The sequence below is a fragment of the Lactuca saligna genome, chromosome 3 (assembly GCF_052625555.1).
Source record: "Lactuca saligna cultivar CGN05327 chromosome 3, ASM5262555v1, whole genome shotgun sequence".
Lineage (NCBI taxonomy): Eukaryota > Viridiplantae > Streptophyta > Magnoliopsida > Asterales > Asteraceae > Lactuca > Lactuca saligna.
In genome coordinates, this window is record NC_136419.1 from 94,266,053 (window position 1) to 94,338,141 (window position 72,089).

Consider the following 72,089-nt stretch of genomic DNA (forward strand, 5'->3'; position numbering starts at 1 on the left):
GCTTATGCCTACCAAAGATATATGAATATGAATCGATGGGAAAACAGAATATAAAAAGGCCTAATACAGAGATGAATGAAACACAAAAACAATCTTATCACTTTCCAAAAGCATATGCTTTGTTCTTTTACTTTTAGTTTTTTGCTGAAAATACCAATACTACATATGTATTTTCTTATGAATTTGACCATAAAATCAAGTTTTATTAATCTAAACCTAAAGCGTGAACATATTTAGTGGATCTGTTACAGAATTATTATGCTTCCAAAAGGTGAATAGAAATCTCAATATCCCGTTTTTAATGTCAAAGTTATTGTGCTTCAAAGTATCGATTTCTTATTTGTTTCTTAAAAAAAAGTCCGAGAATTTCACAAAAGAACATGTTATGAATCTTAAATGTATTATATAAATACGAAAAAAACTACAAGATTGGTTTCTGTGGTATTCAACAAATTTTGGATTGGGTTCAAAAACTTTCCCATTTGCATAGATGATCTAAAATTAAGGTTTTTCTTTGTTTTTGGTCCCAAAAAGCTTGAAAAGATGATTATGCCATTTAAATTTCTTTTTTCCTTTTTCTGTAATTATTTTAATGCTATTTTGATTTAAAAAAAGAAAAAAAAAGGAATAGGAGGCACCACCCACCCCCAACGTACTCTCTCTCTCTACTCTCTCTCTCTCTCTCTCTCTCTATATATATATATATATATATATATATATATATATATATATATATATATATATATATCTTTCTCTCACTCACATATACACACACTTTGTCTTTTTCCCTGTTGAAACGCATTGAAGCTTAAACAAACATCTCACATAAACATACATATACCTCAACTCTTAAAAAACACACACCTGCAACTAAAAAAATACACACACAACTACAACTCAAAACACATACACACATATACACCCACTTTTAACTCAATCACACACATACACAAGAGCGTATGCTATGAAATCAAAACAGAAACACACAAACACACACAGGCACATACACACTCATTTTTAAACACACATCGGCAACCTACCCCCACTGTCGACCTCAATTGACTCTGAAGACGATGGCGGCGCCTCCTCCATCATCAGCTTCATTAAATCCATTATGAAGTCATTTACACCTTGTCTTCTGTTGCACCTTGCCTTCATCATATTTCAACATCCACCCAATTCTCTAACTTATCTTGATGAATATGTTTGGCCTGCTCATATATTTACAAACAACAATCACAAATTTTGGGAATTGATCAATATAAAAGTTAAGGTTTTGTGTTACTGTATCTACTGATAATGAATTCAAGAAAGTTGATGAGTCCAAGAGCATTCTTTAAGAAGGGTATACATTTCACCCACAGGCTTCGTGAAGATCTAAAGTAGAGTCCACTAATCATCTTTATTGACTAATATTCCTAACTCCTCACAATCCTTAATTTGCTCATCAGTCAATACATCTCCGACTCCATTCTTGAAATTCAATGAGTACGATGTCGTTATTGTTAGTTATTAGGGTTTAGGCCGAAGCCCTTTCGTGTTTAGCAATTAGGATTTACGTAATCTCTATATGTTCTTATGTAATTGTCTTTTCAGAATCAATAAATCAATTATCTAACATGGTATTAGAGCTCTAGGTTAAAACCCTTCTTCTAACCACAACCCATAGCCACCGCCTTCCACCTCCGGTGACCTTCACTAATAGTCGTCGGAGGTGCCTTCATTATGTTCCATATTTTTCCTTTTCATCTCTTTTCTGCCTAAATAATAAATCAGTCACCGACAAAAAGCTAGAGCTCTTTCATCTATTTCTTCCACTACCTATTCTACTTCTACCACCTCCTCATATAACCATAAACTCCGACTCTTCTTCCTACTCTTCGACTGGCCACTTCTTTGGATCTTTTTTCTGTTTCAGCCCCTTCTGATGCTATTGTTTCCTCCTTCTGATGCTGTTGTTTCCTCCCTCCGATGGAACCTTCTCTGCCGGGCTGGCTCTAATTTGTAGTTGTTTCTTTCTCCATCAACATTGCAGTTGCCGATCTCACCGAAATTTGCTCAATCTGCTGTAACTCGAGCTCTCTTTCTTTCTTGTTGCCTTTCCTTAGACTCCTCTATCGTTGGTTGCATGATCATTACCGCCACCGTAATTCTTCCCTTTTTCTACAACGGAATCTATAGCTGCCACTTCTTTTCCGACGTGTAGTCAAGGTTAGCCACCATTCTTAGAGCTCCACCATCACCGATGCCGCTATCTTCATCTAGTTTTTATGTTTTCTTCTTTTGTTTATTTTTCCAGTTTAATCATCTCCACCTGAACAAACTACGGGGAGGGGGGTAGGGATGTTAGTGATTAGGGTTTCGGCCTAACCCCTTTAGGTTTTAGCCATTAGGCTTTAGGTATTCTCTATATATTCTTATGTAATTGTCTTTTGAGAAATAATCAATCAATTATGTAATAGTTATTTCCAAGGGTGATTACGGTAGAAGAGTGAAAAGCTTAGTGGGAGATGCAGACGGAGACAGAAATATTGGCGTCTTTAACTTTAATGGCGACCGAGCGGACTATTAGTCTGTAGGTGGTTGTGATGTTGCGGCAGTCAGTACTGGAAAAGGTCGGGATAGAAGCAGTGGCGGGGGAGGCGATGGAGGGGCAATAAGGAGCAATGAAGAGGAAGTTGAGTTGGTCGGAGCGGAGGAGGTAGGTAGATCATAGTTCTGAACGATGGGCATACCAATGCACCATGAGAAACGTCGGGAGTTGTTGGTGGCTTCGGAGCACTAGAACTCAATGTGGTGGAATCATTTGACTGAGAATTTGTCAGACATGGGATTTGCTCGGATGAAGTCGTTGAAGCCATTAGGGATTCTTGACGGGAATAGTGATGATGAAACTGACATGTTTTTTATGGAGAGAGAGAGAGAGAGAGAGAGAGAGAGAGAGAGAGAGAGAGAGAGAAATGTACGGTTACGGGAGAGGATTGGTGGGTAGAATTCTTTTTCTATTATTATTTTTAAATAGAAAAGGTATTAATATAGATTTAAAAAAAGGGAAAAAGAAATGAAGACGGTAAAATGGTCTTTTCAAGTTGTTCAGGGACCCAAAACTCGGAAAACCTTGATTTTGTATCGTCTATACAAGTGGGAAAGTTTTTGGATCCCATGCAATGTTTTTTGAATGCGATAGGGACCAATCTTGCAGTGTTGTGTGTGTGTGTGTGTGTATATATATATATATATATATATATATATATATATATATATATATATATATATATATATATATATATATATATATATATATATATATATATATATATATATATATATATAAGAGTAGATTGAACACAAAGTTTGACACAAACGTTTTATTGACATTAAATACAGCATAGAAATCAAGTCATGTGATTGTGTACATAGATAGTATTATTGTTCAAGCTTACGAGTCCATACAAACACAAGCTTTTTGGATACATTTGGGATCAAGCTCTTGTTGGTCGCAGAGATTTTTACGCTGCGCTTCATTCTGACAATATTGCTTCGGGATATGATATACACAAACCAATGGTTTTGTTGGACTCATAAGAATCTCATCTGCAACAAAAAAAACAATCAATCACCATTTGTATTTATTTAATATTTATTCTCTCAAAATCACACACATTAACTCATCATTTTCATCTCAAGAACAATAATATGGAGATGGAACAAACAAGGACCATACGTTCTATCTAACTAATATCTCATTTATTCTGTTACCTATAATTCTAAAATCATCATTAATCATCTACTTTCCATAATAATAATTAAAAACACAACTTAAAAAATGTTCATATATCAACATATATGTGTAACAAAAATGGTAAAACAGGAATAAAGGAAAATGCCTGTAGCAAAGAGAGCAAAGAGAGTAAAGAGAGTAAAGAGCAGCATCAACATAAATAACCGTAAGTTTTTTTTCCATTATCATATCGAACAATATATGTATATGTAAAGAAACCAGAAATAGTTCCCCTTATATAGGTAAACACCACCTATACATAATTAATTATTGGCAATTTATTCACGTTTTCATATTAGGTGTTTGAAAAATCTAGTCATCCACAAAAAGAAATTTTATTCCAATCTAACATCACATGATCTATATTCAAAGTTTTAAACTTCAAATAATTATATAATTTCAGAAATTTAACAAAATCATATAAAACTAATTTCATAATTATATATCTACAAACACATATTACAATTTAAGAGCATAATTTTTACAAACAATCATATGTGTTTATATAAAGATATAAAGCATTACAATATATTAAGTAATAAAAATTAGGTCTTTTAAAATTACCAAACAAAAGTTAGGTTAAAACCTAACTCATTTGACAAATAACTGATCAATTACAATTACATAATCACATATAATACGTTTCACGAAAATCCCATAAAATCAACAACAATTGATTTTTAACATCTTTAAATCGTAATCTCATTAACTCTTGATTTGGTCTCTTGACTCTATTTCCCCCGCATATTCCTTCATTCAAAAATCGTTCTTGATAAACAAGAATTTAAATTAGAAACTATTCTATTATCCTAATAAAATAAATCAGCAACTTTAATTTTAACAAAAACATTTGAAAGGATGACCCAATTACTTTTGTTTGATTTGAACATTCTTTTGCTTTCCAAAAAAAATTAATTGAATGTGCATTACTATTTATTGCACAAATTAATTACCTTTATGGCCATCATATGGGGCAGTATCATGCAATTGCTTAATTTTCTCTGTTGTAATTGGTGCAATATCCTTCCATGGTTTTGGTTTTGTTATCTTTTTATTAAAAAAAAGGGACATAATATAAGGTAGAGACCAAAAACAACTATAAATACTGAAGAAAATAATTTCACAATAGGTTTATAATAAGAAGTGACATTTGACATAAAAAATAAGTAATAATAGGTTATAAACATTTTTTTTAAGTACTCAAAGGTACTCCCTTAAAAAGTAGATTACTATCTCACGAAAGTACAATGTCATTTTAGAAAAAGTGCAACTTTATCTTTTTCTGCCTTGATCGATATTTAAGACAAATTTGTTTGTTATGGCTGTTAGTTTTGATGATAATTAACATTTTCAAAGCTTTATTGCTATTAAATTTAATTCATTAATTCGTTATGAATTCAAATTTTGGTTAATCTGTGACATTTTTCTTACTATATGCCCATGTGTGTGGAAATATCAATGTACTCAATGAAAGTAGGATGCTAAAATTGTATAACACATAAATAAACAAACCATAATACCTTGCTATAATGGTATAAACACATGTTAATATAAAGTTGTAAACCCAAAGATCAGATTCGTTATATTTGTGTGTTTTTAGGTAAATAATATGTCAAGTCTTTTTTATGATTTCACTATCTTGTTACCAAGTATTTTATTTGTATACTAAGATATAGGTTGATATTTCATCAAGTATTTGGTTATATATACTTTCTCAAATTTTGGAAATATGTGAAATCTAAGTTCTAAAAATGTTCATCTCAAACTGTTTTCACCATGAAAAATCTAGAAATTGCCCAGGATCTAGGAACAAGTTTGGAATGTTTTTTTTAAGAGGGATTTTGAAAAATCTGTAAGTATTCTAAGAAAGTTAAAAGCCTTTTGTGAATAATCCATCTCCGATTTCACCCTCTTCCTCACTTGACTCACTGAGTCAAATCATTCTGACAATCAGCTACATCTTTTGCCTCCGCCTCTCAATAGACTCATATACCTTCATCGATCGAACTCCGCCTATTCGTTTGTGTAGTTTAAAGTTCCACCACTGGCCTCCTTCACTACCCTCCGTCCGCTGCTGCGGTCGGCCTCTTGGCAGGTTGCAAAGTTTTTTCTGTCATTCTCCACCTTTTCTTTGCGCTTGAAAATCATGTCTTCATGATTAGGCACATCATCTTTATTTGATATCATACTAAATAATATAAATGTTTATATATGTAATATGTTGCTTTTTTTAAATTGATTTGTTTATGTTGATTAATGATTGAGTTTAGGGATAAGTGTTGGAACCGACCAGAATCGGAACCGGTTTTGCAATATTATAAGAACCGGGAGCCGGACCACCGGTTGCAGGTTTTGGTTACTTTTCCAAACAAGAACCGGTTATAAATAATGTGAAACTAATGATGATTCAATTCATATTACTCACATGTAGTAAAGTTTTCTTCTTAGAAAACATAATATTCAATAATCAAGTTTGCAAACATTGTTTAATATTCCTACATATAATTCAACCAATCAAGTTTCAACCAAAAGAACAATTCAATATCACTTCTACGATGCTACCAAAGTAAACTAGCTAACTATCGTCTACTTCTCCATCATCCTTTTTCCCATTGCTTTGTTATTGTGTACAACTTCCACAATATCTATATATAGGGATGAGCATAGGGATCGGGGAACCGGTCCCGGAACCGGAACCAGTACAGGAACCCGATGGAACCGGTCGGTCCAGGACCGATACTATAATTTCGTCAATTTTTGGAACCGGGAACCGGACCGGATAACTCTCTCAAATTTTGAAACTTGCATAACTCACTCAGTTAATTTTTTTTTACTTGAATTTTTTTCCTACATGTAGATTATGATTTGTAGTTAAGTTTAGACTATAAAAACGATTGATTTGGTTAAAAATTGAATGAGTTACAAGCTCCGCAAGGAAGGGTGTCAAATCAGATTTTTTATTTTTTATTTTTTTATTTCAGCCATTAAATGTAATCTGACTTTGTTGTTCAAATATGCATAAATACTCAATTTAACTTGTTTTGGCCTGAATCATTTTCCTACATGTAGATTATGATTTTTAGTTAAGTTTAGACTATAAAAACGCTTGATTTGGTTAAAAATGAAAAACATAAGACGGTAAATCTAATAAGTTGTAATCTAATAAGCCGTCGAGGTTTTGACAATGAAATGTTTTCGCAAAATAATAGCAAATGAATGTGTATATGAAAACAAAAAAACTTCAATAAAAAATTAGATTAAATGATTTAACACTGTTACTTCAATATCTATATTTACAAAAAAACAAACTATTTGCAGCTAACGGCAACCGACCTTTGAAGATAGTATCGACATAAATACTAACATGCTGATTGGTGAGGTATACGAATGTTTCATTTGGGAGGTTGAGAGCTATATGTGGCGGGACATCGGTTTTGATAAGGACACATGGAATAACGTTTCTGAAGCCGAAATGGTTGGCATGTTCCAATATCTTTCAGTAAATTATTTTTGAAGTTATATATTTAATATTGTTTAATTTTGATTTATTTTTAATTTCTCTATTTTTTTTGTAGAGGTGGTTTGATTTTGGAGCGATTACAAATGATCGCATCGCTCCAACTTATTGGGTGAAACTGAACAATTGGATATGTGCGTGGTATAGAGGCCACAAAAATATTGCAAAAAACCATTTGACTTGTTTTGTAGGGGATGTGGAGGCAGCAAAAGCTCAAGCCCCTACGGGTATGGATATGCAGCATTGAAATGCTGCTATTGACCATTTCTTAACAGAAAAGCATAAAAAACGATCCGCCGGAAACAAAGAATGCCGAAAAAGCAAGTAGTTAAGAATCGTGTAGGGACGTCCATCTACGATAGTGTTTGTTTTAAGAAAGTTAAAATAATGGTTATTCAGTTATAATATATTTTTTAATGTTTATTCAAGTATAACATATTTTGTAATATTAAACATAATTTGAATAGACTTGAAACATTTCATGGTGCGCATGTGAATAAAAAAGGTGAATTTGTTGATTCTTTAGTTGAAGACCAATATGTAAGTTATTATTATTTAAAAATGAAGTAAATTGTTGGTTTTTTTTTGTGTTAGTTTTAACGCATATTAACAATCTTTGTAAAATACAGAATGTCTTAGTTACTGAGGTTGCTCTACAGACTCATCACATAGCCAACTCTAGTTGATTGGATCGCAATATTTGAGAAGGTGTTGGGTACACAAAGGGGGCATGTGAGAGACATTAGGCCTAAACCTTCTTCAACTGCAGGTACAAATGCTCAATCCCAATGACAGTCATAGTCACAAGCACCACAACCAACACATGTACTTGTTAAATTCTTAAAGAATTTGGTAGCTTTGTTATATTGTTAAGAAGTTGATGTATTTGTAGTAATTTTTGGTAGCTCGGTAATTTGTTAAATTGTTAACGACTTAATTGATTTGGTCGTTTAATAGTTTGTTAAATTGTTAACGACTTAATTCATTTGATGCTTTGATGGTTTGATAGTTTGTTGAATTGTTAATGACTTAATGTGTTTGTGACTTAATTGTAGGATGTTGATGTGAATGCTTTTCTTCAAAACCCGACATTTGTGACGACCATTGGAGACATTATTTGATCGTTTAAAAACCACGTCAACAACGATGGGGAAGACGAAGACACATAGTATTTCTTGTTTTTATGTATGGATGATGTTATTTTGAATTTATTAGATATTTATGGATAATATATTAGATGTTTATTTGGGATTTATTAGATAGTTTATGTAATATGGTATGTTTGATGTTTTATGTAATGTGGTATGTATTTATTTATGTATTTTTTTTATCAAATATGCATTTTATAATATATATATATATATATATATATATATATATATATATATATATATATATATATATATATATATATATATATATATATATATAAACTAATATCATAAAAAATATGTTTTTTATCCTTAAAAAACATTAGCAGCGACGCCTTTATGAACGATGAAGACCAATTGCGACGATCAATAACTCCGGGAACCTTAGCTGGAAAAACGCCGACCGGTAGCCAGAATTTTATTAGAGACGACAAACAAATATTAGAGACGACATGTATTAGAGACGACGCTATTCGCGACGACAAACGAGTATTAGCTACGAGTAATAACGACGGCCTTTTAGCGGCGACAAGTCATCGCTGATACCTTTAGCGACGACAATGGGAGTCAATTGTTACGACTTTTGTCATTGCTAAAGGTTACATTTTTTGTTGTGATATAAAAAGCTCACAGTTGGGATCGGCCAACAAGCACTCGTCTATACCGAAACTGAAGTACCTAGTCTCAGTTTAAAACTCAAAACCGGTCTGATCCGATTTACTTATTCACGGTAGAAGGAAAAATATATATTTTACCCTAAAGAATAATAGTAAATTTTCAGTATTTTGTGAAAGAAGTAGTATAAATAGCATTCTTTATCTTAAAGTTTATTTTATGCATGGTAGATGGACCAAATACTCAAATAGCATCCAAAAGGTTTTCTGAATTCTCTTGCTCTCTTACTTCTCACATGGTTCACACGAGAAATGCGCACAATAAGATTGTGTAAACAAACACTTTCCACACTCAACCAACGGCTACACACGCACATAAACATGTATCCACGGATATTCTCATCATTTTGACTCTATTAGGGGAAAAATATTTTAAAATTTAAAAGATTTATATGCGTCAAGTACTCAATTTCGACCTATTGACTTGTGTATTAATTTGGTGACTTTGTTTTCAGCTTTTTGCCTCTAAGACGTATGAAAAGAAAACATATCATATCTAACGGCTCAAAACTCATCCACATATATTTCTAATGAATCCAACTTCTTAAATAATTTTATTTGAATAAATAAACAATTATCATATCATATTCAAGGCATTAATTATATGAACATATTGCGCTAAAAAACTAATATTCCGGGACGAATCTATATCGACTTTTAATCAAAACCCTTTGACCAACTTGGCCAAATTCCATAAAAGATTAAAAAAATTGGTTTTTAAGTTTTTTAAAAATCACTTTTAATCAAAACCCTTTAAAGTTTATTTGGTATTATATAAACCAATTTTCTCGTATCCAAATAAACTTTAAACTTTTTTAGGGAAAAGTAAATTAATGGTAACAATTAAACAAAAAATTGTAAGAATTATAAGGAACCATTGATTATAAATTTAGAGTAAATTACACGAATGGTCTATGGTTTAGAATAATTTGCACGTTTAATCTCTAACTTATTTTTTTTAACTTGGAAAATCTTTATTATTTTTTTTGTTACGTGTTTGGTTATCTGTCTTACCTAAAAAGATTATTTTCCCTTAATTTTTTAATTTATTTAAATAAATACACACCTAACCCTACCTCTCTCATCTTACCTTCTCTACTCCATCATTTTTCTCTTTATAAATGATAATATGTTTTAGGTAAGACAGAGATCAAGTGCGTAACAAAAATAAATAGCAGGGACCAAACACGTAACAAAATAAAACAACAAAGATCTTCCGAGTTAAAAATATAAGTTAGAAACCAAACGTAAATATTACCAAAACTATAGGGACCATTCTTATATTTTACTCATAAATTTATGATCGTAACAACACAAATGGTGTTTTTTTTCTTTAAAAAAAAAAAGATAAAACTTCAAAAATGGTTCCTATGGTTTTCAAAAATATCAAGTTTAGTCTCTAAGTTCAAAAAATCTCACAGATGGTCCCTGTGATTTCAAAACTTTTAACAAATAGTTATTTTCGTTAATTCCGTTAGCTTTTAGCCGTTAAGTGAATGATATTTCTATCATTTCACTGCCACATGGACCATTTATGAAGATTTGTCTTATTAAAAAAAACTAATTATTTAATATTAAAGGGTCCCCCCCTCTCTCTCTCTCTCTCTCAAAAACATCGAACCACTTTCTCCATTAGAATCGAAGCTGTTATTGCTCCTTCTGCCATTATCACCACCAGGTGACACCGGGCAAGGTAAGTGACTTCATGCCTCTACCCGATTAAAACACACAGATCCACCGTCATCCTTTCCCTTCAGCAACCCCTTTATTTCGATTGAAAACCTGTTAAGTGAAGGGTATTTAGACGGTGGTTTTGCGAACAAAAACCTGTTAACCCCTTTACTTCATGCCTCCACTCCGATCAAAACACACAGATCTACCGTCATCACGTTTCTCCCTGCAACTTCAAGGGATTCACATACTTTATCTTCAAACAAAAACCCAGAAATAGAAGTGAGAAATGATTCGAGAATTATTTATGGTAACAAAAATAATGATTTAAGAAGGGATACATATTGAAACCATCCAAAGACGCGAGAATTATTTCACCAGGGATGAAGTTGAAGAACTTCTTGCCGGGTTTGGAGTTCACGAGGGAGCCTGTGATGAATCCAGATACCTTCACAACACTAGAGAGAATCCTGGTTGCTACGCCTTCTGACATCTTTGTCAATCTCTTAACCGTGAAACAAAATGAAATTGAATAGATACGAAATTAGAAGTGTTCAATGGATAAAAGTAATGTTGTAGAAGAAAACAAGATGATACCTCTTCACTCTCTTCAAAGCTTTTGGACTAACTTCAGCTTTTGAACCGGGTTTCGTCCTCTTCTTCAAAAACTCATTTCCCCATTTTAATCGATCCACCGTCACATCCCCACACCCCAAAATTTCCTTGATTAACTGATTTGATCCCTCAACAATCATCCTCGCAACAGACCCACTATAATCCTCAACATTTGGCGCCAACGTCATCCAATACGTTGCGACTTTAGCCTCCACAGAACCACCATTCTCCACTGCCACCGTTGCTAACACACTGCTCTTGACCTCTTTCACCGAAAATGCACTATACTCTTCTAAAACCCGATCGAACTCCTCTAACTCCTTCTCCAGACCTTTACTCGAAATCGTTAGCCCGTAATTTAACAAACTCTCATATTCGAAATCCGAATCGTTTCCGGATTTTGTATCGGAAGGTACGCGAAGAGTGAAGAAATAGTGTGATCCGTCTGATTTCGTGTTCTGTGGCTGTTGAGGGCTCGATTTGAGCTCGGATTGCGGGAAGCAGGCTTAAGAGCGGTGGTTTTGGTGTTATTGCTGAAACAAGCACACACAGAGAGAGAGAGAGAGAGAGAGAGAGAGAGAGAGAGAGAGAGAGAGAAAAGGGGGTGGGATGAAATGGACAGAAATACCGTTTAATATCAAATAATTAAATAATTAGTTTTTTTTTTATAAATAAGACAAATCTTCATAAATGGTCCATGTGACAGTGAAATGATAGAAATACCCTTCACTTAACGGCTAAAATCTAACGGAGCTAACAAAAAAGACTATTTGTTAAAAGTTTTGAAACCATAGAGACCATTTATGAGGTTTTTTGAGTTTAGGGACTAAACTTTATACTTTTGAAAACCACACAGATCATTTTTAAAGTTTTGTAAAAAAAAAAAAAAAAAAAAAAAAAGCTAGATGCATAATTTAATCTGACGCTACTATGATGCCACGTGTCCTAAAACAACCAAACCTCAAAAGAAAAAATAAAAAAGAAATCAAATTTATCTCCAAAACCAAAATTCCCCCACCACATAAAACATCACCTTCCTCCCCCAAAACCATCTCAACTAAAAGAAAGAAAAAATCATAATTTTCCTTCGACTTAATCCGTTTGCAGAGTGAGTTCGAGTTTATCTCCTGGAAATTCTCCAAATTTCCAGGACATAAAATAAAAAATAAAAATAAATGATCAGACTAAGTGTCTACTGCTCTTTACTCTCACCTCCAAGTCAAAAAGTCAAAGACCACCAGAGAATCTCTCCGGCGTCGTTTTGGCAGCAGAAATGGAACCGAAGTTCGAGTCTGAGTTCAAGTTCGAGTTCGAGTTCATCAACTCAGAGGAGTGTTACGACTATTGCTATGGCTTTAAAAAAAGACGAAATGGATGGAAGATTTAGCAACTTACCGGGTCAAAGCTGGGAACCCGGGTTGGAAATGGAAGTCCCTTTTGAACAAAGGCCGGTATGTATTTAAATTTTTTTTTTTTATGTTTTATGCTCTCATTTTCACATGAAAAAAGCAAAAATAAATTAATAATAACATACTTTTATTTATTTATTTATTATTAGGTGAATGAATACTCATCTTTGAAAGAAGGACCATTATATTCATGGGGAGAATTGAGTCCACGATCTTTTTTCATACGAGTTGGAGGTCTTTGGTTGGTTACTTTTACTGTTCTTGGACTCCCTGTTTCAGCAGCAAGCTTTAATCCTTCAAATGTAAGATATAATTTTTTTTTTCTTCTTCTTGTTTATAAATATATTTACAAACTAAAAAAAAATATGGGTTTTTATTTTTATTAATTCTTAAGTATGAAAAAACCAATGATTTTTTTGTGCATCAAGTTCACTAAACTCTTTTTCTTGTATTGATTGTACCGATTAACCGATATGACTTGGCCGATCATAATGCTGTGTATTGGATAACAATTTACAAAAGTTTTGGGACTCTAAATGTATAAATTTTTTCTGTAAGGACCAAATGTGGAAATTTTTTAGTAGATTACAATAGCATTAACAACATTTTGTTTTGGTTTCCATGCAGGATCCTTTACGATTTTTACTAGCGGCAGGAACTGGAACGCTTTTTCTTGTATCATTAGTTGTCCTCAGGATTTATCTGGTATGTATAATAAATATATATCTCATTTTTTAAATAAATCTAAAACTACTCCAAATTATATAAGTTTCATGGTAAATTTATATATAAATTTAAAATTTATATATATTTAGGGATGGAGTTACGTTGGTGACAGACTGTTATCAGCTGTGATCCCATACGAAGAGAGTGGTTGGTATGATGGACAAATGTGGGTAAAGCCTCCCGAGGTAAGGGCAAAATAGTCATTTTACATACTTTGATCTTGGACTAAATTTATAATTTGCTTCTTTTCTTTGCAGATTCTGGCGCGTGATAGGTTATTGGGGTCATACAAGGTAACCAAAAGTTTTAAGAAAAAAAAATATATAAATTTTTTAATTGTAATTCATTAATTAAATATTTGTTTTTTTTTATATAAATGTAGGTGAAACCAGTGATAAAATTGTTGAAACAAACCCTAGTGGGAACAGGGGTGTTACTTGTGACAGCTGTTTCATTGATTATTTTTGCTACACCAGTTGAAGATTTCTTCCAAAAAACATTTGCAAATGAAAATTATGTTGCAGCTACAAAGATCAATGCGAATATGAGGTAGGTTAAAACAAGGATTATATACATATAAGAAATATCAATATACATAGCATTTTGTCAACATTATAATTTTCTAGATTTTTTAAAGTAAAATGTCCTAATAAGAAAAAAAAAAGATTTGTATTTTGCAATGCTATGAATATGATTTAGTAGATTTTGTAAAGTACGATAACTTACTAAGAAAACAAAATGGAAGTAAGTAAGATGCTATTATAATTATACCCAAACAAATGAAAGTACTATAGGTAAAAAAATTAAAATACATTACCCAAAATATATATATAAAGTAATAAAGTGATATTTTTTTTTAATATTACAGCAAAGAGGAGCTTTTAAGATTGCCGTTGGAAGTGAAGGCAGATGATAAATTGGCAGCTGCTGCTGCTGAGGCGGCTGATGGAAGGCCGGTGTACTGCAGGGACAGGTACTACCGTGCACTAGCGGGCGGACAATACTGCAAGTGGGAGGATCTACTCAACTGATTTAAACAAGAATATAGTAAAAAATATATATATTCGTGTTATATATATAGTATATAGTATATGGTATATACACCTTGTTTGATTTTTATGTTGAATTATGTGAAAAAATATATATACGACAAGTAGATTGCCATTTTGAGATGTTAGTTGGAGAGACTTGATGGACTTTAAAGTTTAAACTGCAAAGGCATATAAGTTGTCAAGAAATGAATAAATATAAATTTTATGAATTATAAATTTTGATTTTGGATAATCAAATGGGTTATTTTTGAACTATGAAGTAGTTGTTTCTCAAGTTTTCATTTATATATCAACATTTTTTTCTGAAAAAGATGGCTTTTTTTTTTTTTCATGTTTTTTTTTTTTCTAAAAAACCCTCTCGTTGTTTTCTCTGGGTTAAACCTTATCTTTATTTTTTTTCCTGAAAAAGACATTGTATTTTCTTATTTTTCCAAAAAAAACACTCAACTTTGATTTTTTTTCAGAAAAAAACACTCAACCTTCTAACTATTTTCAAATAAACTCTCTAATGTTTTAGTTTTTTTTTTTTTTTTTTTTTTTTTGAAAAAACCATCACATGTTACAAGTTTTTTTGGAAAAAAAATGACAAATGAAAAAAATGCAAGGCGTTTTTTAGGAAAAAAACAAAGTTGAGTTTTAATCCGAAAAAACACAAAATATAAGATATTTTATGTGATTATGCTAAAAGAGTCAAATCGGAAAAAATAGAAAAATGCCAAGATCTTTTTCCCTTTTCAAAAAACACAATATATATATATATATATATATATATATATATATATATATATATATATATATATATATATATATATATATATATATATATATGATATTTTGTATTTTAAAAAATTACCCATGTTATCCATATACAAAGCAATTCTCATTGTTATAATTAGTTACATTTTCCAAATTACAATGTAAACTACTTTAAATTAAAAAATAAACTAAATATACGTTGTATATCATTAAATGCACAAAGTGGAATCACCATCTTCTTTACATTACAAGATTTTTGTTAGACATAATTTGTAAATGCAAACTACTTTAAATTAAAAAAAGAAAAAAAAAACATACAACTTGATTACACAAGTCTTTTCCACCAATTATATATTTCAGACATTTTTCCTTGAAATATATCTCTAATTGTTTGTTTATGTCTCTTGGATTCTTCTATATCTAAAGTTCTGTATGCAAGAGCTAGCAAATAGATGGCTGGATGAACCCTCCTACATGTCAAAAGAATTGTTTATCAAGTTTTTAAGGAAAAAAAATTATACACCCATATTCAATTTTTTATAAAAATCAAAAGAAACTATTAGAAAAGATTATTTTTTGAGCTTTTTTCTTAAATTGTCATGTTTGACAAACCAAAAAGTAGCTAATAAGCTAGCTTTTTAAACAGCTATTTACAATAGCTTTTCAGAAGCTTTTTTAAATTGTCCCGGATATACCCTTAATTAGTTATAAAAAAAACATATCCTTCTAAATGTCTTTTTTTGTCATTTTATATTTTCCAGTTAGTTTATCGGCTAGTTTTTACCAAACATCATTTTTTGTCAGCTAACTTTTCAGTTAACAACTAGTTTTTCAGCTAAAAACTAGTTTTTCAGCTAACAGTCAGTTTTTCAGTTATCAGCTAGTTTGTCAAACATAGCCAAAATGATCTAGGATTAAGAATACCTTTCAAAAGGTTGACTTAAGTCAACACCATCCCAATACCTCTGAGATGAAACATTTTTTCCGTTTTTACCCCTACCATATGTCTCAACATACCAACCACCAATATCATGCAACCCTGAACGAGGCTCAAATAACCAATATTTACTTGGAGGTAATCGAGCTCTTGTGCATCTACACTCACAAACAGAAGCTTTTTCTCCCAATTGAAACCAATGCATATGTTTCACCATTAATGTCCTATGCTTCATAACCACATGACTCTTTACACCACAATTATTATGAAAATAACAACACCCTTCTTCATCACTACTCCCTAATCCAATAATCGTTCCCAAAAACATCTTATCTTCCTCATCATCTTCATGTAGATTGAGATAAACATGTATATGATCTTGATATTCTTCATTTGATGTGTCAATGGTGGAAGTAGAACTCTTTGGTGGGATTCGATTTGCAATTGCAACAATCTTTCCTGATACATGCAACTCAAGATCTTTGTATGCATCACATTGTGACCTAATTTGAGTTCCCAATTCATGAGTTTTGAATCCTACTTCCAAATTCTCAATTTTGGAGGCATTTGGTGATAATTCAGGGACCCTTTTGGCTATGCATACTTTCCCAAAAAGGTCACGTCCTGAAACTAAATGAAGGATTTCAGAAGTTCCATGGAAAGATCTTTCATCAGCTTCAAAACAATCAGGGAGGAAATCCATTGAATGGATTAGAGGACCATGGTAGGCTGTGTGTATGGCTGAATAAAAGTCGTTTTCCAGTATATCAAAGTAGGTTGTTCCATTTGCTATTCTTTTCTCTGATACGATGTTGTTTATGGCGTATCTATACCATTTTAACCATTCTACAACTTCCATTTGTTGTCCTGTTGCTTCATGGGATTCGTATGTGTACATTGATGAACCTTGTCTTGAGGGTTTTTGGAGAATTGGTTTTTGAGATTGTAGATAGTTGTCGTAGTGAGCTCTCTTTTGAATGTCTGATAGTATCTGCGTGTAATTAGTTGAAAGAATCAAGCTCCTTTTTCAGATTTCAAGGTTATTTAGTTTTTTTATGTTTGCTAGAATCAATGAGAAATCAAATTCATAATCAAAACATACATAGAATAAGCACATAACAATTTCAAACTGATTACAAACTACAAACAGGTAAGAAACATTACAGTCGAAATATTTGCATACCTCATAAGCTGCGAGAATTTGAACGAATCGGTGGGAATTAGAAAATCCATCGGGCGATTGAGAAAGATCGGGATGAGTTTCCTTTGCCAATTTCCGAAAAGAGGCTTTAATTTCCGCAAAAGAGCAAGACTCCGCAACCCCTAGGAGGTCGTAAGCGTTCCTGCCGGACAATTCAGGTGGCTCCGCCGACTCAGCGCTGGTGCTGAGTGCCCGATTATGAGTGAAATAATATAGGAAGCCGGTGATGCGATACGTGTGCAGGGGAGATGAAAGAAATGAATGATAGCGGTTGTGGTGGTGGTGGTGACGACGACATAGGTTAAGGAAAGTGGAGTAAGTGCCGTTTACCGCCATTCTAACGACTGTTTCTACCGGCTTGGGGCAGCGACTGGAAGAAGGAGAGGTTGCTCTTTTTCCCGGTAGTTTCAGTTTGGCCCCTGTATTTTGAAAACGTAATGCCCTTAAGTTTATCAATTGTTAACAGTTTTATTCTAAATATAAATTTTTGTTCATTAATGTCTGAATTTTGTAAAGTCCATTTATTTGTTTATTTCTTTTCACATTTAGTATGTCAGCCACCATCTGCCACACACTTAGCTAGCACCTTACAACTAAATTAGAAGGATTTTGATGCATTTACTGCTGATACAAAATACTAAAAGCTTTTAAATAGAATATTATATATATATATATATATATATATATATATATATATATATATATATATATATATATATATATTGCACTATGTTTGGATGAAAATTTTGTACCGGATGTATACGGATTAATATTTTGGATCGGATATGTCTAAATATATTATTAAGTCTGGTTAATATTTTGAACTATTTTTCTGCAAAATAAAGTTTCGTAACAGTTTTTATACATGTTATATTGCTTTTTTATAATTTTAATGTTCAAAGGAAAATACAATTAGTGGCGACATATGTATTAGTGGTGACATTTTTTTTGTGGCCACAGTTGGCATTAGCGGCAACAGTGAGCATTAGCGGTGACAAACGGAACAATTACAACGAAACAACAACGGCGACCTTTTAGCGGTGACACGTCGTTGCAAAAACCTTTAGCGGCGACGTTCCCGCTTTTCGTGATTGTCGCATGCGCATTTCTTGTAGTGAAAATATGGACCGATATAATATAATTTAAAATTATGAATCTTATATCTCAAAATTCTATAAATTATTTAATTAGGATAAAATATTTTTCATATGTAATAAATAATTTTTGTGTTTTAAACGTTTTCACCACACATTTGGATCAACCTCAGCATGCATGAAGAGACATTCCATGTATGAAATGGTCCATGCAGAAGTTCAACATCGGGCATCAGCACACACATCAATTAATTAGCCTCAAGCATCTATAGTAATTACACCTATCGTCTCTTTCTCACTACCATTACCACAAAAATGGCTTCTGGTTCACCCTCAAAGTACATGTCAACCTCCAAAGAGTATCCTCTTCATCTCCATGGTTGGCTGCGAATACACAAAGATGGCCGATGTGAAAGATTCATCGGAAACGATATCATCCCGACTGGAACTGATCCCATAACCGGCGTCCAATCAAAAGACGTCATTATTTCACACCAATCCAATCTTTTCGTAAGGCTTTACATTCCCAAAACCATCGTCGACATCCCTAACCGGAAATTCCCAACTCTGATGTATTACCACGGTGGTGGCTTCTTGACTGAATCCGCCGCTTCTTCCACCTACCACCCCACACTTAACTTGATCACGGCAGAATCCAACGTGATTGCGGTGTCTGTAAACTACAGGTTGGCTCCGGAATATCATATACCAGTTGCATACGAGGATTCATGGGAAGCAATCAAGTGGGTGGCTACCCATGTTAAAGGAAATGGTCCGGAGTCATGGTTAAACGCCCATGCTGATCTTCAGAATGTGTTCTTTGCTGGAGATAGCGCAGGAGCCAACATCGCACATAACATGGCTATCCGGGTCGGGTTGAACCAAGTAAAGGTTGTTAACCTAAAGGGTGTTATTATGATCCACCCTTATTTTGGTGGAAGAGAATTTATTGGAGAAGAGTCTAAACATGAACAACACAAAGCATTCATGAATCAGATGTGGCTTTTGGCTAATCGATTAGGGATTGGGTTAGATGACCCGTTGTATAATCCGGTCATGGACCCGTGTGTTTCAGCTTTCGGGTGCTCCAAGATTCTTTTGTGTGTTGGCGGGAGGGATAAACTAAGGGGTAGGGCCCTACTCTATAAGGAGTTGATGGAGACGTGTGGGTGGAAAGGCTTTATTGAGTTGATGGAGAGCAAAGGGGAGGGCCATGTCTTCTTTTTGTCTAATACTTCATGTGAAAATGCTCGTATCTTACGTAAAAAGATTTGTAACTTTATCAATTCGATCAGCAGCAAAATCTGAAAGTTATATGTCTATTAATCTATTAACTATTATAAAATATTGACAATGATAATTACTACTATTGCTTAATTTTTTAAGCCATGCAAAAGGTTAAACATATATCTATAATGCATGATATATCTCTTATACGTATCAAGACACAACCCTTACCTCTTTATATGTTTCCTATCTTTCTTTATCTTGACATTTATTTTTCATTTGAATGCGGATTTAATCCACCCAATTTGTAGTAAAAAACACACCAAACATCGCATTGTTGAATGAAATTAGTATTGCCTTGATGATAAATAATTGATAAGTGATAGGTCAATTGAAGCATGCTCATTGCAACTTTTATTTCAAATTAATGATGATTTTTTGTGTTATCTGTATAAGCCATTGAGATCGTAAAATCTAAGGGGGTGTTTGGCTTAATTTTTGAGAAGTCAAAAGATCTTTTAGAAAAAGATAGAAGCCAAAAGATGTTTGGCAAAACAATTTTAAAACCTACTTTTGGATTTTTGATAGAAAGAAAATTAACTTTTTGAAAAAATCAGGAAAACTTGAATTTTTGCAACTTTTCCAAAAAGGACTTTTGGTCCTTATAAAGCTAAGTCAAACACCCCTTAAATATGAATAAAAACTTAGAATCTCTTTCGTGTTTTAGGAGGAAGAAGCCATTGAAGATTCATATAAGAAAATAGTGAAGAAACTAGAACAAAAAATAAAGATAGGGAGCAATTGTGTGTTATCTTTATAAACCATTGTCTTTTTTTATACTTTATATATTTACTGATTAGTTATGTTGCTTCAACTTAAATGATCTTTAAAGTTAGAGATTGAAGCTGGATTATCAAGTTAAGAGCCACCATGATGTAAGTATTTCTTGTAACAAATTTTCTCTTACATCATGTGATTTTTTACTTTCTTTTAAGTCTTGTGTCTTACTATGGAACCTATTACATCCACAAGAAGAGTTTCTTAAAATGCATCGGTTTTTTAACGACTGGATTTTGGAAGCAATGAGAAGCACAATTAAAGTTTATTGTCTTAACTTTCATTTCTTATAAAGATTATTTATAAGAATTTTTGGATACTAGATTCAAGTAGGATGCTAAATAAACAAATCAAATTTTGAATCTATTTTGTTGTTATTTCACTAACTAGCATATGATATTAGTTACCTTTGTTTTGGTTTGATTGTTTTAGCAACGTTTACCTATGGAGGCTTGGATATTTTTAATTCATCTACTTTATGTTGTTTAAGATGTGACAATCTCTATCACGAATATGATTAATGATCTAGATCTTTCATATGACCATAGTTGCTAAATTTCTTTTCAATACTTCTCAAATTCTTGTTGCCTCCGGTAGATTTTCCAAAAGCAAAGACCATGTAAAGCACTTGTAGATAGCTACATGAACTATCAAAGGTGATATAGCATGTAACTTTCTCATGTACATATTATTATTGGCTTTTTTATTGTTTAGTTTAGGAAACTAAACCATCTTGGCCCATTGGGCTCGTTTTTTTAGCCTAACCTTCAAGGGCATACTTTACAACCTAACATATAAGCCCATTCAACCAGTTAAAGCCAATAAAGTGTGGTTTCAAATATCTTCTTACCTATTCCATACTTCCATTGTTACATATTACACATGTAATCATACCAAAGTGTTTTTTTTTGGTCGTATGAGACCAGAGACAGACAATCCTTTAACGAACCCGATCAATATACGGTCCAAAACTGGCCAATTTTAAATCTTTTGGACACATGTGTCTTGATTTTTGTCTTTTAGATTTTCTTATTTCTTGTGGTTTTTAAATTCTTGTAATTTCATTTGTTTATTTTTTTTTTTTATAAATTTTAAATCTATCAAAGAAAAAATCGATTTGTAATATTATAGTACTTGATATTGTATGAATTATTGGAGTAATAATTGTTGTAAAATTGATAGTATTGGTTGGTCCAGTTTCCGACCAATATTAAGCTTGCCTGCCACAGCCACATATAATTTACTACTAGGTATATGCATCTATGCATTTGTGTTCACCATTGAGGTTTTATAATAATCATTAAGTTTTGGAAACTACGTGCGTAATATTAAAGTAGTTATTATTTCCAAAGTCGTTATTATTTTTGCAGACGACAATCAGTGAAAATATATATGATATTTAAGATTTTTTGGAAAAATCAAAACGAAGTCGTTAATTGCGGAAATTTTGATGCTGACTAAAAAAAATAACATTATCAGTAATATTTATTTTCTGAAAAATATGTATTATCTTATTATGTTGACCGTGAAAATCAAAATCTGTATTACGAAAAACAAAATTCTTACGGGGAAAATCAATACATTTCGAGGAGGTTATCTTATAAGAAGATTGTTTTGTAAACAAAAATTATCATAACCAATTGTCTATTTTTTAAAAACAAAATTTTCACTACGCTGTTGAGATAATATGAGTTCAATCATTCTAGATGAGTATTTTATTGTTCTTTGTACTGGTGTTTCATGATAGTTAGAAAATTGGGAATTGAAATCAATACATTTTCGAGGAAATTATCTTATAAAAAGATTGTTTTGTAAACAAAAATTATCATAACCAATTGTGCTTTTTAAAAACAAAATTTTCACTATGTTATTTCTTCCAATTTTACTAACAATTCTTTACACCTTACCCTTTCTACTCTTGTTGAGATAACATGAGTTCGATCATTCTAGATGAGTATTTTACTGTTGTTTGTGCTGGTGGTTCATGACAACTAGAAAATAGGGAATTGATATATGTTAGAAAATGGGGAATTGATATACGTTGATGGCAGTTAGACTACTGATTGTTTTAGTAGCAATTCATAAATTTGTTATTCACAAAGTGGATGTTAAAACAACATTCTTAAATGGTGACTTGAAGGAATAGGTATATATGAAACAGCCTGGGGTTTTATTATGCCTAGAAATGAGCATAAGATGTGCAAGTTGGTTAAATCGTTGTATGAGCTTAAGCAACCACCAAAACCATGGCATCAAAAGTTTGATGATGTTGACTTGTCACATGGCTTCAAGTTGAATCAATTAGACAAGTGTATATAGTACATTTGATGAGTATGGTAAAGGAGCTATCATATGCTTATGTGTAGATTATATGTTAATCTTCGGTACTGATCAAAGGGAAGTTGACATGACCAAAGAGTTTTTATGATCACACTTCTCCAATGAAGGATATGGGGGAGGCAGAAATTATTCTTGGAATAAGAATAAAACGTGGGCATCAAGGAATCTCAATTTGATAGTCTCATTACTCTGAGAAAGTGCTTAAAAAGTTTAAACTTGTAGATTGTTCTCATGTGAGTACTCATTTTGATCCAAGTATGAAACTTATGACAAATAGTGGAGAAGCTGTTTCACAACTTGAATATTCAAAGGGCATTGGCTGTTTGATGTATGTTATGACCAACACAAGACCTGATATTGCGTTTATTGTAGGAAAGCTTAGTAGATTTAATACCAATCCTAGTACTCATCACTGGCGAGCAGTAAAGAGAGTGTTGAAGTATCTTAAGAAAACTATGGACTTTGGTTTGACTTATGTAAGGTTCCTTCGCTTATTGGAGGATCAGATGCTAGCTGGATCACTAATGTTGAGGACCACTCTTCTGCAAGTGGTTTGGTGTTTCTTCTTGGTAGAGTTGCCATTCCATGAGCTTCTAAGAAACAAACATATATCACAAATGCAAATATTTAATATGAATTTGTAGCCCTTAAAGTTTGTGAAAAAGAAGCAAAATGGTTGAGGAATTTAATATTTGAAATTCCTTTATGGCAAAGCCTATATCACCTATTTCTACACATTGTGATAGTGTTGCCACCTTGGCAAAAGCATACAGTCAAGTGTATAATGTAAAGTCGTGACATTTGGTGTAACGTCCCAAAAATTAAGACAAAAAATTTCAATTTTTAGAATAATAAAACCATCATTCAAAACGTGTTCGTAAAACCATAATAAAATCAAAGTATGAACAAACATCTAAATACATCAGAGTCAAATAAAATGTGCAACAATATGGTGGGTGCGATGCGATCACCCCAAGCTCTTCCCCTTTGATCTGGAAGTACCTTAAACATAAACTGAAAACCATAAACCTGAAGTTTAGTGACTTCTCCAAAACACCATATATCATACATATCTAACATACAATGGGCCATTGCCCAACACCCATTGGCCCCTCCCGGCATTGGGCCCCACTCGGAACAGATCTGTCAATATCATGAGATGGGCCCCGCCTCATCACATCCATCCGGCCCTGCCCGGTATATATATAGACACATAAACATATACAATAATCACTAAGACAAATAGCACACAATAAATTCATTAGGCCCTACCTGGCATCAGGCCCCACCCGGTATACATATCACATACAACTAATGCAAGAGTCACACAGACAACTAGTATCATATCTATAAAAAATCATGGGCCGATGTTGGTGCCTTCGACCTGCCAAGCACAGTGTGGAAACTCACGTCAAGCTGCCGAATATCTCAAATAAAAGCTTGGATGGCTGGCCCAGAAAATCCCTGTGCCAACCAATCAAATAAAGCCAACTAATAAGTTGGGCCATAAACCAAAGCCATGAATCTCATTCATCAGTCCAACTCCCAGGGTAAAAGACCATTTGACCCTTTCCTCACTTGCCCTAATAGCCAAGGCCCAACCAAACAACTCCAAAAGCTCAATATAGCCCAAAATCCTAAATGGGACTTAAAGCCCATTACAGCCTAATCATACAAGGCCTAATGTCCAACAATAGCCCAAAGTCCAGAAATGATCCACATAAGTTAAGGGTTAAAGCCCAAATAACCAAGCCCACAACTCCATCAGCGCACTAATTAGCGTACACTCGGTGTACCAGGCTTGTACACCATACGTATGCGATTGATCCGGAGACGAGGCTCTCACCCAGTATGCTCAGCGTACTCAGAAGTACGCCTCGCGTACTGGCCTGATTCCAAGTCCTTGATCAAACTTCTTAACCATTTAAAAACATAACCTCTAACCATTCAACTAACATCATATTAAGGTCCTAAAACATAAAGTCGAAGACTTTAAGCCTTTGCATTGCTAAAACCACCCCAAGTCCAATTCTAGCATCTTAACTCCATTAAGAAGAATATCAACCTTGCATGGTTGAGCTAAACCCATCAAGTTATCATTTTTATGTACAATGAACCTCAGAAAAGCCTAGATCTATTATCCCAAGCTGCCAGAGTAGCCTATACTTCCAAATAAGGTTTAAAAGACCCAAAAGTGCACAAATAAAGCCCTAAACTATATCTAGCATAAAGAACCATTAAGTTAGGAGCTTTATACCTCAAATAGCTTGCAAAGTTGATGAAGATCCTAGATCTTCAAGTTCCAAGTCCACCAAATCCTCACCACCAAGCTTCATTTCCTTCAAGGGGCACAAAACACCACAATAATCACACAAAGGCTAACAAACACTCAATGATGATTGGGGTTTCGTTCTTAGGGTTGGAGAAGTGGAGGCTGACCGTAAGATGCATGAAAGGCAACATAAGTTGTTTAAATATGGCACAAACCCTAAAAATTAGGGTTTGCCCATGCTTAGCTTACACTCAACGTACGCCCAACATACGTGGGTGCCTCCGTATCTAATCTTCAAGCCAATACGTTTAGCGTACTCATAAAGAACGCCCAACATACTCGGTTAGGGACCAATAATGGAAATAATTTACAAATAGGGGTTAAAAGGAAAATACCCATAAATTATGAATGTTACAATTCTCCCCCACTTGAATTAGACTTCGTCCTTGAAGTCTGCTTCCGTAAATAACTTTGGGTAATGCTCCCACATCTCGCCCTCCGACTCCCACGTCCATTTTAAACCCTTATGATGCTGCCACTATAGTTTCACCAACTCAACAGCTTTGTTCCTTAAGGTTTTCATCTTTCGATAAAGAATCGCCACCAGTCTTTCGATATAATTCAGGAAATCATCCACCTGAATATCCTCTAGTGGAACCACTACGGAATCATGAACCAAACATTTTCACAGTTAAGAGACATGAAATGTGATATAGATCTAACTAGGGATGAGATTTAGAACTGGAAAACCGGACCGAAACTGGAATCGGACCAGAACCGGAACAGTTAGAACCGAAATATATAGAACCGGTTCCGGTTCCGGGTTTTTAAATTGGCTTTATCCGGGTTCAGGGTAATCCGGGTTTGCGTCCATCAGGTCCGGGTAAACTGAGTCTAAAAACTGGAGTGTTAGGAACCGGAACCATTTTTAGGGTCGGAACTGGTTTTTGTGAAACGTTTAAAAGATGCATATCTCATTCGTTTCAACTCTGATTGACATACGGTTCTTTCCAAAGTGTAGTTTAGAGTTTGTAAATGATTTTAGAGTATAAATTTTCCATTTTTAGTTTTATATTCATTGACTTAAAGTCCCCCAAAGTCGAGATATCAAAGCTGAAAGTTTTTAGTTTTTCAGTTTTTTTGTATTCTGTGAAAGTTTTAAAACATGCATATTTAATTCGTTTCAAGTCGATTAACATGTGATTTTTTCCAACTTGTATTTTGCAGTTTGTACATGAGTTTAGACTATAATTTTGTCATTTTTGGTTTAATATTCAATGATTTATAGTCCCTTAAAGTCGGGATATCCTCCACAGTATGGATAGTCCGCTCACTCTGTCCGTCAATCTGCGGGTGGAAAACTGTGCTGGAGTGCAGACGAGTACCCAAATTATCGTGAAACCTCTTCCAAAACTTGGAAGTAAACCAGATGTTCCTGTCTGAAACCCCCGAAACCGGCACCCCGTGTCGTGCTACAACCTCCTTGATGTATATGTCAACCAACTTTTCCGCATAAATACTCTCCTAAATCGGAATAAAATATGCACCCTTGGTTAATCGATCGACGATAACCCAAACCAAATCCACTTTGCGTGATGTCCAAGGTAACCTCATGATGAAATCCGAGGTAAACTCTTCCCATTTCCAATGAGAATGTATAAAGGTTGCATCTTTCCATGAGGTCACTGATACTTGGCCTTGACTTTCCTAGAGAAGCTTGACTTGTGTACCTCCTCCATCAAAACCTGCCATACACAACCCTAGTAAGGAACCTACACCGTGTGATGGAGGTTCAGTAATCCACGACTATCATAATCGAAGGAATCCACCTGAGCTGCTATGTGCTCACTCTTTCGATGCTCTTCCTTCATAGTCTCAACCTGAGCCTATCAAATATGTTCCAAGAGTGAAGTAATCACTGTCATCCTCAAACACACATCCCTGATCGAAGCCATGACCACTTTACAGCTGAGAGCATCGGCCACCACATTGGCCTTCCCTGGATGGTAAAGGATCTCACAATTGCAACCCTTTACCACATCCAACTACCAACACTGCCTCATGTTCAAATTCGACTGATCTATCAAATACCTTAGGCTTTTGTGATCCCTGTAGATAGTAGAATAGACCCCATAGAGGTAACACTGTCAAATCTTAAGGGCGAACACCACAACCCCCAACTCCACATCATGCGTAGGGTAGTTCGCCTTATAAGGCTTCAGTTGCCTCAAATCATAAGCAATAATGGACTCTTATGCTTCAGAACTGCACCCAAAACCATGATCAACACATCACAATAATCCAAAAAATCCTCAACACCCTCCGGCAGGGTCAGAATCAGCGCCTTAGACAATCTCTATCTCAGGGCCTCAACAGTTGCCTGTTGCTCAGACCCACAACAAAAAGTGACAGTCTTCTTCATTAATCAAGTCAGAGGGACCGCTATCTTGGAAAAATCCTAAATGAATCTCCAATAGTAACCTGCCAACCCAAGGAAACCCCGAATCTTAGATGAAGACCTCGGAACCCCGCATCTCATCACAGCTTCGACCTTGTCTGGATCAACCAGAATACCATTTTGGCTGACAAGGTGCCTCATAAACTGCACCTCATGCAACCAGAACTCACACTTGGAGAAATTCTCATACAATCTCTCCCTCCTCAGAGTCTCCAATACCTCCCTCAGATGCTCCTCATGCAGCTCCTAGGTCTTGGAATACACCAGGATGTCATGAATACATACAATCATACACTGATCCAACATCGAAATGCATATGTGGTTCATGAGGTTCATGAACACGAATGTAGCCTTGGTGAACCTAAAGGGCATCGCTACAAACTCGTATAACGAGTCCGGAAGGCCGTCTTCTACACATCATCCTCTTTGACCCTCATCTGGTGATAACTTGAACGTAGATGAATCTTGGAAAACTAAGAGGCACCCTAAAGTTGGTCAAACAAATCATCAATCCTCGGGAGTGGATAATAGTTCTTCACCGTTAGCTTATTCAACTCCTAGTAGTCAATATACATCCGATGTGACCCATGCTTCTTCTTCACAAATAGGATCCACGCTTGCCATGGAAAACTACTCAGTTGAATGAACCCATTGTCTAACAGCTCCTACAGCAATGTAGACAACTCATGCATCTCTGTAGGAGCTAACTGATATGGTCCTTTGGCTATCAGATCCACACCAGGAACTAAGTCAATCTTAAACACCACCTTCCCCTCCGGACGCACTCCAAGCAAGTCCTCGAGAAGCACATCCGGGTATTCCCGAAAAACTAGCACATCATCCACAGTCGCCTTACCCTTCTCCTGGTATCCATAACATAGGCAACATATCTGAAACAACCCGGTTGAAGATAGCGTCTGGCCCTAGCTGTTGAACATAGAATCAGCCCACACTAAACACTCTCTCCTTAAACCACTAACTCTCCCCCACTTGGGGTCCGAATGCGTACCATCTAATGCTTTCAATCAATCACTGCCCCATTGGGGCTCAGCCAGTCCATCCCTACAATAACATTGTTCCTGCACAAAGGAATAAGAACCAAGGATATTGCTCGTTGAACATCTCAAGAATAGAACCTCGATGAACCCTCGATACCCGGACAGATCGATCATCCGCAATCTCAACATATAGTGGACAATCCAGCTCCCCTATAGCACTAAGAAACCTCTTGCTAAGTGCAAGCGATACAAAAGATCAGGTAACCCCCGGCTCAAGCAATATTAAGGCAGAGATACCGTTCACAAGGAACGATCCTAAAACAAAATACACAAATATAAGAAGAAAAATCAACATAAATAAAGAGATACGGAGAAGATACATACTCGTAATCACATCAGGTGTTGCCCGAGCCTCCTCGGCTGTAGCTGAAAAGCCTTGGTCCTCATAACAGGCGCATCCACCTTGCTCTGGTGGCCATCACTAATCCATAGAGTCGCTGGAGCGGGTGCTACCACTATCCCACTGCTGCCAAACTTGGGCAATTGGACTTCTTATGGCCCTTCTAATTGCAATGGAAGCAAATCAGATCAGATATCTGGGTAGTGGTAGTGGTGGCAGTGCAATCCCTGCTAAAATGACATGTATTGCCGCACTTAAAGCATCCAGAACCACCCACCCTGCATGCCTCATCGCCTTTCTTGCCGCACTTTCCACAACGGCTCAGGCTCTGCTGGCCTCTCGATCTCGAATCAGAAACCTTAGGCCTTTTGCTCGAACTTCCTGAACCCTAAACCTGATCTAGCTTCCTCTTCCTCTCCATCTCCAAGTCAAACTCTCTCTGGCTCTCACAATCATATCCTCCAGTGTCCTGCAACTGGATCAACTCATAAACTGTCGGATATCACTCCTCAACATCTCGTGGTATATCTCCTTCTTCATCTCCTAATTCGTCACATACTGCGGAACCAACAATGCCCTCTCATGGAACATAGCAGTGATCTCAACCACCATCTAAGTAGCCCTGAGAAGGTCATGAAACTCCCTCACCAACTACTACACCTTAATCACCAGTGCAAAATCAGCTCGAAACCTCGTTACAAAGTCATCCCATCACTTCGAATCAACCGCCTCGTCCCCTATGGCGCGTCCAACCTCCTCCCATCAATCTCGAGCGTTGTCTTTCATAAGACAGGAAACAAGTCCAAGCTTTGCCATACCGGGAGAATTGCTAGTGTGGAAGGCATTAGCATCCGCTAACCAATGTATGCTTGCGATCGGGTCCTTCTCCACGAAGAACTATGAAGCTCCACATGCTCGGAACTCCCTAAAATTCAACGTGAGTTCCCATCAATGCCACCATCTCAAAACAAAAAGTGCCCAAGTGCTCATCCAAAATCTCTAGGATACCCTCCTTGACCGTACCAAAGATTATAGGAGTCTATTCAAGTATGTTGTAGGTGATCGCAGACGAAATGAACTCCCACATATGCTCATTCAATTGTCCGACTCTAGAGCCCGAACCAGAACCACTGCCAAAACCTCCATGTGTGGCCACCATACTGAAAATAGACTGCACAAAACATCAAAGTGTATATATATATATATATATATATAAATACATACATCGAGGAGTCCCATTCTCTAAAAGCTTCCTGGTATATCCATACTACCATCCACATATATCCATACTTTCCTCAAGGATCACGAATCCTTAAAGTCACTCCCTTATCTTTACATACAAATCTCAACAAGATAAGGCTCCCAACACCGAATCTCTTCCTAGGTTTTCCTAGGGTAATCACCACACCACTCTCTGCCATTAGCTGCAGAAGGATCTCCCTCTAACACCCTCTAACTAGCTCACAAATATAATTACATATCACCGACAACAGATAATTCTTCGAATGAAAGGTCTCACACTGCAACGGTTGGACTAAAACAAGAGGTCCGTAATAGAGTTAAAACCTAACCTTCTAAAATTATTTAGTCTCAATAATATGTAACTTAGCATATTCGCTTACTATTTAGCTGAAGTTAATGAGAACTCCTAAAAAGCACAAAGCAAGCAACATTCGAGCATTGAGTAATCAAAATAAAGCCTAACGTAAACAGGCGATCCTATCACTGACTGATTTGTACTTGCATGCAAGTCTACAAGCTCATATAGTAGGCATTAAAAGGCATCTATCCTAGATTCTTAGCCCTAATCTAGCATGCGATTCACATATTCACAGATCAAATATATCAAAAAATATGTATGGGTATTTTCGGAAAACTTACTTGAGCTCGGTCGATTGCATTCACCACACCCCTTTCTTTTTGTAGAAAATTCATTTTATAAAACATTCCTTTTAAAAAAATCTACCAAATCCTCAGTTTCAGTTCAGAAACACCCGATAGTGTGCCTGACTACCTCAAACCAAGGCTCTGATACCAACTTCTAACATCCCAAACATTAAGACTAAAAATTTCAATTTTTAGAATAATAAAACCATCATTCAAAACATGTTCATAACACCATAATAGAACCAGAGTCTGACCAAACTTCCAAAAAGATCAGAGTCAAATAAAATGCGCAACAATATAGTGTGTGCGATGCGATCACCCGAGCTCTTCCCTTTTAATTTGGAAGTACCTGAAACATAAACTGAACACTATAAGCACGAAGCTTCGTGAGTTACCTAATACACCACATACCATACATATCTAACATACAATAGGACATTGCCCAACACCCATCAGGCCCCACCCGACATCGTACCCCGCTCGAAACAAATATGTCAATATCATGAGATAGGCCCCACCAGGCATCGGGCCTCGACCAGTATATATATATATATATATATATATATATATATATATATATATATATATATAATCACTAAGACAAATAGCATACAATACTATCATTAGGCCTCGCCTGGCATCAGGCCCCGCACGGTATACATATCACATACAACACATGCAAGATTCTCACACACAACTAGCCTCCTATCAATACCAAATCATAGGCTGGAATTGGTGCCTTCGACCCGCCAAGTACAATGAGGAAACTCACCTCAAGCTGCCGAATATCTCAAATAAAAGCTCAGACTGCTGATCTGGAAATTCCCCGTACTAACTAATCAAATAAAACCCAATTAATAAGTTGGGCCATAAACCAAGGCTATGAATCTCATTCATCAGTCCAACTCCAAGGATAAAAGAGCATTTTACCCTTTCCTTACTTGGCCCAATAGCTAAGGCCCACGCCAACAACTCCAAAACCCCAATATAGCCCAATATACTAAGTGGCACTCAAAGTCCATTATGGCCCAATCCGAGAGGGCCCAATGTCCAACAAAATCCCAAAGTCCATAAATGATCCATAAAAGTTAAGGGTACAATACCAATAAAAACAAAGCCCAAATAAACCAAACCCACAACTCCATCAGCCCACTGATTAGTATACTCTCGGCGTACCATGCTCGTACGCCCTGCGTATGCGATTGATCTGGAGACGGTGCTTCCAAGTCCTTGATCAAACGTCTTAGCCTCTTAAGAACTTAACATCCAACCCTCAAACTAACATCATATAAAGGTCCTATACCTTAACATCGATGACTTTAAGCCTCTGCATGGATAAAAACACCCCAATGTATAATTATAGCATCTTAACTCCATTAAGAAGAACATAAACCTTGCATGGTTGTTTTAAACCCATCAAGCTATCATATTTATGTACAATGGACCTCAGAAAATCCTAGATCTATTATCCCAAGCTACCAGAGTAGCCCATACTTCCAAACAAGGTTTAAAGGACCCAAAAGTTCAAAAATAAAGCCCTAAACTAGATCTAGCATAAAGAACCATCAAGTTAGGAGATTTATACCTTAAATAGCTTGAAAAGTTGATGAAGATCCTGGATCTTCAAGCTCCAAGTCCACCAAAGCCCCACCATGAAGCTTCACTTCCTTAAAGGGGAACAAAAACACCACAAAAATCACAAAAAATTCTCACAAACACTTAATGAAGATAAGGGTTTCGTTCTTAGGGTTTGGAGAAGTGGAGGCTGACCATAAGATGCACCCAATGCAACATATGTTGTTTAAATAGGGCACAAACCCTAAAAATTATGGATTGCCCCTACTTAGCGTAGGCTCAGCGGACACCCAACATACGTGGGTGCCTCCTTATCCAATCTTCGAGCTAGTATGCTCAGCGTACTCATAGAGTAAAGATAGCGTACTTGGCTAGGGACCAATAATGAAAATAACTTACAAATAGGGGTTAAAAGGAACATACACATACGTTATGAACGTTACAATTGGGTGTTAGGAACATCACAATATGTAAACTTATTAGTCATATTATTATTTCTATAGAGTTTGTTCAATCTCAACAAAACTTATCTGATCGCTTGAAGAATGGATTAATTGGAGACTTGGTAAAGAAGTCAGTTATAGGGATGTGTTTAAGTCCCACTTAATATATCCTTAGGTAGGATACTCAATTCCATTCTAATAAGTGTTAGAAGTTAAATTAAATGTGGAAAGCTTGGTTATTGAGATTGGATCACTATTTTGTTACTACATCCCAAGTAAGTGCTTATAACCTATATAGTTAAAATAGGTTGATTAAGTTCTTAATAGTTCTTTTGAAAAAGTGCATTGATAGGTGCATGATATAAAAGGACTACCTTTGTGAGTGTGAAGTGATGAAACTTCAAAAAGCTTGGGCTAGGCTTCTATGCACTCATGAATGGATAAGAGACATGGCAATAATAGTGCCAAGTATGACACATTAGATATAATGTTTAACTTTTGTGTGTAGTATCTTCAGTTACTCAAATGATTTGAGGGGTTTAATCCTTAGGACACCCTGATTCTCAAGTATTTAACATGTATGTTATACTAATATGAAAATTCAATCTTCAAGATATTTTCATTTATGCATGAGTTTGATTTGTGTTTGCTTTTAGTTAATTAAGAATTACAATAAAATGGTGGAGGAATGTTGGTGATTTTAGTGTTATCAACACATTTTAGTGTAGTTATTTGTTAATCTTGAGATAGGTTGAGCTTCATTTACTCACCGAGATAGGATGTGTGTGGTGCACATCAAAGTGATGAATATGAACTCGTGAATATAGGGGTCCGGGGTAAGAGCCCTTGGGTGTAGGGTTCCAAGGGTTTGGACCCCTGGAGAGGTCTAGGGGTAGCGCCCCTTGTGGGGTCTAAGAGGAAGAGCCCCTGGTTGTGGTTCCAAAACTGGAATAAAGATCATTTACAATGCGTTTAAAAGGAAGAATTTATGAGGGTTAGAAGTTATAAGAAAATTGTCCGAAAACTGGAATGTAATTAGCTAAGGGTTTGTTGATGTGCAACCACCATGACATGGTAAAGGATTTACAACAGTGTAGTTCACAAAGCAGTAAAGTGAACAAAGGTCTCGTTCTATGTAGAGGGAAATGTAATTTACATCGCGACATGGTAATATGGGGCATCACAACGTGGTGATAAAAGTAGGGTGCTATAAGAGAAAGGCACCGCGACTCGGTTAGAGGGAGACCGCAACCTAATTAGGCCCACCACAACATGGTAGACATGCTGCCATGATGCAGTTTTGTAATCAGAAGACAAATTGATGACAACATGATAAACAAATTTCTATATTAGGAATGAGTCTCACCGTGAAAATTCTTGACAAAACTGGTAGTGATATCATGATGATGTCAAAGGTTGGTTATGTCTTAATAACCAACACTTTTTGTTCCAAAAGCATTGAAATTTCGTTTAACCACCTTGTAAGCAACATCCAAACAATTTCTTACATCTAAATAATAATGATGAATATTCCACAAATCGGTTTAGAAAATATATACACGAAAATCATACTTCTGATTTCATCTATCTCTTCAAGAACACACATAACAACAAGGTATTTTTATGTGTTTCATATTTAGAAGTGGCCCGAGTTCTTTGGATTATCCCAAATATGATTTTGTGATACCCCAAGCTATAAGGTCACAATCACAGATTTTGGAAGGTGATTGTAGTTATGATCCTAGAAATGTCCAAGTAGATTGATATTGTTAAGACCCTAAAATTTTAACAAGAAACAACGAGAAAAGAGTATATGAGATTATATGAGATGATAATAGAGTAGAAGAGTATGGAAAGATAAGAAGAGAAGAGTAGAAAATTAGAATCAAAGAACAGAATGTTAGATTAAGAAAAGAAAGAATAAAAGTAGAGTTTGATGACATGAAAAGAAAGTATGATATAACTCAGTAGACATGTGGTCTGATGTTGAAGATTTTTCATGTGTTACAAGCTCAGGTAGTAGGCATTGTATGAGAGGAGATAGAAGCACCAAAAATACAATAAAAATGACATAGGACCACACTTTTTAAAAATCGCTTTGCCACATTTTGGACAAAATGTGATGATTTCTTTATAATGTATGGTAAATTATCATTGGTAATATCCTGGATTATTGTAACATCCCGAAAATACGGACCAAAAATATCATTTTATATTAAGCAAATATAAAACCATTTGTCTGAAAATCACATAGTAATAATACATATGTCAAACCAATATATCCATAATCAGAACATGTCATAACAAAATCATATCAGAGTATAAATCCCATAGATCTCAGGTGCGGAAAATCATGTGTGTGATGTGCTGCTACCGTGCCGGCTTCTTTCCCTTCGATGAAGAAGTACCTAAACCAAAACTGAAAATTATAAGCACAAAGCTTAGTGAGCTCCCCCATCATACCACATAACATATAGCAACATACTTCCGGACAATTCTGGGGTACCCGACCTATGTACCCTGCCAGGAAATTCTGGGGTGCACGACCTATCCTGCCAGACACTTTTTGTTGGATTAATGTCTAAGTCCATAACTATATTTGGTATGTACTTGACCTGACCCAGCATGGTCCATTTGGGTTGCACTTCACCGACACAATTTATATGGATAATCTTTTGAGAATAGTATGTTTATGATTACATATTAATATATTATAAGTTCTAATATATTATTATGGAATCATATTATTTAATTAGTATTGATCAAGAATTAATTTATAATTAATTAAGTGATCAAAAGGAACTAATTAAATATGGACTCTTATATATATGGAATGGGCCAAGTTCATTTAGGTTGGGCTAAGCTTTCATAGATAGTCCATGGAATGTTTAACCCATGGATCCTAGGAAATGAAAGGTCATGGGTATTAGGGTTTAACCCTAATCCTCCACACTATATAAAGATGTCCTTGGTTGGTGAAATTGGACTAGTGTGGTACACTAAAAAGGGGTAGCCAATTTCACTAGAGAGAACCAAGTATCTATATTCTCTAAAGTCTTCCAAGGTGGTTTGGTGATTTGTGATTCCACTTGAGGCTTCCACACTATTGGGGCTAAGCTCTTAAAGCTTGAAGACATCAAGCTACATCAAAAGGTATGTTATCTAACTAGTACTTTGAAGTATAAGTGCTTCATAATATGCTAGTTAGGATTAAAGCCTTGGAAAGTTCTTATTTGCATGTATAATTAGAGAAAACATAGATCCAAGGTATTTAGGGTTGCATGTACACTTAGGAGTGTTAGAATGCTCAAAACCAATAGTGGTATCAGAGCCTAGGCTTGTTTTCTTGTTATACTTGCAAAACAGCTTAAAAAAAATCGAAATTGTTGTTGTCTGATCATCAGACTCAGCAAGTCCATCAGGAGACTCGGCGAGTTCATGCCTAAAAAATGATCAAAACGATCCAACTCGCCGAGTCGGTTCATGCACTCAACGAGTTGGACCCCCAGACAACATATTTTCGAGGTTTTTGGCTAGAAATGGACTAGGAACATTACCCTAAGTTGTTTTTGAACTTATAAACTTGTTTTTGATGTGGTAATGTTCATGCTAATCCAATTTCAAAGATAATTGTCAATAGATTCATGTTTTGTATTAGTTTAAAGGTTAGACTAATTACATGAAAAAGTTTGATTTGAATTATCTTGTTCTTATGAGTTGCTTAGATTAATAGAAAAGTTGAATGAAATAGTTGTTTTCAATCCAAATTAATCTAAGAGTTGATTCTAAAATGTGTTTTTGTAACTTGTCCTCAAGTTATATGAAAAGTCACATTTAAGTTTCATAAAACTCATAAAAGTTGGCAAAGGTTACAAAAATGAAGAGTCTAGTTCTAATTAATTGGAGTTATGACTCCATAATTTGTCCTCAAGTTATGGAGGACCAAGAGTCTCTTCATTAAATAAAAAAAAAGATAATGTAACCTTAATTAATTCCATAAGTTATAAAATAAAGAAAAGTTAATTCTTTTATTAGCTTAAAGTCTTCCATAACTTGTCCTCAAGTTATGGAACTTGAAGAGTTTTTGGATTAAAACTACTTTAAATACATAAGTTATGGAATTAATTAGTTTTGAATAGTTTCAAAACTTGCCCTCAAGTTTTGGAATTTGTAAAGTTTTCTCTTATGAATACTTTAATTCCAAGTTAGCCCTTAGAATTTTAAAAGTTAAAATTCAACCCTTATACTTTATAATATCATAAGTTAATAATATATATATATATATATATATATATATATATATATATATATATATATATATATATATAAAGTCGGTCTTACCACTAGTACGCCTCATTCACGAAGCCGGTCTATAAGGTGGGTATAAGGTTGTTGCCTATAAAATGGCAACTTAATGGGTGTCCACTCTCACCCACCGCTTGCTTGACTGGTGGAGGGTCGTTAGCCGAACGGGTTTGACAGGACTATAATTCTCCCTTCATTAAAAGTATTAATGATAAATACTAAGTAACTAAACTCTTAATAATACCCAATCTTAGTTACTTAGGAAAATGTGAATAAGGTGCTAATCCATGAAATTACACTTTACACTTTGTCTAAGTCGTTAGTGGAGCGTGTGTGGTTAACCGGCACACTAACTCGGACTTAACAAGGTAGGTAAAGGGTGACTTAATATTTATCATAGTATCGATGGAGCGTGTGTGGTTAACCGGCACATTGATTGAGGGGTAATTTATTAAGGGTACCAAGTAATTTGCATGGTTACTTCACACCTTGTTTTGTGATCCTCGGCATCCCAGTCACAAAACCTGAAGGGCACACTCAAGATTGAAACAGGCCATTGAATAGTTCAATGAATCTCAAAGATCTAGGAGTTTCAAATCCAATTAAAACCTAATAATACATTTCGTTTATCTTGGTGGAAATTGGTGAATCGTCATTCACCGACCTTCAAATATTTTATAGCTTGGATTACGGCATACCTCTTCTAAGTTATAAAATAGTTTGTTGGGTCCTAGCCTTAATATTTCATATTGGGTGTCATATTAAGGACTTTAAATCAACTATCTTGAATATCTCCCATAACATGTCTGGTTTAGACATTTATGATCTTTCCAAATCTCTTGAAACAAGATTTCCTAAATGAAGATGATGTCCCATGGAAATCATACTTCTTTCACCTCCTCCGATTATTCTCCCTAACCCACAATTTCTTGAAAATATTAAGGTCACTCAAGCCCTATTGGAAAGGCAAGGTCTAGGTGTGGTCACATCTTGGAGATGTAGTCACATATTGACAAGCCGGGAGAGTTGGGTGTCAAGGTCTTGAGAAAGTTGGCTCAACTACTTTCTAAGTCACATAGTGAGTTCTTTTGGAACACCTATGAAACAGACTATGAAAAGACCCTTAATGATCTTATCTATTTGCTAAGATCATCTTCCTAAAACTTTATGGACATTGACAATGATGACATTGGATATCTAGTAAAGCTCTCTCTTCCCAGTGGAAAGGGATCGGCCATAGTCAACTTGGTTGACCAAATGGTAAAGAGAAAAGCTAAGTCTGTGATAGTCTCGTGTACCATTATCAAAGGGTCCATATGTTTATATTGCCAAAGGAAGGGGCATTGGTTGCGAAGCTGCCGAATTTACCTAAGGATGTTAAAGTCAATAATTTTGACTCTACTTCAGGTAAAGTCCACTATCTAACTCTGCTAAGTTTCTATTATGAGATTCTTGATACATGATGTGACTGGGTCACATTGTGATGTTTTAAGAATCAAAGAAAAGTGAAGAAACTTAAAGAAAGAATATGCTGAATCTGATCGAGTAGATGGATTTCTATCGCGTAGTTTGAAGATCGGATTCTTGAGCTACTTCTTAGGAGTTATGAGATATTGCTTAGGAATAGATAACAACAAGTTTTCATATGGACTGTAAGGATAGTTTTTCCGCAAAGTTTTAAAATAAAAGGAAAATTTTGATTTTATTTATTTTAAAATATCCTTACAATGACATTTGAGGAAAAATTGTTGCTTATATGATTCCATAAAGAGCAAGAGTGGAAATATGAAATTTATTCTTTCATTTGTGGTAATGTCTAGATTTACCAAATAAGGAAAAGATTCTCATCACCCAAGTTTCAATTGGACCAGAACTTGGAATCATGCAATTTGTATAGCATGATGAATGAGAACTTTCAAGTATTGGAAAATTAGGACTAATTACTTGTTCACATGGATGTGTGAGTCAAGTAAAGGACTAAGGGATCAAGTACACATTCTTGTGCACTGGTCAAGTCCACCACTAAAGATTAATAAGACTATTCATCATATTTTACTAAAGCTCAGTAAATATGATTATACTTACAAGAGTAAGTGTAACTCTGAGACATTGAAAAAAGGTTCCAATGTAAGGCATAGTGAATAAGAAGAATCAAATTAGGCAGAAGGATAAAAGTTTCTCAAATCTGAAAAGATGGGAGAGTACTTTAGTATCAGTTTAGTGATCATCTTAATGATTAAGAAACCATAGCACAATTAGTTCTCTAAGGAAATCTTAGTGCATTCTTATGACTAAGAAGAGGGATCTTGAATTGTTGAAATGGTTAAATCAAGAAGATGAGTCATACTTCGTTCTAAAACAAGTCTTAGAGTCATACTCCAAGATTTTCATTTGAGTGGCATGTCTTAAAGAAGGTTTAAAACACTTGTCAAATGTAAGAGTAAAAGTTTTCTACTCTTGTACATTTGAAATTGTTAAGTTGTGATGTTTTGGATAAAACAAAGACCAACTTAGGCCAATTGTGTGAAGTGTTTGTCTTGATTAGAATCCACACTATCTCTTGGATGTTTGACAAGGGAGTCTTATATGTCAAGAGGATAGTGGGAGTCTTAAAGGTCTTGAAAGTATCAAGAACTAATCAAGAATAAAACCTGAAGTTCTTCACTAGCACACAACTTGAGGTTTATAACCTATCGTGTTGACATATTCTGTGCCCATTCCAATTAAAGTTGGCTTTGCATATGAGTTCTTAGAATTCTCAATTTGTTGCACAACAAATTGGAAGCAATGGCAAGCCCTTGAGCTGTCAGGTGGCAAGAAATTAAGATTGAGTACAGTCCATATGAGTTTGGATTTGTCATTATCCTTGTCTTGTGACTATGGTTTTGACAATTCACATGGATAAGAACACATACACTATTAAATCTAAGTGTCATAAGGTTTCTCTCTGATTCATGAAAATGAAGGTGAGGAAACACTTTGACTAAGTAGATTTTAGCTAGATAGAAATTGTGATATTTGCATTCTCAAAGTCGTTAGTGGAGTGTGTGTGGTTAACCGGCACACTAACCTGGACTTGTGAGAAGTGGCAAAAAGGTCTAACCATTATGATTACGACATCCCTATTCATAATTGTTTAGATACGCAAGTGTGCTATCTAAGGGAATGTGTATGATTTTGATAAAGTTTTATCAAAACAATCTAGTATCAGAAATCTGAACTTTGGTAAGAAAGTCAGCTGTTTTCTGAGTACATGTCAAAGCTAGTGGGAGCATAAGTGTTATGCTAATAATAATCATCATGTTAGTGGGAGCATGATAATTATGATAAGTATTGCAAGCTAGCAATGTTAATTATAGAAAACAAAAGGTTTCAATTGGGAAAAGTTGTTTTGCTATAATTAAGGGAGAGGAAACTATACTTCATCTCAAATCTATAAGCTTAGATCATGAGGCTTTAATCATTTAGTCAAGGATATATATATATATATATATATATATATATATATATATATTAATTTCATGTTGGAATGGCTCAAAACCCAAGGAAATTCTGTATATGGGTCCATTATTTGCGTTCTAAAATTCGATTATGATTACGGCATCCCTTTTCATAATCTGAATTATGAGAACTTGGCAAATTGAAATGGAAATGTTATAGCAAAAGACTGGTTTAGTCTTTATGTAAGACATCATGAATCGTGTCCCATATGCTTCGGATATAGGATCGATTACATGTGCTATATTCATCCTTTCTAAAATTTTCCAAATGCCTAGGGCATTAAGAAGGGAAAAGGTTTAGAACTGGATATGACTAAAAGGATTAAACAATTGTCGAGGACAATCTAAGGTTTACTAAAGATTGGTTGCTCAAGGATAGTTGGAAGTATAGTGATAATTCTGGAAGGACCATATTGACATAATCTGGAAGGAGGCAACTCCTATTCAGAAGTGATAGTAAAATGGAATCTGGAAATGTTTCAAAGTTAGAATTTTCAATCTGTTTAAGATTAGGAAACTTAATGCAAGAAGGTTGTTTCCAAGGAGCTGATCTCCTTTGGAATAATCTGTAATGATTGTTGTCAAGTCTTTCTGACTTTGTGCATAATCATTACAAGAGGAACAATGCATATAAGTTTAGAATCTAATAGATTTCAGTAAATGGCATGAATTTGGAATTCTTGCATTTGCAGTAAGGATTTGGGAGTGTGAAAAGAGAATCATTGAAGTTATGTTCAATTGATCTAGTTCACAAAGTAAAGATCATAGACAAACATAGTATGCATACTTGGTGTATGGCATGACTAGTGTTTAGAAAACATAGTGTACATGCTTGGAGCATGGGACAACTATTGTTTTAAATTCAAGAATAAAGTTGATAGCTGAAACAGTATACAATGAATAATGTGTAATCATATGGTGATAAATAAAAGGTGTTTTATTTATGTTCATAGGTTTTGATACCATATAGGATTCAATTATTATTGTGTTTCACTTTGCATGTTTTGACTTCCCGAATAGACTAGGTTATTCTTCCGGAATGACTAAGTTATTCAAACCATCCACAGTCAGTCATATGTTGGAAGTAGATATGAATTAAGACTGTCATGGGTTGGCTTGTAGAGGTCTAAGGTGTTGGACAAAAGGCTACAACACTCATGAGTGCTCATAAGTTCTGAGTATTGGATTCAACACGCGCTCATTGGAATCACTTCATGGATTTTATCACGAGTGATCATGAGACGATAATATCTTATATTCTTCAAACGTAGAGATATGAGTTGTTACTATGAGTTGGTTGTACATTGATTGCACGAAAACGCATTTGGTAACTCGGTGCTATAAAACGTGCCTTTGTGTATGATTCAACAAGTAGTAGAACAAGCCATATGAGTCGAAGTTTATCCATTCCTTTTACCTTCGGGATAAAAGCGATATCTGTGGGCCCCTCGATGATTTGATGATGACAAATAGAAGTGCTCGGCCGAGCCAGGACTAATTTGATTTGTTCAATTAGTCAGTCGTCATAAATCGGAAATCGGTAAACAACAAATGGACCGAGAGAATGATTATAATCCATGTCTCAGTCCATATGATATCTAGAATGGAGGAATATATGATCCCTTATCTAATGGACAAGTTCGTTGACAAGATCAGAGTTCGACAGCGGCTTTAAGAGCTACGATTGCCAGTTAGGTTTGAAGTCATACGCAATAATAGTTTTAGACTTATCCAAGTGGGAGACTGTTGGATTAATGTCTAAGTCCATAACTATATTTGGTATGTACTTGACCCGACCCAGCATGGTCCATTTGGGTTGCACTTCACCGACACAATTTATATGGATAATCTTTTGATAATAGTATGTTTATGATTACATATTAATATATTATAAGTTCTAATATATTATTATGGAATCATATTATTTAATTAGTATTGATCAAGAATTAATTTATAATTAACTAAGTGATCAAAAGGAACTAATTAAATATGGACTCTTATATATATATGGAATGGGCCAAGTTCATTTAGGTTGGGCTAAGCTTTCATGGATAGTCCATGGAGTGTTTAACCCATGGATCCTAGGAAATGAAAGGTCATGGGTATTAGGGTTTAACCCTAATCCTCCACACTATATAAAGATGTCCTTGGTTGGTGAAATTGGACTAGTGTGGTACACTAAAAAGGGCTAGCCAATTTCACTAGAGAGAACCAAGTATCCATATTCTCTAAAGTCTTCCAAGGTGTTTTGGTGATTTGTGATTCCACTTGAGGCTTCCACACTATTAGGGCTAAGCTCTTAAAGCTTGAAGACATCAAGCTACATCAAAAGGTATGTTATCTAACTAGTACTTTGTAGTATAAGTTCTTCATAATATGCTAGTTAGGATTAAAGCCTTGGAAAGTTCTTATTTGCATGTATAATTAGAGAAAACATAGATCCAAGGTATTTAGGGTTGCATGTACACTTAGGAGTGTTAGAATGCTCAAAACCCAACACTTTTATGGTGCCCGACCTACCCTCCGGTTTATCTCAACCGGCTACGGGTACTATTTCACCCCTACCAATACCATAGAATATCATAGCATAACATACTGGTTAGGCAATTCTGGGGTACTCGACCTACCCTGCCGATTTATCTTAACCGGACCTGGGGACTAGTCACCTACCAACCACTATCACATAATCACATAACATACTAGCACATAACATAACAGATATTGGCATACTAGACAATTATCACAATGACAATCATCTCAACTATAATCTCCTACTAGTGGGCCAACCTTGGTGCCTTAGACCCACTTCTACTGGAAGGTAACTCACCTCAATGTCATGTAGTAACTAAACTGTCATCGGTGATGGGATCAAACCTCCTTAAACTCCTATCTTTTAATTACTCTTTCAAACTTATAACCCCTTTAAGGGTCGACTATGGTCAATGGTCAAGTCAAAGGTCAACACCCTAGTCAAATCAACCTTCTGATCCAAGTCAACATTCTGGTTAACTCAACTCGCCGAGTTAGTCTATCAACCCATCGAGTTTCATGATTCAGAGAACCTTAAACTCACAATCTAACTCATTGAGTTACCCTCTAACTCGCTGAGTTTCTCATTATGATAGAATCGAGACTTTTCGTTTGAACTCAGCGAGTCCTTCGTTGGACTCGTCAAGTTCTCCTTCATACATCGTCGAGACATTTCACTCCCAACTCGCCGAGTTCATCCTTGAACTCGTCGGGTTTATCTGCATAACAATCGGGACTTTTGCTCTCTAATTACCGAGTCTATCCTTAGACTCATCAAATTCCTTGGTCTTTAAGTTCATAAACACATCTAACTAGTTGGGTCCTCTTCTAGATTCAACAAGTTTGTTCAGTAACAGTAAAGGTTGGGGGATTCACGACCCAACTTGCTGAGTCATACGAACGAATCGTCGAGTCCCCCAAAACACAAGCTTATCCAGTCAATTTTAGCTGGGTTTAAAGCATTCAAAACATTGATTTGACCTCTTAGGGTGGATATAACACGTAAAGTTACAAACTTTACGTTCATGCATGGGCTTTCTAGCTCAAAAGGCCTTAAAAATGAGGTTCACAAGTTTCATGGGACTCAAATGGCCATAAAGTTAGCACCTTTATGCCATGGAGTCCCTCAAAGATTCCATATCTGAAGTCTTAACCCCAAACATGCTTGCATCTATGAATGGTCCCATATTATGCTCTAAAAAGCCCTACACTACACCATGAAGGGATCTAGTAAATGAATGGGCAATGTATAAACTTTATACCTCAAATGAGCTGGAAATAGGGCTGAAACTTTGGATCCACCTATTTCCTCTTGAACCCCCAAGCTTCTTCTTTCTTCTCAAGCTTCAAAATCACCAAAAGTACACAACAATGGTTCAAGAACACTCAAAATGGGTTAGGGTTTTGAATTAGGGTTTTATGGACTAAGGGAGACGATGAGGGAGGCCATAATGGGGGTGTTAAGGCCTTTAAATAGGGTGAAAGCCTTGAAAATTAGGGTTTCACTATGGCATACCTACTCGTCGAGTCGAGGCTCCTCGACACGTCGAGTAGGCTTCAAGTCCCGCGTCCAACATATGCAAATCCTACTCGACGAGTTTGGGGCCTCCAACTCATCGAGTCCCTTAATAAATATGAATAATTGTTTTTTAAAGATGTATTAGGAACCAATCATTACAATTATTTTCGCCACATTTAAAAATCGTAATGGTTATCGATGAGATCAATAGTATATATATTGTCACATATAGAAATCTAATGTCAGGAAAGGGTAATACCTATGGTCATATGAAGTGTTTGTATGGCCATATGTATCATATAGTGACACATATAGAAATCTAATGTGGCTAACAGTAATACCTATAGCCACATGAATTGTTTTTATGACCATATGTATCATTTAGCCACATATAATAAACATGACAAACTATTTTCCTGTAAACATATTATAGTGGCGTTTGTTTAATAGTTCGTGTGTCCAATTATATCGTTAAGTCTCAATTAAATATGTGGCCAAATATGACTATCTACGATGTATTTGTGTTCGTTTTATCGGAAATAATATGCAATGGACTCTAATGTGGCTAAAGGTAATACCTGTGGTCACATGAATTGTTTGTATGACAATACATATATTTAGCGACATATAATTAATGTGAAACACCATGTGGATATAAGCATATTATGGTGAATTTTATTCAATAGCCAGTGTATCCAAATGTACCTTTTATCCTTAGTCGAATAATATGGCCAAATATGCCCATCCACCATGTCTTTATGTTTGGTTTATCAGAACTAATGCACAATGGACTCTAATGTAGCGAAAGGTGACACCTATGGTCCTTAATCCAATGTGTGATTCTCTCTCCTAGTTGGGACTCATTAGAGACTTTAATGGATAGTGGATGCCATGTCGGATCAAGATCTACATATAAATAATACATATATAAGAACCCTACAACATAATTGTTTCTATGACCATAATTATCATTTAGCGACATACAATAAACATGACAAGCTCTATGACTTTAAACATATTATGGTGGCATATTTCTTTTAATAGTTCATGTGTCCATATGTATCTTTTTAGCCCGAGTCAAATAATGTAGCCACATATGACCGTCTATCACATCTTTGTGTTTTCTTTACTGGAACTAAAGTGTAATGGGTTCTAATGTAGCGAAAGGTAATATATATGGTCACATGAATTATTTCTATGACCATATGTATCATTTAGCCACATATTAAATGTAACATATCAAGTGATTATAAGTAATTTATGGTAATGTAATATATATATATATATATATATATATATATATATATATTATTTGGGGTTAACTATTATCATGATAAAAGAATAAAAGATATGACTGTAGGTATTTCAAAGGTCCAAAATAAACTAGTAATGTAACACCTGTTTTCCATAATAAATCAGTATAGGGCATAAAAGAGCCAAAAGCTTGGTTTTGGGGAAAACCAGGTGTCACGATGTGACGAGTAAAAGGGGAAAAGCACATCCGAGAAGCACGTCACGACGTGACATGTGTACGATCACATTGTGAGAAGGGATACAACCCAAACCCATGATCTTTTAGGGTTTCCTCTGTATTTATGTCCTTAATCTTGGAATTAGGTTTTCATTTCTAACCTCTATCACCACCCTTAGACCTCCTTGAAAACCTAATCCACCATTTTTGACTGTGAGCTCCTTTTGGGTGATTCCTATCCAAGAAAAAGAAGAGGACAAGTTTTAGTGCATCATCTCAGCTTGCAAGCTTCAACATCATCCATTCACAAACACTTTGGACTTTTTTGAGTGTTCAAGCTCCATGCTTTATGATCTTAGGTTCTTATATCTAGGTTTTTGTGTGATTTTATTCATGTTTAGGCTAGTTGGAATGTTGGGGTTCCATAAAGTTGCCAAATTTATGGATCCATAGGGTCCCTTTGTATATAGAAGTGTTGGATCTGAAGTTTAATAGAGTTTTGAACACTTGTATGAGATCTTGACCCCATTTTTACATTGTTTTACCTATCTTGTGTTTGGGACGCGTATATCCAAAAAGCTATGATTTATGTGGTATTCAGTGATAGAGAATACATTCTGGAAGGTCTGGTTGCAAGGCTTAAAAGATTAAGAGCTTAAGGCTTGAGTCTGTCCAGAGTATTGTCACGATGTGATGAGGGACTAATCCACGACTATTTTGTCATCATTATGCCATTACGTGACCAATGTGTGGTCACGACATGGCGACCTGCTGAATGGAATTTTGCTTGTTGAATTTGATCGATTGTTGGATTTTTGACCAAGTTTGACTTTAGGTTAAACTTGGGGTTTTAGGTTGTAGTTTGAGGAATGATCATTATTTGTTGTATAGGTGACTTGTAGAGTTGGTTACTAGATCCATGATTAGTATTGTTATCTTTTAGTCTGTTAGGTGAGTTTTCCTTATTATAGTTGTGGGCTGAAGGCACCAATGTCCTCATACTAGATTATGTTATGTCTCCTTGGTTATAGCATTTTGTTATGCTGTAGTGATCTGTTATATTGGTAGATTTGTATTATTACCTATACTTGTTGGTATCTGATTAATGTTTGCATTTATTGACATAGTGTGGTTGCTTTGATGTGGTATTGCTTTGTGATGTAAGCCAACAAACTTGAGAGAAATTCATCAATCTGTTCATCAAACTTGATGAGCTCATGTATGGAACTCGAGTAGTTGGCCCAACTTGACGAGTGCAGTGCCCATAACTTGATGAGTGCACTGCCCAATTCGACGAGTTGGCCTATCAGATCCTTGATTTTTAGATTTTCATATCTCGATTTGGTCAAATTTTAAGATAAAGACAAAATTAATTTATTGATTCAATTATTTAAAATTTGATATAATTTTTTTGAAAAGTTTTAAAAATATCCCTTTGGTTTCGGAATTTAAAATTTCATTAAAAGTTTAATTTTGAATCTTCAATTCTAGAACCCTAGTATTTTAAAAGTTTAAAATACACCCTTATACTATTATAGAATTAAAAGTTTAATTTATCTCTCTCTCTCTCTCTCTCTCTCTCTCTATATATATATATATATATATATATATATATATATATATATATATATATAAGAAAAGTTAGTTTTACCGTTAGTAGGCCTTATTCACGAAGCTGGTCTATAAGGGGTGTTTAAGGAAGTGACATGTAAAATGACCGCCATTGGGTATCTAACTTTACCCACCATACTCTTGACTAATGGAGGGTCATTAGCCGAATGGGTTTGATAGAACATTTAATCCTCATTAAATGTATAATGACATAAAGTAACTAAACCTTTTCTAAAATCTCATTCTTAGTTACTTTAGGAAAATGTGATTTTGATGCTAACCCATAAAATTAAACATTGCACCTTATTAGTCATTAGTGGTGCGTGTGTGGTTAACCGGAAATCTAACATGGACTAATATTGTTGGCAATGGGTGTCTTGTAAATTATCATTGATCAATGGAGCGTGTGTGGTTATCTGACACATTGGTTGGGTGATAAATGACATCGAGAGTACCAAGCTAATTTGCATGGTTATTCACATCTCGTTTGTGATCCTCAGCATCCCAGTCACTAAGTGAGAGCATAATCGAGAATAAACATTCCATTGAATAGTTCAATGAATCTCAAAAGATCTAGGAGTTTTATTAGATTAAAGCTGGTAAATGCTTACCTAGGTAAAATAGATTTAAATTTGATTACGACATCCCTCTTCAGAACTCGACTCGAAAATATGGATCCTAGCCTTAATTTAAATTTTTGGATTAACAATTAAGGATTAAATAAATCAACTAACTTGAATTTTTATTTTCTCCCTTTATAGATGTCAAGTTCAGAAAACTATGATGTTCCTCATCCTTTTGGAAATGGTTTTCCTTCTAAAGATGATCTTCCATTTACCGATTAAGGTGAAAGAACGTTCCTTTCTTTGAGCATTAGTGGAATTGGAAATCATACTTCTCCAAATCATCGTCCACCTCTTGTAGTGATTCTCCCCGACTCACATTTTTGTCAGATTGAAAAGTTCAAGGTTACTCAATCCCAGTTGGCATGCAAATACCTAGATGGAAATTCTATGTTTGCTCATGTTCTAAACATGAAGTCACACATTGACCAATTGGGAATGTTAGGTGTCATTTTCCTATAGGAGTTGGCTGTTAACTTGGTTCTTTACTTGTTTCCTGAGTAATATAGTCAGTTTGTTAAAGATTACTATATGACTGACAATGATGTGAACCTTATTGATCTCACATATTTGCTAGTTGCTGCTGAAGCAGAAATGCTAAAGTGCACAAGTCAAGCAAATATGTTTGAAGGATCAATATTCCAAGTTTCCATGGACAATGACAATGGAAACATTGGTAGTCCAGAAAAGGTTTTTCTTCCCAATGGAAAGGGATCAACCAATGTCAAACTGTTTGGACATAATGTAAAGAGAAAGGCTAATTCTGAGATAGTCCAATGTGCCATTCCTGAAGAGTCCATATGTTTCTATTTCAAATTGAAGTGACATTGGATACGAAGCTGCCCTAACTACTTGAAGGATCACAGAGATAGTAAAGTCAAGAAGTATGACTCTACTTCAGGTACATCCATTATCTAACTCCATTAATTTTCTATTCATATATTCTTAATACATGATGTGATAGTCATATTTTGATGTTTTGCAGAATCTAAGAGAAAGAAGGAAGCGTAAGAAGAGCAAGCTGAATCTGATTGTGAGAGATGGATTTCTATCCCATGGTTTGAGGATTAGATTTTTGAGCCGTTGATTAGGAGTTATGATAGTTTAATACATTGCTTAGGAAATATGTCCAGATACATAGTTTTCATATATTTTCATTGTAAGGATAATTTTTCCGCATTTTATCAATAAATTAAAATTTTGGTTTTCTCTTATTTACTTTACATTTCCTTGCAATGGCATTTATGAAAATTCGTGGTTATATTTCTGTTATTAACAATATTAAATATAGATTTGATTCTTTGTTATATAATTTGTGGTAATGTCGTAATTAACCAAGTGAAAAGGAATTCTCATCGTCCACGTTTCAGTTGGATAGAAACTTGGAGTCATACAATTTGAATTGTGTGTTGTATGAGAACCTTGATATTTGCAAAAATTAAGACTAATTCGTTGATCACATGTTTGTGTGAGTCAAAGTGAAGGACTAATGGATCTAGTAGACATTGATGTGGACTATTTGGATCGACCACAAAAGATGATAAGTCTATTCATCATGATTTACTCATGGTTCAGTAAATATGGTTATACTTATAAGATGAAGTGTACTTCTGATTCTTTGAAACATTTCAAAGAATGGCAGAACGAATATGAAGAATCTATTAGGCAGAAAGATAAAGGTTTCTCCAATCTAAAAGGAGAGGAGAGTACTTTAGTATCATGTTTTATTATCATCTTAATGATTATGGAATTATGTGACAATTGATCCTCTTAGTACATCTTAGTGAAATTGTTTTTTTACAAAGAAGAGGAATTGATACTTTTTGGAATAGTTTAATCAAGCGATGATTCATACTTCATTTCCAAATCAAGTTTTAGATTCACACTCTATTAAATTTGAATCCCATCCCGAACTAAGTAGGTTTATAACGCCTCATCAAATGTAAGTAGAAATGTTTTCTTACTCTACGACATTTGAAATTGGTAGTTGTAATGTTTTGTTAAAACAAAGATAAACTAGTACCAATTAAAGGAAGTGCTTTCTTGACAAGAACTCACACTACCCTTTTATTGTTTGTTTTTTCTTGTCAAGTAATGTTCCTTAAGAGAAAAACATATATGTCAAGAAGTTAATGGGAGTCTTAATGATATCAATAATAAACCTTTTAGTTATCACTAGCACACGACCTGAGGTTGATAACCTATTGTGTTGACACCTTCTTGCTTCTATGCACCTTCCAATAAAGTTGGCTATGCACGTGAGTTATTTAAGTTCTCATTTGATTGCAATAGGCAGAGCACATTGGTCAGTGGGAGTACATTGGTCACTGGAAGTTAGCTGCTTGCCAACTTGGAAGCATTGGTAGGCCCTTGCGCTACCAGATGGCGAGATATTAAGAAAAAGTAACGTTCAGTCCATGCAACCTAAATTTGATTTTGGTTTCGCCATCAACCATATCTTATGATTATGGGTTGGAAATGAAAAATTGACATGGATAGGAACACATACGCCATAAAATCTAGGTAGCAAAAGGTTTCGCTCCATTTCATGAAAATGATTATGAGGAAACAATTTTGCTAGTAGATTTTAAATTTGATTTGATATCATTATGGTTAGCAGTTGTGATAATTGAGTTATCAAATTCATATATGATTATGGCATACCTTTTCATAGTTTGAATTGTGAGAAATGGTAAAGGACTATTTAAATGTTCAAGACTTATTGTTGTAAGTTCTGAAAGGGTTTATACACACATGTATGCTATCCAATGAAGGTGTATGAGCTTGAGAAGTCTAGATGAAGACTTATCAAAGCACCACATATCAGAAATCTGAACTTTAGTGAGGAAGCCAATAGTATTGATTCCTAAAAGTCCATTTGATTTTTGGATACATGTCAAAGCTAGTAGGAACATATGTGTTATGCTAATGAGGGCATAATTGTTATGGAAAACAATAGTATAATTATTATTCTAGTGGGAGCATAGTAATTATGATAGGTATTGTAAGTTGGCAATGCTATTTCTAGGAAACAAAATTTTTCAAATTGGCAAGTTACAGAGTTTAGGGATTGTTCTACTGTAACAAGACTTAAGGGAGAAGGAACTTATACTTCATTCCAAATCTAAAAGCTTAGATTTAATGGAACTTAGTCATGAACAAATATGAATAATGTGTTGAAATTATTCAACACAGGAAAATCTATATATGGAAATCTTATAGCGAAAGACTGATCAAGTATCAAGTCTTTATGTAAGATATTATGTATCGAATCCCATACACTTCAGATATAGGATTGATCCGATATGCTATAGTATTCGCTTGTTCTAATTTTTCCAAATGCCTAGGACATTATGAAGGGAAAAGGATTGGAACTGGATATGACAATCTGAAGTTTGTTAAAGATTGGTTGCTTGTGCACTATTGGAAGTATAGTAATATTTGGACGGGCTATATTGACATATTTTTGATTGGGATAATTCTTGATCGGAATTGATAGTCGTATGTGAATATGGAAATGTTTCCATTTTGGGAGTTGGTTATTGAAATTTACGTATGAGTTAGAAACCTTAATGCAAGGAAGGTGTTCAAGGAGTTACCTTGAATTTGATACTTCATTACCATGAAACTGATTTAAGTGACAAAATTTTATTAGATCATTTTGTGACATCGTTGGCAAAGTGTTTGTGACTTCTATGCCATGTCATTACAAAAGGATCATTGAATGAAAGGTTACATTCTAACACATTTAGTGGTGACAAGAATTTTGGAAATTCTTACACTTGTAATATGGATTTGGAATTGTGATATGAGTATCATTGGAATTATGTCCACTTGATCTATTCACAAAGGAAGAACCATAGAGAGACATAGTATGCATGTTTATAAGATTGCATGACTGATGTTTAATTCAAGTGTTTAGTTGATTAATTGAAACATTATGCAATTAATAAAGCCTAATTAATATGGTGATTAAATAATAAGTGTTTTATTTATATTCAATAGTTTTGAGACCATAGCTAATTAGGTTATTATTGTGTTTCACTTTGCATGTTTTACTTCCTGAATTGGATTATTCAAAACATCCATAGTCGATCATATTTTGGAAGTAAGTAGTGAATTAAGACTGTCGTGAATTAGGTTATAGATTGTCTAAGGGTTTAGACATGGAAATGGTTTGCTGCAACATTCACGAGTACTTTTGAAATGGGGATTTAACCCACGCTCATAGAACTACTTCATGGATTTTATCACGAGTAATTTTGAGACAATAATATCTTATATTCTTTAAATGGAGACATATGAGTTGTTGTTTACGAGTCAGTTGTGCATTGATAACATGTAAACACATCAATAACTTGATGTTATAAAACGTATTGTTGTGTGTGATTTGATGAGTGAATAGTACAAGTATATGAGTCAAAGTTATCCATTCCTTTTAACCTAAACGGGGAAAAGCGATATATGGGCCCCTTTATGATTTGATGATTACATCTAAAGCGCTTGGCCAAGCATGGATTGAATTGATGTGTTCAATTAGTAGTTTGATATTAGTCGTCATAAATCAGAAATTAGGAAACAAACCTTGGACATAGAGAATGATTTTTATGCATGTCTCATGTTCATATGATATCTTGTAGAATGGAGGAATATTTGATCCCTTATCTAAACGACACATAACTAACTAGGTCAGAATTCGACAACGGTTTTGAAATCTACAATTGCTGGTCACATTTTGAGGTCATACTTGCAATCATAATTATTAGACTTATCGAACCGGGAGACTACTGGATTAGGTGACTAAGCCTATAATTATAATTGACATGTACTTGATTTGATAGTAGCAAGGTCCTTTTGGGTTGCCTTTACTCTAGCAACTTGACATGATGAATTTTGGAGAGAAAGGTTGAATTTATTATTTGGAATAATAAATTGATTTATTAATGTATTATGAAAATAATATATTCATTAGAAATCATGTTATTTAATTAGTATTTAATCAGAAATTAATTTGGAATTAATTTTGGGGTTAAACGAACTGATTATAGGAACAGGGGCTATTTTGCAAATCATTGATAGTTGTGAAACTAGGCTATTGGACTCCTTAGATGGGAGTGGACGAAAACTATAGGGAGGCCCTATAGGTTTTGTCTAAGGCTCCTTAATAAGGATCCATGGGTTTCTTAAGCCTTAACCAGGAAATTAGTGTTTCCTCTTGAAAACCCTAGCAACCCACAACTATATAAAGAACCCCACCACCTATGATTTTCGGCCAATTCTTGCATATTGTAAACCCTAGTCGAAATTCTTAAGTATTCCCTCCTCTCTCCTACCATCCTTTTGCTAGTGGTGTTTGTAAGCCATTAGAGGTGTCACATTTGAGGCACTAAGCTTTCAAGAGTCAAGGATCTACACGGTTTCTTATTATGACTACATAACAAGTTAAGGTAAACATCAAAACCTGTTTATTGTGTAATTTTCAGAAAATATATATGCAAGATATAGGGTTTTGCTTTGGTATTAAATTTGCATGTTCAACTAGTGAAAAACTTAGATCCAAAGCAATTAGGGTTGCATGAACACCTAGGATGTAGTTATGCTCAAAAGCCATTAATAAGTTAGGGTGAGGTTGGTTAGCGAGTTATAAGGAGTATTGAATTGGTACTCAAGACCACTGAGTTTATTTAGCAGATTCGGGGTAGGCTTTATACAACACATAGTCGACAGAGAGCTATGCCAACAAACTCCGATCAATTCTAGAGTTCCAAGTTGGGGATATGGTTCTCCTAAAGATGTCAACTTGGAAAGGTGTCATCTGATTCAGAAAGAGGGGCAAGTTGGGCCCCAGTAACATCGGTCCTTTCAGGGTTTTGGCTTGGGTGGGTCAGGTTGCTTATCGCTTAGATCTTCCTGAGGATCTTAGTCATATCCATAACATGTTTTATGTCTAGCCACAGAAATGTTTGGTTGATGATTCCGAAGTGGTTCTATTGGAAGATATTCAGTTTGATGATCACCTGAATTACATTGAGAGACTGGTGGCGAACCTTGACCGAAAGACAAAAACCATGAGGAGCAAGGTTTTTAAGTTGATGAAAGTACAGTGGCAGCACTGCAAGGGTTCAGAATGGACGTGGGAGCCTGATGAAGAAATGAAGGATCATTACCCAAAGTTATTTGTAGTACCGAGCTTCGAGGACAAAGTCTGATTCAAGTAGGGGAGAGTTCGAACACCCGATTCAAGGTACTTTCATTTTTTTTTACCCTTAGTATGTAAATACTTTGTAGATTTGGTCCTTATGGGGTAGTTTTTCCATTTTTGGAAACTCGTACTACGCGGGGTGTACTCCTCGCACATGGGGAGTACACATGAAAGGGACAAACCATAAAATTTAGGGTTTGGACCCTATTTAAACAACTTAATGAACCTTGATCCTCTTATTTCTCAGCCTCCATAGCCCTTTGAGTCATGTTTTGAAAACCTAGCCTATTTTGACGAGATTTGACCCTCTTATGTGTTTGTTTTTAGTGTGTATTGGTGAGATTTTAAGGAGAAGAACATGGAAGAAAGAGCCTTGATCAAAGGAGAGCTTGTAGACTCAGACTTATGACACCATTTCCAGTTTCACTAAGGTATAAAGCTTGGAAATTGATCTTGTATGCTTAGATATACTCCTTATGAGGTTTTGTTCCCTTTTTGGTCCTATTATGAGTATCTAGTGGTTTTCTTCCACTCCAGAAGTTAGGAGTTGCTTCTCTTGATGTTTATGAGGTCTCTAGACCATAAAGTTAGCATATTGATGGATATGGATCAACCATGAAAGTGTTTAGGTTCTTTTGGTGAAACTAGAATGCTAAAAGTAAGATTTGGTTTCTTTTAAGCCATGCAAAGGCTCCAAGTTCATAACTTTATGGATTAAGACGTTCATTTAGACATGGATCTGAAATTTGGATGTTAGAATGAAACTATTAAGCACTTAAGAAAAAAGTGCTTAATAGGCGCGTACACTGGGCCTACTCAAAAAGCACGTTGCGTGTACATGCCCATGTACGCATCATGCAAGCAACCTAGTATGCCAGGCGTACGTCAGGTACACGCAACGTACCAGGTCTGGATTGGGCTTTTTCGACTTTGGGTCATTTTCAAACTAGTGGAGTTTGGGCCTTGTTGGGCTATCAACCCTTCTGACTTTCAGCCATTGCTGGGCCCTGGGCCTTCTTGTGTTCGGGCTATAATGGGTTTTGGGAGTCTTTTAGAGCTTTGAGCCATATTGGGCTTTTTGATGCTATTAGATTGGGCCTCGGATTTTAGGCCTAGTAAGGAAACGATAAAATGGTCTTTTACCATGAGTGTTGGACAATTGGATTTGGATCCCAATTATGGGATGTGTACCAATTATTAATTGGGTATTATTTGATGGTGTTAGCATGGGGATTTTTTTGGATTAGCAGTTCGAGCTTTTATCTAAGATCTTCAACAGTCTGAGGTGTGTTTCCTCACTGTGCTTGGTGGGTCAAAGGCACCAATGCCGACCCATTATTTATTATGATTAGGATGCTAGTTGTCAAAGTGACTCTTTCATGTATGTTATGTGATATGTATATCTTGCAGTGTTTGATGCCAGGTAGGGTCTGACTTACTGTAAGCTATCTATCTTGGTGATTCTTGCATGTGTTTTATGTATCTATATCAATGTTGTGTGGGGCCCGATGCCAGGTGGGGCTTGATGAATGTGATGAAGCAGGGCCTATCTAATGTTACTGACAGATCTATTCTGAGCGGGTTCCGATGCCAGGAGGGCCCTGATGGTTGTAGGTCATGGCCCATTGTATGTTTAATATGTATTGTATGGGGTATTTCGGAGAATTCACTAAGCTTCGGGCGTACGGTTTTCAATTTGTATTTTACGTACTTCCAACTCGAATGGGAAGAGCTCGGGATGATCGCATCGCACACCTCACATTGTTCTACATTTTATTTGACTATGATGTAACCGGATGATTATTGATATATTCGGATTTCATTATGGTTTTTATGAAACATTGTTGATGATGGTTTTATTATTATAAAAATGAAATTTTTGTTCTTAAATTTTTGGACTTTACAAATTTGAGGAGAGAATGGATTGTTTCAATCTTGCTGAGGTGGAATCAGCGTGAATCATAAACAGTGTAAAATCATCAAAGAGAAGTGGTTTATCTTCAGTATCATGAAGTTAAGTTTCAATCTAAAATTTAGAATTTAGCATCAATTCATTTAATATGGTACAGAATAAAAATGGTAAGAAGATAATAGCATACGAGATGGTCAATAGATGAATTGTTAAAAAAGGAATATACAACATTTTTAGAGGACCTATACATAACCTTTTTATGAAGAATCATAAAACTGATGCTAGAAAAGCTTTTGATGTAAAAGCTCATGAACTTGTTTCCTTTCTTCGATATACCTCCCATTAAACACTGTTTATAAAAGAATACACAAGAAAGATCAAATACATTAACATAATGCATAATTCACAACAAACAAAGAGATATGATGCCTTTAACTGTTGAACTATTGTAGACAGACTCCGAGCTTCATGTTCACCCAAAACAAGCAAAGGAAAAGAATCGGTCTTTCTAACCAATGGGTTAATGGGCTCTAATCTATGTAACCATCAAGCTGACAAGGTTTTATCGGATTATGAGTCATTAGATGAAAGTAAAACACATTGTATTGATGGTGGCTTTCAACATCTATAACAGTGAGTGGAGGAGAAATAGGGTATTGTCAAAAAGAAGAAGACATGATGCCAATATTCTCCTTAATAACCTGATCATTCAGAACATTCTGCATGATCCCAGCTCTTTCTAACTCCATAAGGAAGAGATGTATATCAAGTGTAGATAAAAGATTGATAGAGCAGAAAGAGAGAATAAAGAGAAAAGGAATCACTTGTAAACATTAGATACAAAAATTAAGCAAACTATGTAAACTTCTTTGTTGGAAGCAAGATAAATAAAGTACTTTTTTTGTGTTTTTTTGTTTAAGAAAGTAAATAAAAGCAAAGTTTTCAAAGCAAGCTAAAAGAAAATTAAGTCATCGATAGCATGTTGAGATCACCAATCAATTTATTTAGGGTCTTCTCATCTAATGCCATAGTGAAAATGTCATTCAAATGAACAATGGATGGAATATAGAACAATTCCACTTTTCTCTTTTGAACTATGTCCCTGATGAAGTGATGATGAATGTCAACGTGCTTAGTCTTAGAAAGCTGCACCAAATTTTGTATTATTTGAGTGGCATTGTTGTTGTCACAACAAATGGGTGTTTTTGAGAAGTTGAAACCATAGTATGAGATCTGATTGTCAATCAAAAGAATTTGAGCACAACATCTTCTAGTGCCCACATATCCAACTTCAATAGTAGAACAATCCACTGATGTTTGTTTCTTCCTAGACCAACTCACCAGTCTATTTACCAACAGTTGAGCGCCTCTTGAAGTACTTTTTCGATCAATTCCACATCCACCATGATCCAAATTAGTGTATCCTACCAGCTTGAACTCAAAATCACGAGGATACCATAACTTAAGATTGGGTGTGTGTTTCAAGTAACGAAATATCCATTTTATAGCGAGAATTCCTAAGGATAGGCTTGATATCAAGTTCACAATATGGTGGCGAAAATAATGTTAGGTCAACTAAAAGTAAGATAGAGCAGTGATCCTATCATTCCACAATACAGGGTTGCATTCACATCAGCGCCAGTTGGATCAACGAAGATAGACGCTGATGAAGACATTAGAGTCTTCGTTGGTTTACTATCTGAAAAACCAAACTTATTCAGTATGTATGCAATGTAATTAGCTTGTCAGAAATAGATTCCATCAGTGATTTTTTTGACCTGTAAACCTAAAACGAAATTTAGTTCACTGATCATGCTCATTTCAATTTTTTTGTCCATAATCTCAGCGAAATCAGAACTCAGCTTCTCATCAATGGATCCAAAAATGATTTCATAAACATACACTTGAGCAAGGATGATGTGAGATCCTGAATTCTTGATGAACAAAGTGTAATTAATTTTTCCACGTTTGTATCCACTCTCCAGAAGCTAAATTGCCAATGTTTCATACCATGCCCTGGATGCCTTCTTCAACCATAGACAACTTTATCTAGACGATATACATGATTGGAAAATTCTTCACTTTCAAACTCTGTAGGTTGTTTTAGATAACGTCTTCTTGAAGATTCCTATGTAAAAGGCATTCTTTACATCCATTTGATAGACTTTGAAGTTCTTGAATGAAGGAAATGCAAGGAACAGACGAACTACTTCAATTTTAGCAACATGGGAGAAAGTTTCATCATAGTCCAAACCTTATAGCTGACAAAATCCTTGAGCCACAAGTCTTGCCTTGGTTCTAATAACTATTTCATCTTCATCCATCTTGTTCCTGAACACCCAATGAGTACTAACAATGCTCTTTCCTTGAGGCATGGGAACTAGAGTCCGCATGCTATGATGTTCAAACTCATTCAGCTCGTCTTGCATAGCTTTGATCCAATCAAATTCCTTGAGGGAATTAACAATATTCTTTGGTTCGATCGTCGAGAAAAATTAGTGAACATGCTGTAACAACCCAATTTTTCAAGTCCAATAATTTCATTTTTAAATCAATACTTTGGAAAACATTTGTGAATAAACATCGTTTGATTCTATCATTTCATAAACATATTTCATGTCTGAAAACCAAAACATAAAAACAACCATAATGTCAGAGTACAAAACCCTAGAATAACTCATGGTGCGGAAAACAATGTGCGTGTATGATGTGTAACAGCCCGGATCCCCAGGTACCTTCATTTCTTTATATATATTGGCATTCTGTGAGGGGACTCGGCGAGTTGGTGGTTGAACTCGTCGAGTCGGGTCGCGGTTTTTAGCAGGGGTTCGCGTCCGGACTCGGCGAGTCCAAGGGATAGACTCGACGAGTCCGTGCTGTTTAATGAAATCCTAATTCCCCGGCCCTAAGCTCTATTTAAAGGACCTTATGGCCCTCATATGCGGCCACCTTGAACCCTAAGAGCCTCCATACGTCTGTAAGCCCTTGTGTGTGTGTTTGAAGGCCTCTTGTTCTTCATTTTGTGTGTTAGTGCAAGGAAAGGAGGGAGAGGAGCAAGCTTGAAGTGTTGGGGAGCTTAGATCTGTTGCCATTTCTTCAAGGGGGTCTTCTTGAGGTAACTTTCTGAGCCAATCTTCGTGTTTTGTGTTGATGGGCCAAATCTAGGGTTTCTTCTTGCCTTCTTGGCTTGAATAAGAAGTATGAGAGGTCCCATGGAGACATGGAACCTAGATCTGGACTTTAGCAGGTCCAGGAGACCCCTTATGTCAAGCTTTATGCCCATCCATTTGAGTTAGAAGTCATACTTGCCATATTGAAGGTTGTTTCTTCAAAATAAGCCTTGTATGCATTGCATGGCAACCAAGACTGAGACTTTACGTGACAAATAAGCTTGAGAAGGCCAGATCTATGTATTTATGGAACGGATCTGACCGCAAGAGCCAGTTTTAGCTGGTGCATGGCATGGACTCGCCGAGTCTGAAGAACAGACTCGACGAGTCACTTGAAGATTGTCCTTGAGACCATCTTGTGTGTAGACTGGACCGAGTTGTGGGCGACTCAGTGAGTCGCAGAGAGTTGGAAAGGTTTTTGACAGGTGGACCGAGTCAGGATGGGACTCGCCGAGTTGGCCTTAGACTCGGCGAGTTGAGTCGCGGTGACCCTGTGATTCAGGCCCAGGTGGAACTCGTCGAGTCAGGGGAGTACTCGACGAGTCAAAGGGAAAATTCTTGAGAGTTGGTAAAAAGGCGTAGACTCGCCGAGTCACTATTGTGCACTCGCCGAGTCTAGTCCTAATTAACTAAAGACTGCTGACCGGGTCAACCGGTGTTGACTTGGGTTGAATGGTCCACCTTAGTGGTACAAGTAATATTTATAGATTTATATATATATATATATCGTAGGAGGATTTCAGCTCGAGGGTTCGAGCCCGAGTGATTCCAGGATTTACGGGTAGCGACTTAGCGAGGCATACGAGGTGAGTCTTCTCACTATACTGTACCCGGAAGGGTTTTGACTATGTGACCGGAAGGTTGAATATGATATGGAATATATGCTTTATGTGTATTAAGTTAATTGCTATATGTGATATGTGTGATACGTTGATATGGGCCGGAAGGCGTGGTCATATGGACTGTAAGAATTGATGTGGGTAGGACCGGAAGGTTTACCCAGTCGGGATGGAAGTCCCCTGAAATACATGGACCGGAAGGTCAAGGCCTGGAAAGGCGTATGTGCGTATGTTGTATTTTGGGAACTCACTAAGCTTTATGCTTACAGTTGTTGCTTATGTGTTTCAGGTGCGAGTGAGGACCGTGGGAAGGCGCCAGCGTGATCGTACACACACTCGGGGAAAACTATTTTATTTTTGTTATGTAATCGTTGGAGACTACGACGTTATTTTGGAAATCTAAATTAGTTACTCATGTCTTAATGGTTGTAAAAATGAAAATTTTTGGTTGGAAATTTTATGACGTAACAAGTTGGTATCAGAGCCTTGGTTTGAGGGATTCGGGTACACCTTCGAGTGTAACTGGACTCAAACCGGGGATTGAAGAAAATTGTTTTTACAAAAATTTAATTTAAGTAAATAAAATTTAAATTTTGAAAGATGAGACGACCAAAGAAGAAAAAGTGTGTACGGTCAGCCAGCGCCCGAACGGTAAAAATCCCCAAAATACTTTTATTATATGTGTTACGATATATGATATGATATGATACGCATGCTAGTAGACTAGGTATACATGTTAGGGCTAGAGTGGCCTGATTTGTGATGCCTTAGTCTAGGAAAACTTGCTTCTATGGGGTGCTCGAGAGCGAGTGAGTAACAAGAGTATGAAAAGAATAGTGTGCTCAGGATTCGAGGATGGGGAGGATGACTTGGGTGAATACCGACGCGGTGTAACTGGCAGTATTGGGCCCGTACTGCCAAGGACACCGGGTCAGTAGGCAGCCAAGTGGGAACCCCGGAGTATCGAAAACTGAGCAGGACTGCGTTATCGAGTGCGATTTTTGCCCGATAGGGTCTCTGATATTCTTTTGTTGTATTTCAGAGACATCATGGTGGGACCACGGCACAGACCTGGCACGAGTGGGGTGACTGACGAGGAGCTCCGTCAGATGATCCATGAGGAGGTAGCCGCAGCGATCCGGGCCGAGATTCCGGAGATGTTTGGGTCTATCAAGACCACGCTGATGGAGACGTTTGATGAGCGGTATGCCGCGTTGTCTGAGGCTGCCGCTGCTGCAGCTACCGCAGCTGTGGCTGCTGCCAGGCCACAGGGGGGTGACTCGTTGCTGTTCCGGGAGTTCAGCAACACGAAGCCACCAGAGTTTGATGGGACTCAGGATCCGATTGCTGCGATGAGGTGGATTGCCGATATTGAGGGATGCTTCTATACTTGTTCATGTCCGGAGCATCTGAGGGTGCGGTTCGCCCTGAACCAGCTCCGCCTGGGAGCGAAGGATTGGTGGAAGTTCGTGACGGCGAACTTCACTCCCGCGGAGGTTTCAGCCTTGTCTTGGGAGAGATTTACTACTATGTTCAGAGACGAGTACGTTCCCCCGGTAGAGAGGGAACGGTTGGTTCAGGAGTTCTTGACCCTCAAGCAGGGTAATGATTCGGTTGCAGTGATCACGCGGAAGTTTCATGAGAGGGCGATGTTCTGCCCCGAGCAGGTGTCCACGGAGCAGGCTCGGATGAGCCGGTATTTGGGAGTGCTGAGGAGAGACATCCGGGAGTTCGTATCGAACTCATCATATCAGACTTTTGCTGAGCTTCAGGCGAATGCCAGGAAGCGGGAGATCGAGTTGGAGACCCAGGCCAGGGAGGAGGCCGAGTCTCAGTGGATGGATCGGCGACCGACGCAGTCGCAGCCGGCAGCCAAGCAGACCAAGTCCGCTGATTTGAGATCCGGAGGACAGAAGAGCCGTACGTGTGGGAAGTGCGGCAAGGGTCATGAGGGGGCGTGTCGATTGGGTGCTTGCTACAAGTGTGGCAAGGTGGGGCACACTGCGAGGGATTGCCCCAAGGGATTTATGGTTTGCTTCCATTGCAACCAGACTGGCCATCGGAAGGCCGAGTGCCCCCAGCTTCGCCAGGGATCTTCGCCTGCTGCCAGGGTTCCTGAGGTTCGGCCAGTGAAGACCGAGGCCCCGAAGGCTCGTGGGAGAGCTTTCCAGTTGACTGCGGAAGAGGTCCGCGCGGCGCCTGACGTAGTGGCCGGTATGTATTCTTTCACGTATTTACATTTATGCTGAGACATTATGCTTATATTCCTATATGCGTAGGTACTTTTCTTGTGAATCATGTGCCTGCTTTGGTATTATTCGACTCGGGTGCGAGTCGGTCCTTTGTTTCGCTGGCCTTTAGCCAGTACATCGATATCGATCGGGAGACGATGAGTCGTCCCCTGGGAGTTGCTATAGCAAACGAGAGAGCAGTATACGCCACCGAGGTGATTCGAGGATGCGTACTCGAGATTTTTGGGGTCGAGTTTCCTATAGACTTAGTCCCTATAGCTATGGGGGATGTTTGCATTATCGTGGGCATGGATTGGTTGAGTAAGTTTGGAGCTGTCATTGACTGCGAGAGACAGCTGGTGACGATTAGAGACCCTAGTGGGGGAGTGCTCACGGTTTATGGCGAAGGGACCCGGTGTGGGTCAGTATTTTGTTCGGTGGCCAGGGCAAGGCAGAGTTTGCAGCAGGGCTGTGATGGATTCATAGCCTATGTGATGGATACTCGTGTGACCGCGGAGAGGCCCAATTCGATTGATGACGTTCCGGTTGTACGCGAGTTTGCGGATGTGTTTCCCGAGGAGTTACCAGGCGTGCCTCCGGAGAGGCAAGTGGAGTTTCGTATCGATTTGGTTCCGGGGGCGGGGCCCATCGCCAAGGCGCCTTACTGTCTCGCTCCACCGGAAATGCAGGAATTATCCTCGCAGCTTCAGGAGCTGTTGGGGAAGGGATTCATTCGACCCAGTAGCTCGCCTTGGGGAGCGCCGATTTTGTTCGTCAAAAAGAAGGATGGTTCACATCGGATGTGTATCGATTATCGGGAGTTAAACAAGTTGACGATTAAGAACCAGTACCCGTTACCTAGGATCGACGATCTATTCGATCAGTTGCAGGGGGCATCTTGGTTTTCCAAGATTGACTTGAGGTCGGGATATCATCAGATGAGGGTTCGCGAAGAGGATATCCAAAAGACTGCCTTCAGGACTCGTTATGGGCATTATGAGTTTGTAGTGATGCCTTTTGGGCTCACCAATGCCCCGGCTGCATTCATGGATCTCATGAATAGGGTGTGCCGACCGATGCTGGATCGGTCGGTGATCGTATTCATCGATGATATTTTGGTATATTCGAGGACTAGGGACCAGCATGAGGAGCATTTGCGGGAGATTCTTCGAGTTTTGAGATCGGAGAGGCTGTATGCCAAGTTCTCCAAGTGTGATTTCTGGTTGCGAGAGGTCCAATTCCTCGGGCATCTTGTGAACCAGAAGGGGATATTGGTCGACCCGGCCAAGATTGAGGCGGTGTTGAGGTGGGAGGTGCCGAGATCGCCCACCGAAATCAGGAGCTTTCTGGGTTTGGCTGGATATTACCGCAGATTCATCAAGGATTTCTCTAAGATCGCTGTGCCACTTACTAGGATGACCCGGAAGGGTGTTGCATTTTCATGGGGACCAGAGCAGCAGTCCTCGTTTGAGACGCTTCGTCAGAAATTGTGCGAGGCTCCAGTGCTTGCACTCCCGGAAGGGATGGAGGACTTTGTGGTATATTGTGATGCCTCTATATCGGGTTTGGGGGCGGTGCTTATGCAGAGGGGTCATGTGATAGCGTACGCTTCGAGGCAGTTGAAGCCTCACGAGTCGAGATATCCCACGCACGACCTGGAATTGGGGGCGGTGGTGTTTGCCCTCAAAATCTGGCGACACTATTTGTACGGGGTTCGGTGTACGATTTAAACGAACCATAAGAGCTTGAAATACTTGATGGATCAGCCAAATCTGAATATGCGTCAGAGGAGGTGGTTGGATGTGGTGAAGGATTACGATTGTGAGATCCTGTACCACCCGGGCAAGGCTAATGTGGTAGCTGACGCTTTGAGCCGTAGGGCGGATAGCGCCCCGATCCGAGACATTTGTATGAGGTTGACGGTTTTGACCCCGATTCTGGATATTATTCGAGGGGCTCAGATGGAGGCTTCAAGGTCGGAACACCAGAAGAAGGAGCGGGTGGTAGGTCAAGTACCAGGATTTATCACGGATGGTCGGGGACTTATGACTTTTCAGGGGCGGATTTGGGTGCCGTTTGTGGGCGGTGCGCGCACTATTTTGATGGAGGAAGCACATCGATCGAAATTCTCGATTCACCCTGGTGCCACGAAAATGTATTTGGATCTCAAGAAGGAGTATTGGTGGCCATGTATGAAAAGGGATGTCGCTTGGTTCGTCGAGAGGTGCTTGACTTGTCGGCAGGTCAAGGCCGAACACCAGCGACCGCATGGTAAGCTGCAACCGCTAGAGATCCCCGAATGGAAGTGGGAACAAATCTCTATGGATTTCATTACCAAGTTACCGCGAACGGCGAGAGGAGTCGATGCGATTTGGGTAATCGTGGATCGACTAACAAAGAGCGCTCATTTTCTAGCTATAAGTGAGAGCTCTTCTGCGGAAAAGTTGGCTGAGTTATATGTGAGGGAAGTAGTATCGCGGCATGGGGTGCCAATCTCGATTATTTCAGACCGCGACGTGCGTTTCACTTCCAGGTTCTGGAAGAAATTCCATGAAGAGTTGGGTACTAGGTTACATTTCAGTACGGCCTATCATCCTCAGACAGACGGCCAGAGTGAGCGGACCATTCAGACCCTCGAGGACATGCTTCGGGCATGTGTGTTGGACTTCGGAGGGTGCTGGGACACCTATCTACCTTTAGCAGAGTTCTCGTATAACAACAGCCATCATTCGAGCATTGGTATGCCGCCCTTTGAACTGTTGTATGGGCGGAGGTGTCGCACCCCCATCTGTTGGGGTGAGGTGGGACAGCAGGTTATGGGTAGCACGGAGATCGTGCTTCAGACGACCGAGCAAATTCAGATGGTCAGGCAGAGGTTGCTGACCGCTCAGAGCGGGCAGAAAAGTTATGCAGACAGGCGACGGTCCGAGCTTGAGTTCCAGGTTGGTGATCTCGTGCTCCTGAAGGTCTCTCCTTGGAAAGGAGTGATTCGATTCAGGAAGAGGGGCAAGTTGGGGCCCCGGTATATTGGTCCTTTTCGTGTGATTGCAAGGGTGGGATGGGTAGCCTACCGTTTAGACTTGCCAGCAGAGTTGGGACAGATTCACGACACTTTCCATGTGTCGCAGCTGCGGAAATGTATAGCCAACGAGTCAGCGGTGATTCCGTTAGGAGATATTCAGGTGGATGCAAGTCTGAATTATGCAGAAAAACCTGTAGCCATCAGAGATCGGAAGATCAAGGTTTTGAGAAACAAGGAGGTGCCCCTGGTATTGGTTCAGTGGCAGCATCGGAAGGGATCAGAGATGACTTGGGAGCCGGAGCGGGAGATGCGGGAGCAGCATCCAGAACTTTTACTAAGCGGGACTTCGAGGGCGAAGTCTTATTCTAGTGGGGGAGATTTGTAACAGCCCGGATCCCCAGGTACCTTCATTTCTTTATATATATTGGCATTCTGTGAGGGGACTCGGCGAGTTGGTGGTTGAACTCGTCGAGTCGGGTCGCGGTTTTTAGCGGGGGTTCGCGTCCGGACTCGGCGAGTCCAAGGGATAGACTCGACGAGTCCGTGCTGTTTAATGAAATCCTAATTCCCCGGCCCTAAGCTCTATTTAAAGGACCTTATGGCCCTCATATGCGGCCACCTTGAACCCTAAGAGCCTCCATACGTCTGTAAGCCCTTGTGTGTGTGTTTGAAGGCCTCTTGTTCTTCATTTTGTGTGTTAGTGCAAGGAAAGGAGGGAGAGGAGCAAGCTTGAAGTGTTGGGGAGCTTAGATCTGTTGCCATTTCTTCAAGGGGGTCTTCTTGAGGTAACTTTCTGAGCCAATCTTCGTGTTTTGTGTTGATGGGCCAAATCTAGGGTTTCTTCTTGCCTTCTTGGCTTGAATAAGAAGTATGAGAGGTCCCATGGAGACATGGAACCTAGATCTGGACTTTAGCAGGTCCAGGAGACCCCTTATGTCAAGCTTTATGCCCATCCATTTGAGTTAGAAGTCATACTTGCCATATTGAAGGTTGTTTCTTCAAAATAAGCCTTGTATGCATTGCATGGCAACCAAGACTGAGACTTTACGTGACAAATAAGCTTGGGAAGGCCAGATCTATGTATTTATGGAACGGATCTGACCGCAAGAGCCAGTTTTAGCTGGTGCATGGCATGGACTCGCCGAGTCTGAAGAACAGACTCGACGAGTCACTTGAAGATTGTCCTTGAGACCATCTTGTGTGTAGACTGGACCGAGTTGTGGGCGACTCAGTGAGTCGCAGAGAGTTGGAAAGGTTTTTGACAGGTGGACCGAGTCAGGATGGGACTCGCCGAGTTGGCCTTAGACTCGGCGAGTTGAGTCGCGGTGACCCTGTGATTCAGGCCCAGGTGGAACTCGTCGAGTCAGGGGAGTACTCGACGAGTCAAAGGGAAAATTCTTGAGAGTTGGTAAAAAGGCGTAGACTCGCCGAGTCACTATTGTGCACTCGCCGAGTCTAGTCCTAATTAACTAAAGACTGCTGACCGGGTCAACCGGTGTTGACTTGGGTTGAATGGTCCACCTTAGTGGTACAAGTAATATTTATAGATTTATATATATATATATATCGTAGGAGGATTTCAGCTCGAGGGTTCGAGCCCGAGTGATTCCAGGATTTACGGGTAGCGACTTAGCGAGGCATACGAGGTGAGTCTTCTCACTATACTGTACCCGGAAGGGTTTTGACTATGTGACCGGAAGGTTGAATATGATATGGAATATATGCTTTATGTGTATTAAGTTAATTGCTATATGTGATATGTGTGATACGTTGATATGGGCCGGAAGGCGTGGTCATATGGACTGTAAGAATTGATGTGGGTAGGACCGGAAGGTTTACCCAGTCGGGATGGAAGTCCCCTGAAATACATGGACCGGAAGGTCAAGGCCTGGAAAGGCGTATGTGCGTATGTTGTATTTTGGGAACTCACTAAGCTTTATGCTTACAGTTGTTGCTTATGTGTTTCAGGTGCGAGTGAGGACCGTGGGAAGGCGCCAGCGTGATCGTACACACACTCGGGGAAAACTATTTTATTTTTGTTATGTAATCGTTGGAGACTACGACGTTATTTTGGAAATCTAAATTAGTTACTCATGTCTTAATGGTTGTAAAAATGAAAATTTTTGGTTGGAAATTTTATGACGTAACATGATGTGCCGCTACCGCGCCAGCTCCTTCCCCTTCGAAGAAGAGGTACATGAAAACAAAACTATAAACTGTAAACATGAAGCTTAATTAGACCCACCGCTACTAGAAGGTAACTCACCTCGAAAAGTAGCTGCTGAAAGTTTGCTTGCTAGACGACTGACTGCTACACCGGTAATCCTACAGTTATAAATCGATAAACATAAATTACTCACTCCTAAATACCCTTAGGTCAAATGACTGACCTACCCCTGGTCCAAGGTAAACTCCTTGGTCAAAGTCAACTTCCAGTTGACTGGACTCGCCGAGTCATGGCACAGACTCGCCGAGTCCCTCTCCTACTCGCATCCAAATCCTCACTAGAGCATCCATCTTAAGGATTTGGGTTTCTAGGACTATTGCTTCACGTTAAATTGCTCATCCTGTGTGCAGCTACGAAGGGTTGGACCTTCTACACTTAAACCCCTCTTAACTCAGCAACAATTCATATGACTCGCCGAGTTTGAAGAACAACTAGTCGAGTTCCAGGCAATCTTCAAAGGACTCGCTGAGTTGTTCATCCAACTTGTCGAGTCTAAGACCATCTTCATAGAACTCGCCAAGTCCACTTTGGAAGTCACCGAGTCCCTACAGCCCTCCTCCCATACAGACCAAATCTGAGACATGCAACGGTTCAAAACCATAAATCTAAGCTCCTAGGGTATGCTTATCACGTAAAGTTGCAAACTTTACGTGCATGCATGGCACTATGAGATCCAAAAGGCAATTCCTAGCTCTTTATGAGGTCATACACTAAATAGGGACCTCAATCACTTCAACCACAGAGACTTTACACTTCTAATGTGTCCATAAGGTCCAGATCTGAAGTCCTTTCAGAACATAAAGCATAACTACATGGGGTTTGAGGTTTTAGGGCTTGAAAACCATCAATTAGGGACAAAAAGGGGATCTAATGAACTAGTGATCAAGGTAGGAACTTTTCTACCTGAATGGAAGCTTCTCACAGTGTAGGTTTCGCATCTATTTCCCCTCATTGCACTCTTCAACCTCCTCCTTCTTCTTTTAAGCTCCAGACTTCCTTCACCAAGCCAAAAATCACTCACAAGAACAATATGGGGCTAGGGTTTCGCTCTACAGCTCTCTGGAAGTGTTAGGGATAAGGGAGGTCGAGTTAGAGTGTTTAAATAGGGTGCAAACACCATGGTTAGGGTTTTACTCATCCAACATGGACTCGCCGAGTCTAAGACTTGACTCGCCGAGTCCCTCACTTAAATTCCGTGCCAAAATCGCTCCTAATCGGTGAGTAGGGCCTCCAACTCGCCGAGTCCAAGGTGAAATGAGAAAAGTACATAAACAGGAATCGTACCAGGAATCCGGTGTTACACATGCAAAAGTTACTACTAACTCTACTGCAAGTGAGAATTCAAAATTAATGTCTCCAATGATTTGAGATTTAGGATGGTCAAGAAGAATTATTAGATTAGTACATTCATTCATATTATTGGGACTGAATCTTCCTAGCTTGAGGAGTTGGATGGATCAGTTTCATTAGAGACGACAAACTGGTCTTCATAGTTAGAATGATAATTGAAATTTTGATCCATATTACGAACAATAGGCTTAGTGACATTTGAATAACTTGGGAATAGGATCTAATGTACTGAAAGTGAGCTCACTTAGGATGGAAGAAGGATGATCAATTTGATCATGGATGAATGAGTCTTCATCGAATATAATATGAATTGTTTCCTCAACAATTTTCCTTGAAAGATTGAATAACATGAAAGCCATGGACACACTAGATTATCCCATAAATACTCCTTCATCAGATTTAGCTTTAAACTTTAAGTGTTGATCTCTTTAATTTAAAATGTAGCAGAAACACACAAACACATGAAAGTATGAAATGTCTTGTTTGCTTCCCTTAAGCAGCTCATACGTAGTTTTTCCATGATGCTTTACAATGATGGATCAGTTTTGACTGTAACAAGTTCTGTTGACAGCTTCAGCCCAAAAGGATAGAGGAATACCAGCTTCAACAACCATAGTTCCCCAAGCATCAATGAGACTCCGATTTTGTTTTTCAGCAATGTCATTTTTTTTTGTTTTTTTTTTTTGGGGGGGGGGGGGGGTGTTCTTACAACAGAGAAATTTTTAGAAATTACTGCATTTTATCAAAAATCGTCTATGGAGGATGAAGGGTGTAGTATATGGTTTGGTGAGTTTACGACCAAAGTATGTTTACGGTCGTAAACAGGTTTATGGCCGTAAACAGGTTTAAGGCCAGTCTTTTCCTCCTATATATAGCATGTGTCTGAGTATGTCATTAGTTGTTGATGATTCACTGTGTTTATGGTCATTGTGTGTGTGTCTAAGTTGTACTAGATGCTTTTCTGATATAAACGTATGCAAGGCTTGGTTTAATCTTCTTCTACTCCATTCTTACACTGTTTGATTGTCAAATTTCTTGATCACTGGTTAAGATCCTTGTTTCTAGGGCCTTACAATTGGTATCATAGCTAATCCAATATCAAATCATCTTTCAATCACATTCTCGGTCAAAGAAGCTTAGTTTCATCACTATTCGAGGCTTGAATTGGTGTTTTCGTGGCAAAAGGGGATCATATTTGCTTAAACCTTGAGTTTTCATCAAGAATTGTGTATTTACGGTCAAGCGTTCACGACCGTAAACTTCTATTTACGACTGCAAACTTGCAAAATTCATCAACCGAACAGTTTGTTCACGACCGTAAACCGAGCATCTTTATTGACCGTAATTAGGCAATCTTCAGTGACTGGAATCTCAACTGTAAACCCTGACCGAAAACCTTAATCGTAAACAGGAAATCTTGACTTGAAACTCCAACCGATAACTTGACTGTAAACTCTTGTTTACGGCCGTAATCGTGACCGCAAACTTTATGTTTAAGATTTTTGTTTATTTTTTAAATCATTTTCAATTAAAAAAAATAAAAAATAAAATAAAATAAAACAAAAAAATTGATTCTCAAAGCCCAACAATTCATCATGAACTAGATTCAATCATGGGAACAACCACTCGCATTCCACGCTTGTTGTTTGCAGAAGGGTTCCCAGAATGGAAATATCGCATAGAGAAATATATTAAAATGAAAGACATCAAAAATTGGAGAAATATTTTAAGAGGACTAATTCGTATCACTACAACACTCGAAGATGAAACAGTTGTTGAGAAACCGATTGAGCATTACACCGATGAAGACTTCGAAAAGATTGAACAATAAGAAAGGACACTGGCTACCCTCACAATGGCACTACCCTGAGATTGCTCAAGGTTTTAGAGAATACACTTCAGCCAAAGCACTGTGGGAAGCTTTGATTGAAGTGTATGAAGGGAATAGGATATGAAACAAAGCCGTCAAGACATGTTGAGATAGAAGTTCAATATATTTAATCACATTATTGGAGAATCCTTGGAAGTTCAATTGCAAAACTTTATCACATTCACCACTAAAATGAGTTCCGTTGAGGTTTCATTGCCAAGATCAGAAGTTAACAAGAAGTTTCTTAATTCTCTCCCAAAGACATGGGATGTGAATGTTGTTGTCATCAAGAAAACCAAGAATCTTAATTTACTTAGTTTAGCTAAACTCATTGCCATTATCAAAGCCTGTGATCTTGATGATAAACATCGAGAGATTAATCATGTGAATTCCTACTCGACTGCAAATCTTGTGATTTCTTCAAATAATGCTTTTTCATCTTTTACCTCCTATCTAAGTCAAGCATTTGCTATTCAACAACCTCAGAATCAAACCTTTGTTGCTCCATCAGCTACACCATTTGTTGCTTCATCATCTATGTCTCATCAACAAAGTCAATCTTTTATTGTTCCACAAGCATTTTCCTCTTCCAAAGCATCAGTTATGGTTCTTGCTCCCAATCCCAAAGAAAGCGATGAAAACTTAGCTCTTGCTACTGGACGTGTCAATTGCTACAATGCTTTTGTA

The 72,089-nt window shown here is 37.0% G+C and overlaps 2 protein-coding genes, 1 long non-coding RNA gene and 1 pseudogene across 3 annotated transcripts; 2 read left to right on the forward strand and 2 right to left on the reverse strand.

Moving 5' to 3' along the window:
• Window positions 1-3,353: 3,353 nt before the first annotated feature.
• On the reverse strand, window positions 3,354-4,000 carry LOC145033850 (uncharacterized). The gene is made up of 2 exons (XR_013677745.1): window positions 3,888-4,000; window positions 3,354-3,594 (listed from the first exon to the last, which is right to left on the reverse strand). It is a non-coding gene; the product is annotated as an uncharacterized LOC145033850 (long non-coding RNA).
• Window positions 4,001-12,455: 8,455 nt separating this feature from the next.
• On the forward strand, window positions 12,456-14,721 carry CGLD27 (DUF1230 family protein (DUF1230)). The gene is made up of 7 exons (XM_078985564.1): window positions 12,456-12,860; window positions 12,968-13,120; window positions 13,446-13,523; window positions 13,634-13,729; window positions 13,802-13,837; window positions 13,927-14,093; window positions 14,413-14,721. The coding sequence occupies exons 1-7, from the start codon at window positions 12,585-12,587 to the stop codon at window positions 14,573-14,575; spliced, it is 969 nt and encodes a 322-aa protein (XP_078841690.1). The 5' UTR covers window positions 12,456-12,584; the 3' UTR covers window positions 14,576-14,721.
• An 815-nt stretch (window positions 14,722-15,536) lies between these two features.
• On the reverse strand, window positions 15,537-17,893 carry LOC145037019 (Chaperone DnaJ-domain superfamily protein). Its single transcript, XM_078985566.1, has 3 exons — window positions 17,473-17,893; window positions 16,277-17,280; window positions 15,537-15,822 (listed from the first exon to the last, which is right to left on the reverse strand). The coding sequence occupies exons 1-3, from the start codon at window positions 17,824-17,826 to the stop codon at window positions 15,678-15,680; spliced, it is 1,503 nt and encodes a 500-aa protein (XP_078841692.1). The 5' UTR covers window positions 17,827-17,893; the 3' UTR covers window positions 15,537-15,677.
• Window positions 17,894-18,862: 969 nt separating this feature from the next.
• On the forward strand, window positions 18,863-19,904 carry LOC145033851 (putative carboxylesterase 2 pseudogene; annotated as a pseudogene).
• The last annotated feature ends 52,185 nt before the right edge of the window (window positions 19,905-72,089 follow it).

Excerpts from the sequence above, each read along its gene's own strand:
- CGLD27 (XM_078985564.1), top strand. The coding sequence starts at position 12,585 with ATGATCAGACTAAGTGTCTACTGCTCTTTACTCTCACCTCCAAGTCAA. Across the intron at positions 13,730-13,801 it reads TGTGGGTAAAGCCTCCCGAG|ATTCTGGCGCGTGATAGGTT; the intron begins GTAAGGGCAAAA and ends TTTTCTTTGCAG. Across the intron at positions 13,838-13,926 it reads GGTTATTGGGGTCATACAAG|GTGAAACCAGTGATAAAATT; the intron begins GTAACCAAAAGT and ends ATATAAATGTAG.
- LOC145037019 (XM_078985566.1), bottom strand. The coding sequence starts at position 17,826 with ATGGCGGTAAACGGCACTTACTCCACTTTCCTTAACCTATGTCGTCGT. Across the intron at positions 17,281-17,472 it reads AAATTCTCGCAGCTTATGAG|ATACTATCAGACATTCAAAA; the intron begins GTATGCAAATAT and ends AATTACACGCAG. Across the intron at positions 15,823-16,276 it reads TTAAGTCAACCTTTTGAAAG|GAGGGTTCATCCAGCCATCT; the intron begins GTATTCTTAATC and ends TTTGACATGTAG.